Source organism: Rosa rugosa, chromosome 2 (genome assembly GCF_958449725.1).
Source record: "Rosa rugosa chromosome 2, drRosRugo1.1, whole genome shotgun sequence".
Taxonomy (NCBI): Eukaryota; Viridiplantae; Streptophyta; class Magnoliopsida; order Rosales; family Rosaceae; genus Rosa; species Rosa rugosa.
The window spans coordinates 54,175,176-54,232,903 of record NC_084821.1 but is presented as its reverse complement, the minus strand read 5'-3'; the positions used below and the strand labels follow the sequence as shown (position 1 = coordinate 54,232,903).

The 57,728-nt window shown below is 39.3% G+C and overlaps 5 protein-coding genes, 2 long non-coding RNA genes and 1 other non-coding gene across 9 annotated transcripts; 5 read left to right on the top strand and 3 right to left on the bottom strand.

Annotated features, from left to right (window-relative positions):
- Positions 1–4,004: 4,004 nt before the first annotated feature.
- LOC133731033 (NAC domain-containing protein 101-like) lies at positions 4,005–4,487 on the top strand. The gene has a single exon (XM_062158510.1). The coding sequence runs from the start codon at positions 4,005–4,007 to the stop codon at positions 4,485–4,487; it is 483 nt and encodes a 160-aa protein (XP_062014494.1).
- A 7,714-nt stretch (positions 4,488–12,201) lies between these two features.
- LOC133728436 (C2 domain-containing protein At1g53590-like) lies at positions 12,202–19,453 on the bottom strand. Of its 2 annotated transcripts, XM_062155850.1 has the most exons (13): positions 18,845–19,453; positions 18,463–18,537; positions 17,983–18,126; positions 17,240–17,335; positions 16,994–17,125; positions 16,053–16,205; positions 15,895–15,936; positions 15,489–15,536; positions 14,884–14,932; positions 14,500–14,592; positions 14,236–14,419; positions 13,715–13,841; positions 12,202–13,549 (listed from the first exon to the last, which is right to left on the bottom strand). In XM_062155850.1, the coding sequence occupies exons 1-13, from the start codon at positions 18,968–18,970 to the stop codon at positions 12,578–12,580; spliced, it is 2,241 nt and encodes a 746-aa protein (XP_062011834.1). In that variant the 5' UTR covers positions 18,971–19,453; the 3' UTR covers positions 12,202–12,577. The 2 variants fall into 2 exon arrangements, with proteins under 2 accessions (XP_062011834.1, XP_062011835.1); XM_062155851.1 differs by lacking the exon at positions 15,489–15,536 and having other exon boundaries at positions 18,845–19,451.
- A 2,127-nt stretch (positions 19,454–21,580) lies between these two features.
- TRNAR-UCU (transfer RNA arginine (anticodon UCU)) lies at positions 21,581–21,653 on the top strand. The gene has a single exon. It is a non-coding gene; the product is annotated as a tRNA-Arg (tRNA).
- A 6,650-nt stretch (positions 21,654–28,303) lies between these two features.
- On the top strand, positions 28,304–30,350 carry LOC133732252 (large ribosomal subunit protein eL20z-like). Its single transcript, XM_062159750.1, has 4 exons — positions 28,304–28,645; positions 29,112–29,187; positions 29,824–29,944; positions 30,092–30,350. Exons 1-4 carry the CDS (start codon positions 28,441–28,443, stop codon positions 30,149–30,151), a joined length of 462 nt encoding a protein of 153 aa, XP_062015734.1. The 5' UTR covers positions 28,304–28,440; the 3' UTR covers positions 30,152–30,350.
- Positions 30,351–31,359: 1,009 nt separating this feature from the next.
- Positions 31,360–32,614, bottom strand: LOC133734452 (uncharacterized). Its single transcript, XR_009858307.1, has 2 exons — positions 32,149–32,614; positions 31,360–31,893 (listed from the first exon to the last, which is right to left on the bottom strand). It is a non-coding gene; the product is annotated as an uncharacterized LOC133734452 (long non-coding RNA).
- Positions 32,615–40,424: 7,810 nt separating this feature from the next.
- LOC133733410 (uncharacterized) lies at positions 40,425–42,040 on the top strand. Its single transcript, XR_009857690.1, has 3 exons — positions 40,425–40,783; positions 40,952–40,993; positions 41,883–42,040. It is a non-coding gene; the product is annotated as an uncharacterized LOC133733410 (long non-coding RNA).
- A 5,803-nt stretch (positions 42,041–47,843) lies between these two features.
- Positions 47,844–49,721, bottom strand: LOC133731032 (protein WUSCHEL-like; the record flags this gene model as incomplete). The annotated part of the gene is made up of 2 exons (XM_062158509.1): positions 49,706–49,721; positions 47,844–48,499 (listed from the first exon to the last, which is right to left on the bottom strand). Coding segments are annotated over exons 1-2 (672 nt in total), but the record flags the coding sequence as incomplete, so codon positions are not given.
- A 6,310-nt stretch (positions 49,722–56,031) lies between these two features.
- On the top strand, positions 56,032–57,207 carry LOC133731031 (uncharacterized). The gene is made up of 3 exons (XM_062158508.1): positions 56,032–56,091; positions 56,145–56,787; positions 57,161–57,207. Exons 1-3 carry the CDS (start codon positions 56,032–56,034, stop codon positions 57,205–57,207), a joined length of 750 nt encoding a protein of 249 aa, XP_062014492.1.
- The last annotated feature ends 521 nt before the right edge of the window (positions 57,208–57,728 follow it).

The window sequence follows — 57,728 nt, the reverse complement described above, 5'->3', positions numbered from 1 at the left end:
CCTCCAGGCTACAATAGATAGTGACCACTCCCGAGTGTAATGATACAACCCCACCACCAACATTAAGACGAACCGCTTCATCCTCTTCAACACCGCGTTCCAAAACAACCAGACCACGTGCAAGGACGATTCACCATCACGTTGACAACCAGAAAGCCTCGACAATAGAACACATAGTCCTCGGGGATAACGCTATAGAGATGGCACAACAATACTAACAAGACACCAAACCAATGGCATCGACACTCCACTAAAACACCAAAACCCTCGCTCAAGGGAGGAGGGACTTATTAATCCTAACCACGAACTAAAGAATAAAAGCCTAAAAAAATAAAGAAATAAACTGCCACAATCAACTTTCCTTCTCCACAAAATCGACTCAAGCTTCACATAATCAGCCACAGTAAAGTTGGGATTGAGGTTGGTAAACTCGACCCCAATTATCTGACATCTAAGCCAAAGACAAAACCAACCTAGAGAGAACCTCCATCTCTGAAATCTCCTTCCACTATAAACCCAGATGGCAAAACTCTCCAACCCAGCACCGTCCCAACACCGACCCAATGTCAATACGCCTTCCAATCTTGCCGAGATGACCGCTCCTTGATTCCCCAAGCTTTCTGCAACAGAACACCGATCCGCCTTGTCTTCATCTGAGAAAAAGAAAACGCCTCCTGTCGCAGCCTCCAATCTGGATCACCTCCCGCCACCAAGCGAAAACACGCCCATCCGGCCACACCCTTCGCTCGCCGATGAGGCTGGTAGCCGTCGTCGACGGGAGGGCGCAGCCGGATAAGCAAAGAAGCCGCCTCTGTTTTTTCCAAACCCTAACTACGTTGCTCCAAATTTGACCAGTGACAACGGGTTGGTCAATACGTTGATTGGTTCTTGACAAAACACCAACTAATAGCACCGACTTACTCTTTTGAGATGTTACTTTATCCAAAATATGTATGAAAATAATTAGATTTAATCGATCCTCAGAAAATCTAAAATATCAGGTCACTTAATTTTTACATGTTTGACACTTTGGTCACTCACTTTTTAAATATATTACTTTATTCACTCAACTTTAACTTTATTATTCACTTAAGTCACTCTGTTAATTTTTCATTGAAAAAAGAAGAATTATTTGCCACAATATCAAAGATATTTTCGTTAAACCAATCGTGGAAAATTGAGAAGTTTGAATTGGAATGATTGGGAGAAGTGGCTAAAGTGAGACAAAATGCTCATTCACTAACTAAAGTAATTGACAGAGTAATAGTTGAGTGACCAAAGTAATATATTTGAAAATTGAGTGACCAAAGTGTTGAATGAGTCATAGTTGAGTGACTATTTGTGAAATTCTCCCTAAAATTTATTTCACCATTTTAGATAAGATAAGCATTTAAAAACATACAACTATTAACAATAATATATAATTATTATCGAGTAGAATTTGTTGGGTTGATATGACTGGCTATAGTTGGATGAAAGACTTATTTAAACTGTTGATTGAAATGAGAGTCGCATTCTCCAAAAGAGATGCGACATTTTCATTAGGACAAAATATTGTTTACTCCCTATACTTATAGGGGGTCGACGTTTCAATCCCTGACATTTCAATTTCACCTGAAAAGTCCCTAAACTCTCCAATTTCACCCAATTGATCCTTGCCGTCAAAAGCTCCGTTATCTTGCTGACGTGGCATTCCATACACGACCAAAATGTCTATTTTACCCTCACATACTCTTTTTTTTTTTTTTTTTTTTCTTTTTCTCTTTACGTCTTCTTGCTCTCTCTCTCTCCAGACCTTCACATCATCCATTTCTCTATGTATAGCTCTGCAGCCCTTTCTTCCCCAAACCCCCCGCCGCCGCCGCCGTCACTAACTCTCTGTCGCCCATTCCCTCCAATCTGAAACCCTCAAAATCCTCGAACGGGCCTCCGTCTGCAACCACCTCTCCGCTCTTGCCTCCACCTCCATGGGTTTCTCCACCACGCAAAAGGCCCAAATTCCGTTCATAAAGTCCAAATCAGAGAGCCAGAAGCTTCTACATCAAACCGCCGCTGCAGTCTCTGCCATCGCAGCTATCTGGTCTCCGTCGTCCTATCTCCACTCCATCGAGGACGTATCGGAGATCGTAAACGCCGCCGTTTTGGGCAAATTGCTTACCACCAACGAGCTCTACGCTGTGCGTAGAACACTCATAGCCACAAAGGTCTTAGCAGATTCTCGTAGGTGTTGGTGTTATTGAGCTTGCTTCATCTTTATGTAATTTGAATAGAGAAATATGAGGAGGATCCTGTGATCGTTGAGGATCAAGATTCCGGGTCAGATCGCCCCTAATCGAATCCCTTTGATACCGAATCCGATTCCGACTCCAGTGCACAGAACGATAGAGATTCGGAGTCCGATTGCGAGAGTGAAACCACTTAATCGAATTCTACTGATGAATTTGGGGCTTTCACCGGAAATGGGATGATGTTCAGAGTGAATGATGTGGGTGGGCCTCCCGGCGCTGTTGGGTCTAAAGAAAGCTCCTTCGGTGGGTCCTGGTTGGGAGGGTGGGTTGGGAAAGGCAAAGAGCCTGAGCCGGCGAGCAGCGGAAGCGAGATGAAGGTTCTAGAGAGTTTTGATGCGCCTCCGGTGCCCAGTTTTGATTCGGACCCCGAAAACTGCGGACATGTGGGTGGATCCGAGGAGGTATTGAAAATTGTGGAGGAGGTGGTGGGGCAGAAGCACCGGCGAGAGGAATGAGGGTTGTGATGGTAGTGGTGGGTGGTCGTTGACAATGGTTAAGGGAAGAGAGAGAGAGAGAGAGAGCTGGAAGAAGAGGTAAAAACAAAAAAATTAAAAAAGAGAGAAAAAAATAAATATAAAAGAAACAAAAGTGAGGGTATAATAGACATTTTGGTCATGTACGGAATGCCACGTCAGTAAGATAACAGAGTTTTTGACGGAAAATTTATTGACGGCAAGGACTAATTGGGTGAAATTGGAGAGTTTAGGGACTTTCAGGTGAAATTGAAATATCAGGGACCGGAACGTCGACCCCCTGTAAGTATAGGGAGTAAACAGTATTTTGTCATTTTCATTACAAATTAGGGATGGACTGTCACTCTGATGTATCAATTTCTTTCTTTACTTTTTTTTTTTTTGGTTACAATCGGGGCCTAAAAGACCCAAACAAAAACAACAAAAAGGCTAAGAATTAGAGCAGGAGCTCCTCCTTGCTCTAGAAACAGCGGAGATGTCGTCAAGATAGGCCTGAGCAGCATGAATTGTGGGGGGGGGGGGGGGGGGGGGTACTCAAAGATGATGGTACCAAGCTCATGATTGATGCTTTTGATTTCAAAGAATTTCATGATTTCTAAATCACCATCTAACTTCTTGAAAAATGTGTTATTATTACAGGTTAAAGTTCAGTGACCATTTGTGATATTTTTTTTTTTTTATTTAAAAATATTTCCAACGAAATGAGAATATTTTGGAGATACATATTTCATTCGTTTATCACATAGAACAAGTGAATGTAACTATTTTCTTACATGGTATGCAAAAAGTCAGACCAAAAATATCTACCAATTAGAGAATTTAGATGAGCGAATGATAACTTAAGAAACACTGTTGTAGGTAGCTCATCGATACATAGATGATAGATACATGCATATATATTATGGTTGAATGAATTATGATTGGCTTAGCTAGCTTAGTTAGTTAATTATTAAGGATGTGATCTAGCTAGTACCGAGCAGTAGTGGGGCATATAGGCATGCAAATAGATATGAGTTGGGGCATGTGGCATGCAATGTACGGCATGCCACTCCATCCAATAGTTGATCTCAATGTATGCCAAGCAGATCGATCCCATCCACAACCACAAGCTAGCTCCAAATTGGATATATCGTACGTATGCAGGGTAATTCTCACTATCAATCTTCAGAGCAGAAATTAGAAACTATTCAAGAAAGACAAGAAACAAAGCACTCACGCGTCATCCTTACGTACAAAAAAATCCATGGCAGTTCACGATGATCCTCCTCCGGGCTACAGGTTTAGGCCTGACGCAGAACAACTACTTGTTCATTGTCTTCGTCCCAAACTCGATGGAGAAGGCTTTCCCCAAGGGCTTGTTCCTTTCTGCGATCTTTATAGAGATCAAGAACCATGGCAGATATGGGAAGCTTTCAAAGAATCATCAGTGAAAGACCAAGAAAGAGAAGACCTCTACTTCATTACCCAACACAAGAAGAAGTCTCCAAAGGTCTCGCGCAAAAGCCGAACAATCGGCAGTGGCACCTGGAAAGGCGACGACGGCGCCAAGAAAGTACTTGCTGCTTCTCGAAAGGTTATTGGCAAGAGAAAAAGATTTCATTACGAGAACGAGGGCTCGGTGCAAAACGGTCGCTGGCTCATGCACGAGTTTGAACTTGATGCATCTTTACTGCGAAACAAACGTAAAGGGAAGGACTATGTTCTTTGTATTCTTAGAAAAAAATAGTAGGTCGGTGAAAAAGAACTCAGAAGGACTAGAGGATCGATAAAAAGATGAGATGAGTTGCGACGGTGGTGATGATCAACAAGATGGAGAGCTTCATGATCATGAACCTGAGTTCGTTGAAGAAGAGACCAGTACTACTCAAAAACCAGGCGAACTTCGAAAATGTGTGACGGACTTTGAGGTATACCTAAAGGAACAGATTGCTGAACAGGCTATGAAAAAGAATGATCATAAAGATTCCCAGAAAATGAACTAGGGAGATAGAGAACCACCTGATGAGAGATAACTGGAGCTGATAGCGGGTTACTATAGGAGCATTATTATCTTCTTTCTGCTGAAATTAATATGAAGCATTATTAAGTTTTTTTTTTTTCTTTCTGTTAAGACATATAGATGTGAGCATGATTCGATGAAGAATATTATGCTTGTACAATTAATTCGATCTTAGTTATATTATATATCATTAGAACCACAATATCATGTTCACCATTCACTAATACGTACATAAGCTTTTTTCATGTTATAGAATTTCTTTTTAGTTCTGGTGTGTTTTTGTTTGTGTGTGTGTGTGTGTGTGTGTGTATATATTTTTTCCTTTTAAGAATAAGTTGTTCATTATCATTGATAAACCAAAAATTGAAAATGTGCATACATCAGTGTTATACGAGAGTGGTAGATTTCAACCTATTCTGTGGCCATCTTTAATCAGTGCCTTGACAATATGGTTTGTGTCTAGATATAGGTCATTTTAAATGATCACTTATATATCAGTAAATTGATCATAATTAGATTTTCTTTTTCGTCGAAGACCACAATTAGATTTGAGTTTTTATCATAAACAGTCCCCAAAGTTTGGGCCATTTGACACTTTGGTTCCTAACATTCTAAAACTATCACATTAATCTCCGACATACTTTTAGTACCCTCCGTTAATAATACCATTAACTTCTCCTTTTTGCTAAGGATATTTTCGTCTTTCCATCTCTCATGTTAGTTAATTATCCTAATTACTTCTCATTTTGCATATATACACTATTTTTTGAAGTAGCATATATATATTATTACTATTATGGTTTGTTTTTTTTTTTTTTCTTATTTTTAGTTAGTGATCGGTGACTAATTATCTCGATCAAGACGGTCATGGATTTATTGGCGGGGAGAGAGAGAGAGAGAGAAGGCAAGACAAAAATACCCTTGATAAAATGGAGAAGTTAACGGTGTTATTAACGGAGGGTACTAAAAGTATGTCGGAATTAATTTTGAGATACCGATATATGTGATAGTTTTATATTATTAGAAACCAAAATGTCGAATGTCCCAAACTTCGGCGACTGTTTGTAACATTTACTGATTAGATTTTTAGGTCCCTATGAGTAGTTCACTTCTGAAAATTTTTAGCCGAATTGAAAGTTGTGAAAAGATTCATAATTGTGATTTATTATTATGAACATGAACGGTTTAAGTTGGACATATTTGGTTCGTTCATTAATTTAATCTAGTTTGGTATCTTTTCAATTATCAACTTGTCCAAAAAGTTGCACAAGTGATATGCTCATGCAGACCTAAAAACTGAACGGTTAAGAATTTGATATGTACGTGATTGAAATGTGAATCCCACAACCGATCCTTAAAATGGCCAAAATCAAAATATATATAACAAATTAACAACTTGAATCCTTGACCATATCCAGAAAACTTGAAATTAGGAAAATAGAAAGAAAGAAAAGCATGGCAGTGTTTATATATTAAAGTTTTTTGACATTGAGAAACATAGACTGCTAATAATAGCAAAACATCATCTAAGAAGCACATGCAAGAGGAGGCTTTTGTTTTAGGCACCAAGTGACAGTGGGATTTAGAGAAGCATATGGGAGCAGCTCCTCATTTTTTTTCAAATATGGCCATATCTTCTTCTTTCAAAGTCAAGCGCGCTTCTAAGCCATCTCCATCACTCGTGTCCATCAACGTAATCAAATTCTTGAGTTCTTCAGTAGCAGGAATACTCATCAATGACTTTCCTCATCCAAATTAGCTTCATTGAAAGGAAACTTGTCCCAACTGGTGGAACAATAGCACTCAATATCATCTCTTTGCATCTGCTCCCCATACTCCTTTAGGAGTTTACTTACATCATCCCTCTAGCTAACACCTTTAGTACCATACTTCACCTTGAATTCCTGAGACCCCTTCCTCATTGCAGCCACTAAGCCTTGAAGATCATCATCACTTTCATCTCCTTCTGTCAATTTTGCTTCAAAGAACCCCAAAAGGTTTCCCATCAGGTTTTTGGCAGATGGTTACGCCAATATATTCCGCATATTCACAATTTGCAACCATGTCAATGATGGTCTTACACTCTTGTTTATGCTAATTTCTGCATCAACGAGTCAACAAGACTTTATTTGAAATCCAAGTGTAAAGTGCTGGAGTTGTTTTCTTCAAGTGGGCCTATCTTTTCCTTCGATTAGTTTGACAACATAAGTAGCCTTGGTCGTCTACCTCATGTGACTAAAGGTATGGCCTCAGTGGTCTTGTGCCTAGTCTTGGTCATCCACCTCTTGTGACTGAACAACTGAATATACGGCCTCGGTGGTCTTGTGCCTGGTTTTGGGCTTCCAAGCTCCTTTGTTGGGTGAAAGTGATAGTTTGGCATTGGGCTCCCTTCGCCTGATGTTGGGCCTCCACGCTCCTTTGTTGGGTGAAACTGATAGTCTTGCCTTGGGGTCCCCTCGCCTAATGTTGGGCCTCCATGCTCATTTGTTGGGTGAAACTGATAGTCTCCCCTCAGACTTCCTTCACCTGATGTTGAGCGTCCAAGCTCCTTTGTTGGGTGAAACTGATAGCCTCGCCTTGGGCTTCCTTCACCTGATGTTGTGCGTCCAAGCTCCTTGCTGGGTGAAACTGATAGTTTGGCCTTGGGCTCCCTTCACCTGATGTTGGGCCTCCACGTTCCTTTGTTGGGTGAAACTGATAGTCTCGCCCCAGACTTCCTTCACCTGATGTTGGTGTTAAAGTAATGTTTATTTGATTGGCATTTCCTAAGCGCAACAACCAAGAGTCATGTATTCATGTAATACCTTTCTACTCTTGGATCCTTAGAAGAATGGAAAGCTTCAGGCTTCATGCACAACTCTCATCAATCAGGTATGCCTTGCATACATGTGTTTGGACCCAAAATGAACATTTTGGCCTGACAAGGCACGTCTTGGAGAAATTGAGCCAATGTCAGTGGCTCAAGCTATATATTGTCGACAAGTTCGAAATATATATTTAGAGGCTAAATAAAGCCTACTATGGAAGCATGGAAGCATGGAAACATGAAAAGTCAACTTTAGCACATTTTCCTACTTCGGCTAGGAGAAACCGAGCTAAACAAGGAAGGAGGGGCGGCAGACTAACCAAATGAAATCGAAATGAGCTGAAACTTTCCAGATCCATTCTAGACAGCCCAAGGATCATTTCTTATGAAGAGTGCCAAAGATATTTTTGAGTGGAAGGCCTTCAAACAATCAGTCCAATCTTTTGCAGAAGCAAAACTGGAAAACTGGACCTGTAAGAGGTCCAGCAGCGTTTCCGGCCCAACCACTATATGAAAAGCTCTGAAATTTGACCAGGGTGATCTACACTCATAGTGGAACATTTGTTATGAAGAGGTCACGGTCAAAATCGGAATTCTTGTTGGAGAAATAATTGAAGGAATAAAGGGGCAGAAACTGACCTAAAACCAGCTCAATATTCACATGTTCATGTTTCCTACCCACATGAAGAAAGCTAGATGCTTTTCTTCTTTTTCCTTGGATATATTTTTCTTCTACAATCTCTTTAATAGATCATCACCACTTCCATTTTGCTGCACCTTCATGCTTTGCTTTCATTCCATCTTTTCTCTATCTTTTCCATATTTTACAAGTGAACTTAGATCTACTTTCATTATTTTTCTTCCACTCATCATTTCACTCTTCTTTTTCTTCCCTATATAAACACCTTCTCTTCTCATTCTAAAACACACATTCACATTCAACAACAACATCTCTAAGATGATCTAAGTTCTCTCTAGAGCAAACCTCTCTAAGAGCAACTCCTCTCCTTTTCTTTCTCTTACCGGTGATCACACTCCTAGTCCTAGTCTTCTCAGAAGCCGACTTTCAGTGCCACCAAACCCTCTGTCAACGTACTTCGGTCCTAGTCTCCTCGGGAGCCGACGGTAGTGCCGCGACCACAATGGTTACAGAACCAGCCAAGCAAGGGTAACGCCCTAGCAACCCAGCCAAGCTAAAGTCACGCTTTAGCAAGTTTTCTCTACTTCCCGGTGGTTCTCGCTCTGCTCGATCTACAACATCGAGTATCGATTTGGTGACGCAAGAAGATTAGCAAAAGTCTTCACCACGAGGCACAAAGAATCCCACGACAAGGTTGGTGCTCTCCTCGTCCACAATTGCTTGAAAGAAGTCAGGTCAAGGGACACCCCCGACGACCGCACCCGAACGGTGCTGGCACGCCCGCGCAGAAAAGAGACTGTTGACCAGCTGCAACTAAATTGGAGCCAAACAACATGTACATGCTTGTCAAGTGTTTAGGATTGAACTTGTCTTTAAATCCTATTGTAGGATGCGAACATCGTTTCAATCCTACTGTGCTAATTGTGCGATTCTTCATAAGGTTTTATCCAAAGAATTCAAACTTTCTTAAATTGTTTTTTGGGCTTTTCTTTTTAAATGTTTGATTTTAATCCATGGATATAAACTTGTTTTAAGAAGCCTTTTAGCAGCAGAAACCCTAGCATACCCTAGTTCATTCATCTCTTTTATATATACATGTTTTTCACGTTGTGAGTGTGGACACACCAGAACAAAGAACATATTATTGTTGCGTTTATAAAAAGCTTTCTGATCTTTCATCCTCAGAAAGTATTGTGCTAAAATCGTTGTTGAGAATTCTTCATGAGCTGTTCCTTGTTTAGCTCTTAAAGAATTATCAAATCTCAAACTTTTTGTATCAAAAAGTTTTCTGGTTTTATGCTTCATGTGTGTTGGTAGTTCATGCATGATTTGTGCCTTAAGGTGATTGACAACCAAGGTGAGAGTTGTGCCATCTCAAGATTGACAAAGGAGAACAAGGTCGCTGATTTGGAAGTAGCAAAGATGAGGAGACACCGCTGCCCATTAGATTGGTTCTAGTGGATGAGTTGTTAAGATCTTTATGTACTTTCATATTCATATAGTGGATTATTCACCGGCATAGTGCCCGCAGTTGTTTACCTCTTTGGAGGGTTTTACTGCGTCAACAGATCTTGTGTTATGTGTGATTATTTTACTTTGATGGTTTGGCAAATTGAGTATAACATCATCAAAGATATTGAGATCTGCAGTTCCGATTAGGATTCAAGTTATATTGCAATCTTTTATTAGGATGCGAACGAGCTTGCACTCCTAAGACTGATTCCTAAAGTTGTTGGCACATTGATCAGTTCCATTAGTTGAGAAATACATATACATTCCGTAATTACATGCAATTGGGCCTCCACCGCCTCCAGTTGGAAGAGCTTCATGTTTTGGCATAGTGTTGGGAGAGAAGAGAGAGCTGAAGTTCTCATTTATGCTTGTGAATGATTGGTATTTATAGGAGAAAGAATAGTTGAGGTGGAAATAAAAGGTATGGGCTCTTCCCTAAAATCAGGGTATCGGCCCCTACTTTCTACTTACTGACACTCCAAGGAATGGGTTGACAGAGTTGGTTACAGGTGGCACCACTATGGTCTCTAGAAGCAAGTTAGGGTTTCACATAGTAATCTTTTCAGAAGCTTGGTTCTTTCGACAACCAAACATTGGGGATCAATATTATTGACCTTACGAGGTTCAGTATTATTGGGGCAGAAGAGAAGTAGTGGGAAATGAATTGCAGGAGAAAACTGATCAAGAATAGGGTCTGAAAAATCTAAGGGGGTGAGGAATTGGACTGGAAGTTCTAATTGTTTCTTTGTGACCTTCACCTTTAAGCCCATTATGCTGACTCCACCAATGAGGAGATGGTCACAAGTACATTGGTAGTCTTGCTAAACCTAGGGTTTGAGTCACATGTAATTCAAGAAAACATTTTGCTACTCAATTGGATCAACACACAACATATACGAATCTAGTGTAAAACAATAAGTCGCATGCAGTGCAGATAATGGCCCGGGCCGTCAGCAATCTTTACAGATAGACTACATATTAATTATATGCCAAAGTTATGGGTTAGGATGGAGTGGGAGTATATTAATTTAGTTTTCGTTATTATATATGTACAATCCTGATCTAGATAATTTAGTTTTTCGTTATTATGTACAATCCTGCTCTTTGAACTGTTCCTGTAGTGTCACCAACCTCTTCTTCCAAAAAGGAGTAATTAACTATACTCATTACTAGATCCAAAAAAAAAACAAAAAAACACTACACATCAACATTAGTAATCGACATCACATCAACCAAAAATTGGTGAAAACGAGTTAGTTGATTGACTCGATTCAGTGGCTGATTCCGATCAAAACACCAAACTGATGGTACCGATCGAGTTACTCTTATATATATCGTGTGTAACTTTATATAAAATATGTATGAAAGTGAATGGATTTAATCGAGATTACCTAATTAAATTTATCTTTGAATCATGAGTTTTTTCATCGTAGATAAAATAAGCAGTAAGCATTATCAAATAGAATTTGTTGGGTTGATATGGCCGCCTATAGTTGGCTTAAAGGCTTATGTAAACTATTGATTGAAATGATCGAGAGTCTCACTCTACATTAGAGATGAGAAATTTTCATTGCAAACTAGGGATGGACCGTCACCATCATGGTTTCCAAAGCATAGCTGAATTCATGGTTTCTAAATCACCATTTAACTTCATGAGAAAAAAAAAAAAAAAAATTAACTTCATGAGAAAGGGATTGCCATTACATCTTCTACGTCTTTTTTGTTTGAAAATATTTAAGAGCAACATGTTCAACTTGTTTATCACATAGAACAAGTGATTATAATTATTTTCTTCCATCTGCAATAAGATCAGACCAAAAATATCTACAATTAGAGAATCCAGATGAGCAAATCGATGATGACTTGAGGAATACTATTGTAGGCTTGTTGCTTGCTCATCGAAAACATATTTGTGTAAATCGATGAACGAATGAATTATTATTGCATTGGCTTAGCTTATCATGGATTTATTCTAGTACGTACGTACTGTGGTGCACATACGCAACATAGAGAATGAGCATGTGGCATTTGATGTACGGCATGCCACTCCACTAATTGATCATTTGATCTCAATGTATGTCAAGCAGATCGATCACATCCACATGATTAAGCTAGCTCCAGAATGGATCCTACATGTTAATTCGCAAGGAAATTAATAAGGGTTAACTAGGTTACTAGCTACGTACTTGTCTTGTAATTAGATTTAGCTAGGTTTCTTGTAGCTGAAGATTCCGTACTGCTATAAATATGAACGAGTTCTGTTAAGTGCCCTCTATCACTTCACCATCCTCTGCGCAGCAGAAATTTAGAAACCATTCATTATTCAAGAAGGCAAGACACCATCACTATAATCATCATGTTCGGCATTGTAGACTTGTAGTACGTGGTTTAGGAATTTCTTTTGATTTTTGGCGTCTTTTGTGATTTGATCTAATTCAGAGTTAATCCTAGACAAATATGCATATTTCTGGACAATGAAAATATTTTCTACCCACAAACCAAAACGACTTCATATATATGGAATATTTTCCATCATATATACAAACAGAAATCAAATTCTTCCTCCAACAATCTACAAATATGAAAGATCAGCCAACAGCTGCTACAAATTCTCCAAATCTTACGTAGAAGCTGGTCTCTTTTCACTGCAGAATATAAAAGCCAGATCTCTCACACATGATTCACAAACCTAAAACTAAAGAACCTGTTTCGGTATGTGTTCATACATGAAAATTGATATGTGCCTGGACATGCAAACCGAATTCTCAAGTTCTTAATTCAGCCACAAGTAGGATGGTATGAGCTATCCTTTTACAACAATCTTGTCACAATTTTATCTTCTTTCTCTTGGAATCTGCATCACCTAGCTTCAACTTTTAACGGCTCAGGCAATCCCTCGTTATTTTTTTCAGGGTCATCCGGCTTCTCAAGCGTCTTTTCTGTGTCTTCAGGTTCAACCTTCTTCACTGAATCCTCGGTGTCCTCTGGAATGTTACTTAGAGCACTTGCAAACGGCTGAGTCAAATGCTCATCTGACTTGAACGAATCATTAACAGGGGGATGAGGTATGTCCCTGGAGACAACTGGTATCATTTCAACTATTGGGGAGGGAGGAGTATCATCATCGTCAGAAGAGTCGGAATCTGCTATAATTTCTCTTTCACAAGAATCTGTCTGTGACTTTCTAGAACCTTTACGTGAAAGTGCATGCTTTACCGATCTTTCAGCATGTTTAAAGAAACTCTTTGCCATGCCTTTCACCTTGCCCTTTCCTGGGCTACCTGAGCTACTCTCTCCAGAACTTGAAGCCCCTTCTTTTGAAACTTTACCAGAAGTTTCATCTTCCACAACATATTTTACCGCAATGTCCCTTTCATTAATTGCCCTTAGATTGACACGTGGAGTAACTGGGCTCTGGACAGACTCTGTAAAACTGCATGAATTATCCTCCTTTTTGGGATTCTTCTGAAATACTGAACCAAGTTTACGTAGACCCCGGCGAACTGATTGCATTGGACGTTTATCATCCTGAGTTTCATCAGTGACGCTGCTCCCATTAGGCTCCCCTTGAATTTGGGTACTAAGACGTCGACCCTTTCCTTTTCTAGCCTCCCAAGTTTGTGAAACTTCACTTCCTGGGTGATGGACCCATATACCAGTTTCTTTTTGCCCTTCAACATCAATGGGCTCATAATTATCTGCCACCCTAGGAGATTTCTCAGATGAGACAGACGAGAAGGAATTTTTATTAGCAGTCTCACTGGAAAAGGAATTTCTTTTATCTTCCATATTTGGCATTTCCGATTCCCGAACATCTGGAGGATCACTGCCCTACATATGTATGAGCTCAAGTCAAAAACTTGGAATGCACGATTAAGCATTTTATGCAATGCTGAAATTTAGTTTCTCCAAAAGCTAGATAGAGTTATCAATCTCTTTGCTTCCATTTCCTAATTGAACCAATCAATAGAACAGTTTGGAAGAAGTAAAAGGTACCTCCCCATTGTCTTCAAGTACAGTTACTGCAAGATGCAGCCTCCCTGCTGTTTTGATGTTCTGAAGAGGCAACCACATGTCATGTCTCACACCATCCCTAAGGTCACCGATGTTAATGGAACAGTTTCTGGATATAGAAAAAGGAGTCAGTTAATTCTACAAATAATACAGCACAAAAGAAAATCAAATCAGAAAAGAAGAAAAACAAAATTCGAAACAAGTGAAACTAAGATGGACACTAATATCATTGGTTGGCAAGATAATTTCGGTTCTAGGAAACTATCATGTGAAGTTTGCTAACCACAGCACATAAAATCTAAAACCTGCACTATGATCAGGTCTTTGAAAAATAAACCAATATAATGAGAAACAGTGATTGGTAGAGGTGGAAGAGGGACGTCACTGTTTAGTAATCAACTAATCTCTTGATTAGTATTCCTCTACAGCATCATAGCAGTATTGTTTGTAAACTTATTTGAACACTATAAAGCATAATGCAATAAGGAAGTTCAGAAACAAACCCAAGGGTATCATCAACAAAAATGTCTTTGTCATGAACTTCAATAGCTAGCACATTAGGTGAATCCCATGTAATAATCGGGATCTTAAATTCCTCAAACCATTTTGGGGTCAGCGTTTTCTTTTGTATCTTAGTTTTGAATTGGTAAACGCCGAATTGGCCCTTCACATAAGGGTCAGAAAATCCTGAAAAAAGATTAAAAAGTTGTATTTTGTATTAGTAACCTTGCTGTACTTCAAAAAAAAAAAAAAAAAAAAAAACTAACCGTTTAAGTCGCAGGCTTTCATGTCAGATGCTTCAATAACTTCTACTTTGAGATGCCCAACAGGCTCCTTCTCATCCACAGAGAACCAATTTTCTGTCATACATAGGAACACATTATTAGTCGAAACATTTGGCAGCAAAAGAGAGAATGATGATTACTGCATTAAGAAAAGGACGGATGATTACTAAGTAGCTTTTATCAGGAGAGTAAATGCAAGAGAATCTTTCAGTATTCTCATCCACAACATGCAGGAAAAAAAAAAAATACTATATTTAATGCCAAGTCCTTCATGGCTACCTTTGTTGGCAAGAAGAAATTAATTGCACTTCCTAGATGAAGAACTAAACCCACATAAAAATAGGAATATATTTCTCTGATCCTTACCCTGTTCCGGTGAAGTGAATTTCTCCATGTCAACAACCAGCATATTAGGCTGCAAAAATATTAATAATTAGATTTTAAAAACTTGTGTATACTTCTTAGGAACATATGCAACTATATCAACCAAAAACTGGATGTTCGTGCAATATGGATCAGCCTAGCAATGAAGAAGCTTATATTCTGTATAGTAAGTCACGTGAAATTGTACTGAGCTCCTCAATAATAGGAAGTTATCCAACACCTAAGGAGGGAATTTTCTGCTCTTTTTCTTTTTCTTTTTTGTTGGAAGAGAAACGATATTTTATTTAAACAAGAAAACTATATACAGGCTGGATAAGGAATATTTCAACCTATGGATAGAGATAATAAACAGAACAATTCTACCATTACTGAAGTTTGCAATAGAGACAAAAATTTTGGGCCAATGTCTCTTTGGCCTGATGACAAAGACCGCCTGTGCAAACTGCAAGAGGTGTCACAAGTGTTGCATTTAAAGCCAGGGAAGATGTAAGGGCTTTGTAGAACTCTTGATATCAAAGAATAACATTTTGCAGTGGCAAAGTTTTATCAAAAAATTACATTTGCAGTGGCAAAGTTCAAAACTTTACCTGAATAAGTGTCTTCTTCAAGGCAATGTAGACAAGCTTACCAAATACCTATGGATGGAGAATTTATAATTTTTATTTTTTATTTTTTATTTTTGAAGAGAAATGGGATTTTACTACGACATGAAAACATACAAAGGGTAGATAAAAAATTTTACCTACTGAAGGAGAAATAAGGAAAATATTTTACCAATGTTGAAATCTGACAGATACAAATGAAATCTGACAGATACAGATGAATCTTAGGCCACTGGCTCTTAGGCTTAATCACAAAGGCCTCCTTAGCAAAATGCAAGGAGGTTTCTCAAATGTGCATTCAAAACTAGGCAATACGTAAAGGGCATTGTAAAGCATAGCCACTGAATATCAAAGAATTACATATTTGAGTGCCAAAAGTACAAAATTTTACCTGAACAAGTGTCTGCTCAAAGGCAATTGAGAGAAGCTTATCCTGGAAGACAGAACAAACAAATGAGCAAGTCAGAAATGAAAAGACACAAAGAAGCACAGAGTGGGAATTGAGGGTACATTCCAGAATTTATCTGCTTAAAATATGAAAAGATTTACCAGCCATCCATCAATCCCTGGGACTTCTGTAACATCAAGCCCACGAGTAAAAATAGGCTTGACGGTCATTTGAAAATATGGAGGCTCGACAAAGCATAACCGCACACGGCCAAGGAAAGGCCACTTGCGAAGGAACTTCACCCCAATCATGACCTACAAAAGAAAAAGAAAATCAGCTTCATCAGAACATGAAATCTGCTTGTGCACGTCCTTGTGGACATCTTATTCCCCTGAAAACAAGGTTATTCATTCTGGCATCCATGGGAGAGACCAAGCCTTTTGAAAATAGGACATTAAAACACAAGTCACATTCCTTTCAAACATACTATAGATTGGGGGGGGGGGGGGGGGGGAGAAACAATAGTTTTGAAAAATTCTCAACAAGGGGCAAATACATTTACCATCAAAATGGCTACTTTGGTTAACTACAGAAAATAAGGATTGCATCATAGAAACCCCTACATGCATAATGGATAATAATGATAATTAATGGGATTTGGCTGGAAAGGTGATATATAAAGCTATAAACTACTAATACGGCATTTAAGAACAATGCAGTACAACACCTGATGACAAAATACTTCTACACTTTCAAGAAGAGTAATACGGTAATAGGATGTACCACGAACAAATAAAGAAGCATATACAAACCTTAATATAGGCAATCAAACAGGGCATGTGCAACCCAAAAAGAAAATTTTGTTTGGTGTTTAAATGCTCAGTATTCACCAAAAATACATTACACATATAACTTGGCTATGCTTACAAGTAGTTACTCTCAAGTAATCAGCACTCAGGAGTAGAAAACATGAATGCAAATTTTAGCACCACATAAAAAATATTCTGCATATGCTTTCTATATACAAATTTACTCCCATAAGCTTTTGTCTGACCAATGACTAAAGATCACATTATCAATGTCATGTTAGTCAAATTCATACCTTCCCTTCAACATGCATACCGGTAATATGCAATTTCGCCCAAATTCCAAAGCCCAGCCTTTTTTTTAGCTTGACAGCAAGTATTCCAAGCATATCATCAGCTGTCAGAAAATTCATTCCCAACTCCAGAACCTGCATTCAGTAGACTGTAATACTTAAGCTTGGCTGAGTTCTAACTTTTAACACTGCAACCACAAAGAGCACTTGAAAACAATTGGTCAGCACACTGGAGAAAGTAAGGCATACCAAATGGTCATCACCAGTAGACTGGCGGAGAACTCTCATCTCTGTGAACATGGGTGCGTTCCTTCCCAAATAAAGGTGCTGAACTACACCTTTACTCTGGAAACATAGAATAAGTATCATTAAAAAATAAAGAATGAAACAGTTTATCAAAACATAACCACCATGTTAAAGTAATTTACAGGTATCACCAGATAAAGATTTATGGGTAGTTTAAACATACCACTACAAAATTCAGCTCAGAATTCAAGATTAGTTTACAATCCCCTTTAATCAATATAGTAATTACCAATGCAAACCTAATATAAGTGGTACCAAAATTCTGAATGCTTCTGTGAGATGCTGATGCAACATAGAACAAAAAGTTTTTGCCACTAACTTAACGTGGAAGCTTACTGTAGCAATTAAATTCATCTGAGTAGCTCTAGCTATTAACATCCAAAAATCTAAATAAAAATCTCTAAATTTTACAACTAAATTTGATGATCAGTTATTTCAAAAATGATTAGTTCTAGTCTTCTAGATATTCATATGCCAAAGATTAAAAAGTAAAAGCATTCTAAAGATCAAGCATCTAAAACTTGCACTTGCACCCATAGAGGAAAGACTAAAGTACATCAATTTGTATGAAAATACTGTCAGAAATCCAAGATTCTTGTAAACAGAGCATTTTGGACCAAAAGACCAACCCAAGATCAATGGAGCAACAAAACCAGAGTAATGTAAATCAGAAGGTAAAGTCATACAACAGTCCATGGTTTGTACTTCTCCAAAAACCAAGGTATGATGGGGAGGAGAACTCTCTGTGAAGCAATCTGTTCCATACATATAGGCCATATCTTTTCAACTGCATGGTTCAACCAACGCACTGTTTCAGAATCAGAAAGTACCTGAAGAATCGGAAAGGACAAAAAAAAAAACGATGTAGTGAGAATATTGCACTGCCATGATAACTCAAGAATACATTCAAAAAGCCCAGCTGATTCTTCAGATAAGTGACAAGGAAAATTTCCCAACAAAAAAGTGCAAATAATAGATGCTCCAAAGATTTTAATCTGACATTATACCCAAGAACCTTTCTTTCTGTGGCCTTCTTTCTTTGTATCACTTTATTTAGAACAATTCTCTCTAAGGCTAAAAAGATCAACAGAGACTCTTCTAATCGACGGACTGATTAGTGAAACAGTGACAAAGCAATCAATGCACAAGGGAAAAATAGACATTACCCTTCTCTGATGCCCCTGCTTTCTTTCCTCGAATTGTAGTTTTTTCCGCAGTCGCATAACATACCGCTCATGAACCTTTCAAAAGCACAAGCAAAAGAGTCCCTTTTAGCATTTTTTTCCAATTTATCAAATTACATTGCACATCCTTGAAAGAAAGAAGCAACTTTGCAATAGGGGACCATCCAACCAACAACAAAAAAATCCACAATCTTTTATAAAAATGCTGCAAACTATACTGTAACTGATTCTAATTCCTTGCATAAAGAAAATTCCTTTCTTTCTCTACTTGCCTTAATCACTTAGAACAAAACTGATCCTTTACTAATGAACAATGAAAGATAACAAAACTTAAATCAACAGAGGGAAGAGCAGCGATCCTTACCACAAAGAGATAAATCAGAGAGAGAAAGTATGCCAATGCGTGGCAGCAATTGTAGTGAGAGAGCAACCAAAGCACAGCTAACACAAGGCCCACATGGTGTATCAGTGTGACCTCTGTAATATCCATCCCTCCTTCTTCTTCAACCCCAAAAGCACCACTTTACAGTTCACACAACTTTCCTCTCTTTTCTTCTGGCCCCAAACTTCAACTCACCCACAAACCCATCTCCAAATATCTCACAAAATTTAAAACTCAAAGCTGAAAGAGAATCCCAAAAACCCTTGAAACCCAGAAAAGAATCCCAAAAACCCAGAAGAGAAATTCACCAACTCTCAATGCAAGATTGAATTTTCACAGCTTCCCAGAACAGCATTGACCACCTTCAGCAAAACCCAATAGGAAGACAGACAGGACTGAGATAGAGAATAAATGAAACCAAAGTAGAGGAAGAAGAAAGCTAGAAGGAGGAATGTTTTGGTGTTTTTCAGGCAACACGGAACCGTAAGGATGAAGTAACCGGCGGAGAGGAAGGAGCAGAGAGACAAGAGACAAAAGAGAGAAGTAAAGCAGAGTAATATAGGGAAGGTGGGAATGACAGAATGAATGAATAAGGGAGAGAGGTTTTGGGGAGCCACGTATATAAAACTCGTCAAATACGTGTGTCGGCATTATGGATTATAACTATAGAACTAGATAGATCATCTTTCTTCGATTTTCAGCAAACCAATTCTACAGCGTTGGATTAAATAAACGAGTAATCTCCATAAACGAGTAATCTCAATTAAGGAGGCTAATCACCACATGCCTCGTGCTTAAGTGGGGTACGAATCTCAATCTCACATGCCTCCATTTGGACACGGCACCATTCTCGCAGTCTATTCATGATTCTGGCCTTCCACCAACAGGGAACAGCAGTAGTTTAATTCGCTTTTTCTTTTGGGATAAAATAGTTTAATGTTTCTATCACCTTCAGTCTCTCCCTTTCTCCTTTTTTTTTTTTTCTTTTTTCTCGGGCTTTTCTCTTTTGGCTTGAAGATTGGTCATAAAACTTGTAATAATGGGGAAGTGAAGTTGTTGGAAAGCTTAAATGATAAACACAACTGGATTAAGGCATAACCACGTGCAATGCATATTGGGGCCATTCTGTTAAAAACATATTCGTAAGAGAGACCATAGCAAACAGATATTTAAACCCCTTTGTCAAAACTAAGTTTTTGGATAAACTGGTTTTTAGGCGTAGAGCATAACTCTAACCGACGTGTGAAATGCATACCGGTTATGCAAACAATTATTGTTGAAGTTTTCCACCAAATTATCAAAAACAACCTACTATACTTTCTGAAGAACAATTTTTTTTTAAGGGCCTTTTTTTTAACTTATCGGTTAGAAATGATACGGACATCCCAAAATTTTGGTGTTGTGTGTGTCTAGTTTTTGACCGGGGATGCATTTAGGACACCAACTAAAATTAGGACATCCATCCAATGATCTTGTATATTTCACAGAACAGTTGGTGAGACTTGCCGGTGAGAAACATTTTGTAAGGATGACTGATCGAAGTGAGAACACCCTTCTTTTTCTTCTTCTTTTTGACAAGAGAACAAATTTTATATATTCAACAAAGAAAGCTTCTCGATCATCCTTACAAATATAAAGCATAACCGCATATAGCTAACTTACATCGGACTTAATGACTTGTCTATGGAGTTCGTTAATTATGGTTGGTGGGTTAGTTGGAAGAAGATGAATCAGAAAGGATCGGCATTGAAGAACCGAGTAACCTGGCTCCAATGTACTTATGCACCATGATTCACCTGGTCCCCTCCCTTAACTTGAAGAGATATCGACCTTCTTTGCCTATCTGCTGCCTTATTTAATCCGCAGATGGAGAGAACGATGCATCGAGATCTATGAACTAGGGTTTTGGTCCTCTATGAAATTGTCAGTTGCAAGAATCAAGAGGTTATGGTACCTTCATTATTGTCGAAAATGATAATGCATCTACATTCCAAAAGTGGCTATGGGGTTGTTCAGATCGATCAAAACTTCGTGCAAGGTCATCATGAAGTAGGTCGCTTGCTTCTGCAAACGTGTTTTGGCATTTATAAGTGCATGTGTGAATTCTGAAAGCACTGTTTTCACCAACTAGCTCAGTTAAACCACTTTAATGTAAAATTGTAAAAATATAGTACTTCTGGGTTTTGGCTTTACTAAAGTGGTGTATAAGTGTAAATACCTATTATCATGAGTGGTCATCCTAAAATTTATATCACATCATTTCGTGTTGGTATCAAATACTTGTTGGCACTAAGCAAACTTTTTTTCTTTGATGATATCGCACTAAGCAAACTTGTTATGATGTGTTTTATCATGTTTGAGCTAGCCATATGTTCAACACAAAAGTGCCTTTCTAGCATGAAGCTGTTTGATGTCAAATTATTAATTTTATTGAGATTTAAATTTTATCTCACCAATATATTTTTTTCGTTGAAGAAACTCTATTTTAAAAAAAATAATAATTAAAAGAAATCTAGTCGGCTAAGGTGAATGTGACAAACATCAGGGTCAGGTCAAGTTGTCACTCCTATTTATTGATTGACCAAATATGCTTGTCAATTAATGATAGACGTCATTAACTCGTTGGTTATATTTCTTAATCTTGAGTCAAACCCTAATTTAAGATGAGACGTATGATCTTTGAGACTTATAGAGGAAGTTCAAAATCACCATCAAGTGGCGCCCATGGCCTAATGGATAAGGCGTCTGACTTCTAATCAGGCGATTGTGGGTTCGAGTCCCACTGGGCGTGTCCATGTTTAATTGGCTATTGGTATTTCATTTTTATATTGTTTGCTAAACTGACTTGAAAAGTTCAACAGCGTCATACAAACTTGTCCTAATCCAACACGTGGGGTCTGCTCAGCCAAAAAGTGAGAACACTCGGTTTCTCATTTTGATTTTTTCCAAAATAGGCATATCCTCCCTTTTCTTTTCTTTGCAATTTTGTCTTCTTCCAATGGAATATGATTCTATTCGAACTGGTCTCCTTTTGCTGGAAAATTTTATATCGTAGTAGTTAGAGAGATCATGCTTTTACACAGAAACAGCTATGGTTGGGCAGTTTCATCATGACTTAATTGGGCCGAAAAGCTTCATCAAACTGTTATTCTTGCTAATGAACCAAGGAAGTCCAATTGAACAGGCCCAAATCTTACAATTGCGGTAGAGTTCATCTAACTATTTAAGATAAGGCACTGTCCTATCTAGGCCTGGGCATTTTAACCCGAAAGCCTGAAAATCCGGACCGGACTGATCCGGACAGTTGGGTTCGGGTCGGGCTTTGAGAAAAAAAAAAACAGAAAAACTAAAGGCCCGGACCGTTAACCTTTTAACGGGCCGGTCCCGGGCCCTAGGATCCAGAGAATGTAAAGCTCGAAGGCTCGAACACTCCTAACATCCCTTTTCAGTTTTTTTCATTTTATCCCCATACCTTATTGTTTTTTCTCAATTTTCCCTAATCCCTTTCTAGTTTCTAACTTTCTACTCAATTTTCCCCAATCCCTTCCACCTATCAATTAATCAATCTCATTCAATCCCCTTCAATCAATCAAATCCCATTCAATCCCTTTGTCAAAGAGCTGATTTCCCCAATCCCTTCGTTAAAAACCCAAGCCTCTTTTCTGTGCAGAGCCTTATAACTCTAATTCAATTAATCAACCCCATTCAATCCTTCTTCAATCAATCAATCCCACTCAATCCCTTCGTCAAAAAGATAAATTCCCCAATCCCTTCTTCAAAAACCCCAAGCCTCTTCTCGAAGAACAGAGCCTTAGAACCCTAATTCCTAAATGGAAACGCAGCTCCGATTTGTTGGAGTGAAATGGTGGCAGCTTCCCTTCATTACAGCCAGTCTGAAGGCGTTGGAACTTTATTTGGTCTGTAACTTTGATTCTTTGAAACTCTGGGTTTGTAACTTTGAAGTTTGGATGTTATTTCTTCATTTTATAACTTAGTTTGTGATTTGTATGATGGGTTAGGATGTGCTCTAAACCCAAAAAATTAGAAACATAAAAAAAATGGTCGAACCCAGATGCACTTGGTGGAGCTATATGCCTTTTATCTTCTTTCTCTTATCTGCTTTGACTGTTGCAGAACCACTACAAATCACCAAATACATAATCTTTGCCGTCACATATCGATGAAAATGTAAACCTCGGTGATGGATTGCTTCAATTGATTAAAGACTGAAGATTGAGAGAGACTGAGGATGAAATTGTGGAGAAACTCAAGTTCAGCCAAACTGGACTTTTGGGCCAGAAAAACTCGCAGGACCGGCCCGTTCATTTACGGTCCGGGCCTTCCCAGTTCCTACAACAGAAAAACTTGATTGGAGCCAGTCCCGTTCAACTCGGGCTCGATCCTGGGATTGCATATACCAGGTCGGGTTGGGCCTGTACTTACATGAGCATTTGCCTAACCATAATTAGCTACTATGGGCCACACTCATACTACCACCAGCTGTACCAACTGTTATCAAGGGTGTGACCCACGGAAACACCGCCGAACAGGCTATCACTTGAGCTCCGGCTCAGCCCAAGACCACCGCTGACCCGCCGTCATGCGCAGCGCCAAGATCGCCTCGCTGAAACATCAGAAGTTGGGAACTGAAGCACATCAGTCCTATATCGAAAACAAGGAAGAGATCAGTCTCTTCCTCACCTATAAAGGTTCACTCCTCTCTCCACATTAACTACGCATTTATTACTTACCTAACGTTATTATGTTAACATAAAGACATTGACTGACTCAGGCATCAGAGTAGAGAAGATCGCCAACCGTGGTCTCCCTCTAACGCCCTTTGTATTTTACTTGGCAGGTAGTTGTAGCGCTGCAACCTCCTCAATAGCGATCCGAACCTGGACCAGCGTTAAACAAGATTTGGCTACCGCTGAATCTCAAACATTAACATTGGCGCCATCGTGGGAACACACTCCGCCGAGAGTGTTACTCAACAACAGTGACACACTCGATGCGCTGCCATGAAACCCTAACAGTAGGAGGTCAGGCACCTCTAACGGACAAAATCGACGACCCCAGAGATGATGAGAAAAAATATGTAAAAAAGGAACCTGTCAACCCGGAGGCGTCCCTACAAGTCGTCAGCATCTCTGACGAGTCCTGAGCGGACAGTCCCCATCGGCACCCAACTCTCCCCTAAGATAGCAGCGGAGCTCACACAGTTCTTGTGGGAAAACCCCGCTGTATTCACATGGTCTTACGCGGACATGCCTGGCATCTCCCCTGACATCATCACACACAAACTAAGCATCAAACCATCCTTCTATCCAGTCAAGCCAAAAAGGAGGGCCTTTGATGAGAAGAGGTATCATTCAATCAGAGAAGAGGTAACCAAGCTACAGAACATTGGATTCATCCACCAAGTCAACTATCCCCAGCGGCAAATGGCGAATTTGAGTAGACTTCAAGGGTCTGAACAAGTCATGCCCCAAGGACAGTTTCAGATCTCGCGTATCGACCACCTGGTCAACGCAATAACGGGACATGAGTTGCTTAACATGATGGATGCTTTCTCCGGCAACAGCCAAATCAAGATGCACCCCGGCGACCAAAAGTGCACCACCTTCACAACCGACAAAGGCCTATACTGCTACAATGTCATGCCTTTTGGCCTCAAGAATACATGTGCAATATATCAGCGGCTAATAAACGTCATGTTCGCTGAACATCTCGGCAAGATTATAGAGGTATACGTGGACGCCATACTCGTCAAAAGAGAGGGAGAAATTCGCCGCCAGCGGCATCTCTCGGGGCAACGACTCATAAAGTCAATGACCACTACGCGGCGTTGCAGTCAAGCTTTTCTCCTCTGGGAAAGAGTAAAGGGGCCAGTCAACTACGTCTACGACAGCCCTAATCAGGTAGTTGATCCCCGACGCTTGGGTACCAAAGATTAGGCTTGCTACCTAACACCCACTGCTCTATGCAACTCCCCTCATCAAATAATCAACCGACCAAACGGAGGCATATCTTAGACGGGGAGTGGGGGACTCCCGAGGGTCCCTAGCAGGGGCCTATCTGAAAGGGTATAAAGTGTTCGCTCAGAACAAATCCATGGTTGACAACGCACTGACGCTAATTATGATTGGCAAGACTAGTAGAAGTACGCTTCAAACCGCTTGGCAACTTCCCAACCAATATAGCCCTCATTGACTGGGGACTTGGGGGACTTGTACTTATATAAGCATTTGCCTAACCATAATTAGCTACAATGAGCCACGCTCATACTACCACCAGCGGTACCAACTGCTATCAAGAGTGTGACCCACTGAAACATAGCCGAACAAGCTATCACCTGAGCTCCAACGCAGCCCAAGATCACTGTTGACGCGCCGTCAAGTGCCGCGTCAAGATAGCATTGCTGAAGCATCAAAAGCTAGGAACTGAAGCACATTAGTCCCACATCGAAAACAAGAAAGAGATTAGTCTCTTCCTCACCTATAAAAAGTCCACTCCTCTCTCCACATTAACTGCGCATTTATTACTTACCTAACGTTATTCTGTCAACATAAATACATTAACTGATTTAGGCATCGGAGTAGAGAAGACCGCTAACCGCGGTCTCCCTCTAACGCCCTTTGTATTTTACTTAACAGGTAGCGGTAGCGCTGCAACCTCCTCAGCAGAGGTCCGAACCCGGACCATCGTTAAACAATATTTGGCTACCGTTGAATCTCAGACATTAACAGGGCCCGTGCCCAGGCCTAGTCCTATCAAATATAGCACTCAGTGGGAAGCCATAGAATTTCAATAAATGGTGGCAGTTTGGCGGGTCATAATGTCATGATTTGTCTCATGATGCCACTAAAAAGTTGGCCTTATCAGAGGTAGCGAGCGGTGGCGAAGTCAAAAATTCATATGTGGGAGTGCAAATTTCTTCTTCATTAACAACAATTAATTCATGAAATCCCCATTTTGTTATAGTAGCAAATAGCATGACATCCTTGATGCTGAAGCTAGGTGTTGGGGACATCCTTGATGCTGAAGCTTAGGGTCTATACTTTGGACTTAAAATGGCTGCAAGTTTGCACATCTCTCAACTTGAGGTTGAGTCTGATTCTGATTCTGCAGTGTTGGTGCAGCTGATACAGAATGCTGATCTTGACAATCATCATTTTGGTTCTCTTCTGACGGGTTGCCTCAATCTCATGAGCAACATGGGGGATGCTCATATATATTAGGCATATTTTCAGGGAGTGCAACATGATTGCAGACGCCTTGGCCAAAGACAGTATTAACCATGAGCTTGGTTTCATTACTCTTGATAACACTCCCATTCATGCTGCTCAATCTTACCTGGATGACATAGCCTCTGTGTCTAGAGCAAGAAGGACTGAAGGAGTAGTGGCGGATCTAGGATTCGAAAATAGGGAGGGCTATATATTTATGTGTCCCTTTGGGCGAAGCCCAAAATTTTTTTTTTAGTACAATTATGCACAGGTGTGCAAATGCAAGAGTGGGGAGATGAGAACCTGAGAGTTCAAGTGTTCAAAGATTGAATTTAGTCCATAATTTAGGCCTTTTTGTGAAGAAGAAGAACAAAAAGAATGAGAATTTGTGATGGACAGAGAGAATGGGAGAGCCAGAGAGGAGTTTGACTTCGATAATTTGAGAGTTCAGGTGGGGGCTTCGTTAAACAAACATATATATAAACAAAAAATATACATCATATATATAGTTTTTTTTTCAACCCAAAAGTTTGTTCTGAATATAAAGCCATGGATAGGACGAAATAACTAGCAAATAAACCCAAGCCCAATATGCAAAGTTAACTCTATAAACTTGAACTGATTACTCGACGGTCTTGGCCGAGATACTAAGATAGCACAACAATTGATAAAATGATAAGTATTGAAATCAATTAAACCCACAACAATTGCACAACAGAAAGAAGACCCACTGATCGACCTTAATAAGTTTTGAAATCAATTAAAGTATACATCTAATTTTTTTTTCAAGCCTAAAAATCTCGGACGGGCTCCAGCCCGCCCAAACCACTACCTAGATCCGCCCCTGTGAAGGAGTGCTTACTCCATTTCTTAGTCTTTTTGCTTTTTTTTGTTTGGGCCTACTTGGCCCTGTTTGTAACCAAAAAAAAAAAAGCATGACATCTTTAAATTCAACAGAAACAAACTGAAAGCATTACGAAAGTAAGTTTGGGTGTCCAAATGGACCGAACAAACTATTTGTTTGCATACTTTAGTACCATGTTGCCTCCGGCCCTCCGCCCATGCTAGCAATTAGTGGCGTCTCTGGAGGTAACACCGGAGTTAGGTGGTGTGGATGTTGAACGAAGGTGAAATGTAAAGACAAGGAAAGATATGTGTAACTGGCAGATCGCTCTCAATTCATCTCATATGAGCTTTACTAGCAATGCTAGACTTATTTGTTTAGGTCTGAATTGCTGTACGTTTTGTGCTTCTATGGTTTTGTCTATGTCAGCCTTCTCTAGCAAATTAGCCTGTTCATGGCTTCATGCAGACTTTCATCATATCCATAGCATGAAATTCAAATTACATTACTCGGTAATTTATAGACTATGAAAAATGAGTAAATGAACATAACCCTCCCTTCTCTTTTCGATCAGCTAGATCTTTTCTTGATAATTTATCCAGACAAATAGTCGTAGTCACAAGTCATTATTAGGTTGGCCATTAGGCAAAGACAGATAAGAATAGGAGTTGATACATGAAAACAAAAAAGAAGGACGATAGGTGGATAAACATGGGACCTAATTAAAATCGCTCCTCAAAAAATAAAACAATAAATTAATCTGATGAAGAGGATGAAAGAGCAAAAAGTAATAAAAGAAATTACCCCATTGATCTCTTCTACCCTTTTTTTTGTGAATATTGATCTCTTCTACTCTTTATTTTCATTGTTTGCATCAAGCGGTGGAGAAATTAGTCTTGTAGAAGATTTTTGTATATTGATCATAAACAATTTTCTTCGGTTTTCATTCAATGTATATAAGATAAATAGTTAAATGTCAGCGAAAAGTTATATAATGGCAATTCTGGCCTAAGGCCTTGTTTGGTTCACGGAAGGGAAAGTAATTCATTTGTCTTTCCCATGAAAAGGGAAATGAAATTTCTCAAAAACTTTTCATTCCGATGTTTGGTAACATTAGAAAAGTTATCAGGAAAGTTGTTAAAAAGTTTGTAATTAATGCAATAAAATAAAGTGTTGCGAGTAATAAATACAATAAATGAAGAGGGTAAAGTGATTCATTTGGGTTTGGAATAAACTACTTTCCCCCTTATTTTCCCTTCCTTCCGGAAAACATTTCCTTTCATTTTGCACCCCAAATGCAAGAAAGGAAAAAGTTTCATTTCCTGATACTTACTTGCAGAGTTATTTGAGAAGATTTAAGCAACAAAGTAGATATAGAAAAGCATTGACTTGTTGACTCATCCGACAGTCCCAATCTGGATCTCTCCCAAGTCTCAACTCCCAAGCCAAAACCCAAATCAATCAGACAACAAAAGTAGAAACCTTTCACAGAAAGAAAACTAAACATGGGCGGTGGCGAAGACGACAAGAAGAGAGGTATATCCACCAGTGGTCATCCTCCTCCTTCGGCTCCCGAGTATGGAACCTTCCAAGGCGTCGCCAACTATCCTCCTCCACCGCCGCCCGGCGGCTTCCCTCAGCCAGTTCCTCCGCCGGGAGCCACCGACCCACCACCTCCGTACTACCCTCAGGGCTATCAGACCGTTCCCGGTAAATCTCTCATTTTGTATTAGCACAACCACTTTCATGCTTTTGTGAGTTTGTCTTGTAATCAGATCAAAGATTGGATTTTTAAGTATATGTTAAACTGGGATTGACTGTAAATGGATCACAGGATCAGAGAACCTGTTTGTGTTGATTGGGTTGTGATTGATTGACTTACTAGTCACTGCAACAACGTTAAGATGCTGTTTTTTTTATTAGATACTCAAAATGGTACCAAGAGCTTGTAATGAATGACTAGATCAGTTATGTAGTGGTATGGTTGGATCGGTTCGGTAGTGGTTGTAAAGATCCATATTTCTTTAGTGGGAAGTTTGTTAGTGGGTTGACTTGATTTATATTTGGTTGTTGTTTGCATCCATTTTGTATTTGGTATGTTGATTGGATCTGCATTTGTCATTATGTTTTCTAATTGATAATATAGCTAAAGTGAATGTCTTTATTGTTGTTTTAGGTTATGCAGTTGCTGAGGGAAGACCTGTAAGACAGCGTCGCCTGCCTTGTTGTGGTTTGGGTCTCGGCTGGTGCCTGTAAGTTATTCTGCTAGATGTTCAAATAGATTTGCACTAGATGATAGAAATGACATAGCGCTGTATTTCTTTCCTGTGTTTGGCTCTTATATCCTTAAATGTAAAATTTTCGAATGGACCGGACAACACTGGGGAGGTTCTATGGTGAGATGTGGGTTAAGGGTTCAGTTCTGATCCTCGATCATCTGATATTTTGAACTAGTTTGGTAGTGTTCTTAGGTACTAGAAATCTTTAATTGAATAATGGTAAAAATTGATGAAGGTTTCATAATGCTCTAAAGTTACAATACATAAAAGCTGACATGAAATCGACAACATCAATGATAAAATTATTAATAATATTGAGAAAAATCTTTTCTGCGGAAATGTTCAACTGACACATATGGAACTTTAATAGTATCTTGATGATGATCGGTGATGATAACATAACTATCAGTATTGTTGTGAATCATGACAATTTTAACTATCATTACATTATCATCACTGATCATGATATGTTGCCTTGGGACCCTTTCCTCACCTTCACACATTGATTCCGAGCATCTATTCTTTTCACTGCTAGAAATAACAGAAATCAGTTGCTAGCTAGGATGTGGTTGGGTTGTTAATTGTAACAAAACTCTGCTTCTTTTGCAGGTTTATCATTGGTTTCTTCCTTGCTACTATTCCATGGTATGTTGGGGCGATTATTCTAGTTTGTTCCAGGAATAGGATGGACTACCGAGAGAAACCAGGATATATCGCTTGCTCAGTTGGCGTGAGTAACTTCATTACCTTTATAATTTGTTACCTATCCTTCATCTAAATCTGATCTTTGAGTATGGGCATAGTATTTACTTCATTGCCGTGGTAATTGTGTATTGTTGCCACAAACACTTTTTTTCTGATACTGGTATATGCACAGGCTATTCTTGCTACAATTGGTATTGTCCTTGGTGCCACAAAGGGAAGTGATGCCTGGTAGTCTCACGGAGAAGAGTTGTATAGCTATTGATGCACATTCAGATTCCTTGAAAGAATATGAGGGGTGTCAATTAGCCTATATACCTAGTGCTTAAACTTGTGGAACTCACTGTAACCTCGAGGATTCATGTTGGTATTGTAATATGTAGCTTAAACTGTGAATGGTGCAATGAAAATGTTAAAAGATGATTATGTTGATATATTGATACTGTTCTTTAATAAATCAGAAAATACACATGATCACAACTTGGGTTGTGTGCCTGAGTTCCAGCTGCTTTAGATAGGATACTTTTGGTAACAGAGCATCAGATTCCTGAAACACCAATTTGTTAAATTGTAGTCCTTTTTTTTCCGCTATGGTTCCTACTCTGCAGTCTGCACAATAAGGAAATGTTGCAAGGATTTGCTTAAATCAATAATCTTTCCCCGTGGATCCAAATATAGTTGTTATACACAGTCAAATAGTGTTGGGAATTCAATTATTCTTTTGTTCATGCATCGCCGAACATATTTAACCTGTCGAGGATCATATACTCTTCACTTTCCCCAGGAATATGAGCTGTCAATGAGCCATGGCAACAGACCAGATAATGCCTCCTTCATAAAGACATAAAGTCACCACACCACTTCAAACTCGACACTGGTTGGGCTACGATGCCGACCCAAGGACAAGAAGGTTAGGAGCTAGTAATGTAAACAACAATGGTGCTGTTACAACTTGGAGAATTAAAACCAAAAACTGGACTGTTCAAAGTAAAATTACTTTGAGACCTGTGTTGGTTGTGTTGGTTCTCAGTAAATTTATTTTAGGCCCAAACAACCTGAAGTTGCAGAAAATTGAACAGTTATCTTCTCTCTTTGGTACTTTTAGCCAGAGTATTGAAGGGGCAAAACAACACAATTATCCGAGTAATCAATGCTTTGCCACTTTTATCACCTGCTTCCACGGTTTCACCACCAGAGTATTAACATCTCTAGAGTCTTGAGGTTCTGTTAAGATACAAATCGGCAATGCCGATGGTCTCTTTAGAAACTCTTTTACGAAAATGCTGTTCCTGAAAAACCAGGCCAGGCTTGTTCAAGTTAAAGATCTAAGGCAACCAAGGAAGTCAATGTGTTTGTGCTCTTTTGAGTAGGAGCTTAAGGTATGCATGTCATCATGATCAAATTTCTGATAAAGCTAAACAAGGTTGATAAGAACGTACACAATTAAAAACAAAACGACTGCAAATAGATTCGTATATAGTAAGGTCAACATGGCGCTTTTACAACTTCAATAGAGAATTAATCCCTCTGAAAACAAAAGCTGGACTATTCAAAGTCATATATAGTGAGGTCAACTTGGTGCTTTTACAACTTCAATAGAGAATTAATCCCTCTGAATTAACAAAAGCTGGACTATTCAACGTAAAATTACTGTGAGACGTGTTTTAGGCCAGAGTGAATTTATAACCTGAAGTTGCAGCTCATATAGACTCAACCTCACAAGTCTCTGAAGCTCTTGGAAACATACGTAAATTCCTCTGCAACGCCTTTGCATCTCCACAATTATTCCTTAACGTAGAGATCGTCATCGTCTTCAAAACTTTACTATTCTTCAACAAGTACTTCACGACTTCCATCTCTTCCGGATGTCCTTGTGCAGATAGTCTTCAGCATTGACATTAAACAAAGAGGCACAGTTTGTACAGTTTCCAATGGATTCTCCGAGCATTGTTGAGTAGTACAGTCACAGTTGTCAACCTGATGACGATTAATTCATAGAATGAACAAAACCAGAATTGTTAAGAGCTGTATATTTATATCATATTGTATAAGTAGGCACGCTTGCACCATCTCTGTTCAGCTACTATGAGTCTATTTGCAATAGTATATTTTTGATTGTATATTTTCTTATCACCTTGTCAAGCCTTCTTTTTAATTACTTAGATGGTAACATAAGGATTGACCAAGTGAAATGGTGACTGAAAAGATAATTGTGTATAATACAAAACGTACCTCCTCTGGTAAATCATGGATTCGGTGAGTATTTCAGAACCATATACCATGGTCTAATGCAGCAGAAGGTTTCATAATTCCCTTTATGAAATCAAAAGGATATCCAGTATATAGAGAATTGGGAATGATAGACATGGATGAATTTTGAGCAATCTTTAGGTTGTTTATATAGGCAAATTGAGAGAATTCTAGAACAAGCGTTGCTGGAAAGTAGAATGAGTTTCCTTATATGCTTTAAATTGGTTGGTGAAAAACAATGGGGGTTACAAATCAAATCTGTGTGGTCATCTGTTTTGATAACAATGTTGCACTCTTCGCTAATTGGTGCTTGTTAGAATACATAGATTTTGTGGAGAATCCCGGTTTTAATCTAGGATGTTCTCTCTATGCTTATTGTATTTTGGGGTTTAGGTCTCATGTCCCCCCCATGTATTCTGAGGTTTCATTAATGGTCAAGGCTTGAGGGCAGCCGTACTGACCCTATTTCAAAAAAAAAAAAAAAAGAATGTAAACTTGGTCGCTAATGACCATGAATCTTGTGGTTACTCACCCTTGGCGATTAATACGTGGTTGAGATTAAAACACTTAATAATCTTTAGGTTGTTTACATAGGCAAAATGAGACAATTCGAGAACAAGCGTTTCTGGAAAGTAGAGTGGGTTTTCTTATATGCTTTAAATTGGTTGGTGAAAAACAATGGGGTTACAAATCAAATGTATGGTCATCGGTTTTGATAAGGATGTAAACCTGGTCGCTAATGACCATGAATCTTGTAGTTACTCACCCTTGACGAATAATATATGGTTGAGATTAAAACACTTAATAATCTTTACGTTGTTTATATAGGCAAATTGAGACGATACAAGAACAAGCGATTCTGGAAAGTAGAATGAGTTTTTCTTATATGCTTTAAATTGGTTGGTGAAAAACAACGGGATTACAAATCAAATCTGTGTGGTCATCGGTTTTAATAAGGATGTAAACTTGGTCGCTAATGACCATGAATCTTGTGGTTACTCACTCTTGGCGAATAATATATGGTTGAGATTAAAACACTTAATAATCTTTACACTATGCCAATAATAGCTTCAGACGATAGATGATATCTGTCATCTGATATGCAAATTATCTGTAGTGTATCCAGCTGTCATCTCTTATGGCATCAGATGACAGATATCCTCCGTCGTCTGTCCTCACTCAGACAACAGAAGTTTCGCAAGGCTCTGTCGTCTGAACAACCCAACTTTGAAGGATTTGGAACTTTCTGTAGTTACTAATCACATACAACGACACATTAATATTGTTGAAATGAGGTACAAACTACAGTTTTAATAAAACCTCTGTCGTCTAAAAACAAATAAGACAACATCTATATGTTGTCTGAAGTTACCAAAATAAAGACTTGTTTGACAATCTATTGTTTGAATGCATTTTTAACGACATTTAATTGTTGTTTGTAAATCACTTATAATTGGGTAAATTATGCTCATCTGTCGTCTAAATAGTTGTAAGACTTTATTTTTATGTCTTCTGTCTTGTATTCCCAACCACAGTTTTAAGTTTTTATGTTGTCTGATAGAAAATAAAACTATATGTAATCATGTAGTTTGATTGAGTTCAGAAACTCACTCTTCTGTTGTGTGATAATTAAATGAACTTCGCGTTTTTGTTGTTTGATAATCAATTGAACTTCAGTTTTATGTTGTCTGTTAGAAGTATTTATGTTGTTTGATAGTGAATTGAACTTCAGTTTTCTGTTGTCTGATAAAAGTATTATGTAGTTTGATAGTGAATTGAACTTCAGTTTTCTGTTAAAGGCATCTCTGTTGTTTGATAGTGAATTGAACTTCAGTTTTCTGTTGTCTGTTAAAGGCATCTCTGTTGTTTGATAGTGAAATATACTTCAGTTTTCTGTTGTTACTGTATTTGTGATACAACATATCATAAACCTGCATTTGTTGGATTTGATGGATTTGAACCATAACAAACCTCATTCTGTACAGTAGTCATCAAAAAGGCAGATTAATTATAAGATCTGAAATCAGCAAATTCCTCATTGCATAAATTAACCTACCAAAATACATTCCCATCAGTAACATAATACTAAACTAGCTAGCATGCTAGCCTTTACATTAACTGATTTAAAAAACTGCCATTGTTGCACGGATCCTAATCTAACTAAGACAAAAACCTAGTAGCATCCATAGAGTAGTTACAGCAACTGCATGCATTTGTTCAACACTTTCCATCAGTTCTGTCAAAATGCACAAAAGCAGTTCCTAGACACTACTACTGCTCATAACCTACCAGAAACAAAAGCATATATATAGGCTGATACTTAATTTTCTGGGAACTTCAAAACATGCTTAGCCCATTCCGCTTAGATCTCATCAATATCCTTGTCTGTGTAAACCAAATTTGACCTCGTTCCCCACTGCAATAAGGAAATGCAGCAAATTAAATATGAAAGTTATATGCACAGAGCATGCACTATATCATTAAACAATACAGTCCATAGGTAAGCAGTTGATCAATTAAAACCATCCCAAAAATCAGAAACTGCCTCCAGTATTTTGACGAATCAAGACTTCTTCTGAACCCCAACCCACCACAGAAGAATAAAAAGGATAAAATACACAAGCATCTCATGAGTATAGGTTGCAACTAAGAAGAAAAGGATATGTATTATGCCAAAAAACCTCAACCCACTCGCCTGTAATGATAAAAGCTAAAAATACTGAATATAAAATACAATCTAATTTTGCAAAGCTTAAAATTTGTCTTCAACCAAAGCCTCTGCACAACAAGACGGACAAAAACAAGGAAATTAGATGATTTTGCCCAGTGGTACTGATTCTTCTTATTAACCTAAATTTCATAGCCTCAAGGCGATTGTGATGCATTACAAACCAGAACCGGAAGAGTACATGACAAATCAAGCTTATATCACCAAACAATTGACAAAACCAGAGATTCCATTGATCTAACAACTATTTGTTCCCCATATCTATTGTTTAATGGCATTAGTAATAAACTGAAATCTGAAGCATGTGTACCAAGCATATCATAAACTCATAAGCCTTTTCAGAGCACAGATTAAACTCAATTTTCCAATACAAATTGGCATCAAACAGAACGGAGTAAGCATCAAAACAAAAGTCAACATCAGGAGCTCAATTGCAACAATAACACTCACCAGCTGAATCGCAACCTATTTCACGCGTCTGAATATTCGTACCTACAACAACAAAAAGATCAATAATTTAAGCACCTCCATGAAAGAACAAAATACTGTGCAGCTAAAAAAGCCTCATGAAAGAACAAAATACTGCAAGTTGAGCAACTAAAAAAGCCTCCATTCTCTGCAAAAGAACAAAATGGCGGGACTACTACCTTCGAAAGAAGGCAATTGGTTATCTTCTCTTTGATTGTTTTCTCCACTAGTTGCAGCATGGTGGGACTACTACCTTCAAAAGAAGGCTAAGTATTATCTTCTCTTTTAGCGGACTCCAAACACATATCTTCAGATTTCATTATTACTTCTAACTGTAAAGTAACAAAAATTAAATCATCACAAAGTATTAACAGCAATAAGCATTACATTAGCAACCATGAAAAAAGTTAGGTCCAGGTTTCCAGCATTATACTAACTTTAAGACTATCATAACACTGAACATAACATTAATTCATATGTGGATAAATACTTATTGAAAAGACTAGAGATGGAAAGTAACATTTGACACACTTCATGGATGCAATAGCTTGAATGCCAGAATCAAAAACCAAGTTCCAAAAAAAAAAAAAAAACAAATATCAAAAACAGCAAGTAATTACGAATGCATTGGCTGCATCCCCAAGTAGTGACCTTGCAGCTTCATCATAAGAAAAAATGTTTGAAATTGTAAGGAAAGTACTGAAGTGAGCATTGCTCTTCAATTAACCAAGTAATCTACATACCAAGGTAGCTTAGTAATGGTTTTACTTCACTCACGTTCATATATATAAGCCTTTGTATATCTTATAATACACCTGCCCATCAGTTGTCACTACATGTTCCTGGTAATAAAATCAATACACTTAGGGCAACTCCAACCATGGGGTGCCAAACCAAAATTTTGCCAAATATAGGACTTTGCTTCTCCAACCTTGTATTTTTGGTGGATCTGGTCCTATTAATATGAGACTTGGGCTCATTTGGAGTCTCATATTTGAGACAAATCCAAGATCAGGACTCAGAACAGTGAAACGGGACCACAGCTTCTGATTTCCCAGCCCAACAATTGGAGTGACGCGCTGGAAGGCTTGGGTGGGCAGCACGCGCAGAAGGGAGAACAGGGGAGAAGGAAGACGCGCCCACTTGCGCTGGAGAGAGAAAAATCACTGCAAGTGGTCTGCTCCAGTGGGCCCCTCAAGGCGAAGTTTGTCTGCTGCCGACCGTTGCGTGTCCCAACGGTCACTAAATTGACGGCTGAGATCGCTCCATTTTGAAAATGGACGGTCTGATGTTGGCTTTTTTTTTTTTTTTTTTACTGAACGGATCTATTTCGATCTGATGGCTCAGATTTGAGGGAGAAAAACTTATCAACGGCTCTTATTAAATGGTCGGTTATTATTTCATTTTTGTTCCAAAAAAATTTAAAAAAAATACCAGAAAATTGAGGAAAAAAATATACCTGTTGGAACAGTAAAATATAGGAAATTCTATAAATACCAACCCATTCTTTTCTATTTTCTCACACCAAATATCTTCCATCTCCTTCACAATTTTCCATTCATTAACCCATCTTCTTGTTCTTAAATATGATCTAAATAGTTAGATTCTTACTCGTATGTGCCGACACTTTTGTCGTATATGCCGACAAAAAAAAAAAAATCTTTTTTTAAATTCATTAAATAATCAGAATAATTTTTAAATATTATGATAAAATGTTAAATTATTTTTTTTACCTTATTTCATTAAATTAACATATTTTTAATATAATATTCATCAAAATTATACTTATATTATATTTTAGTCAGGAATAGTGAAAATATAGGACTAATGGTTGGAGATGAGAATTGAGTCCTATATGAATAGTGCAACAAGGGGGTGCTAAAATGAGAATAGCACCCCCAAATGGTGCCTATGGTTGGAGTTGCCCTTAGTTGGTGTTTTGAGCTACTAGTCAATATCAAGAAAGAAGCATCGGAAGATACTTACACCAAGCATGCACTACTAGCAAAATAACAACACACACGGATTTACTGTAGTTAAAAGCCACAGATATCCGTGTGAAATAGAAATACTAACAGAAATCCGTGTGAAATGAGCATAATCGGGCCCACAATAATTTATACAATAACAATATCAACGGAAATCCGTGTGCATAAACAACAGTCACAGATATCTGTGTAAAAACTAAAACATTTTCACACGGATATCTGTGTGAAAATCAATTCACACTAATTTCTGTACGTATTATAAATTTGTTTATTTCGAAATAATTAATTTTTTATGTTATGTGAATTATCAAGGCACGGATTTCCGTTACAATAAGTATTTGATACAGATATCTGTGTGAAAAGAACATAATTGAGCCCCACAGTGATTTATACAATAACAATATCGACGGACATCCGTGTGAATAAACAATAGTAACAGATGTCTGTGTAAATGATAAAATATTTTTACACGGATATCTGTGTGCAGATCAATTCACACTAATTTCTGTGTGAAAAACCGAAATTAGTTTATTTCGGGATCATTAATTTTGTTTGTTATGTGAATTACGGAGGGACAGATTTCCGTTATAATAAGTATTTGATACAGATTTCTGTGTGAAATGAGTAATACACACGGAGTCCGTGTGAAAATGTTGACACATATATCCGTGTGAAAAGAACAATGAGCTACAGAATTCAGTGTGAAAATGAGACTACACACAGAAATCCGTGTGAATAAACAACAGTAACTGATGTTTGTGTAAAAACTAAAACCTTTTCACACGGATATCCGTGTGAATAGAACAATTAGCTACAAAATTCCGTATGAAAAAGTATATATGTATATAAGGTTAACCACTTATTTGATATTAAAAGAACGGCGGATTGAGTTAATTTTTTTACACCATACCTATTAATACGCTATAAATAGATGAGTAATGTCAAATTTATAATTTTTTATTTTTATTTTTTGGATTGCACAAAATTCTTATATGTCTACTAATGTGGTATAACTAGTTTATTAGTTATAATGAAAAGTATACCTTCCATAAGCAACAATGCGTAGGAAATAGACTTTATCAAAATCGACCGTAGGATGTTATCATGATAAGAATAAATGGTTGTGTTCAAAATTTCAGCTATTTTCGTCGTCGTTTGGGTTTCGATCTAGTAGGTCAACCCTAAACTTTAAATACTACATAAAACTAATATGCTCATAACCGCTCCCTCGTAACTTATTTTTTTGATCTGTAAACTCTCATGCTCTCATGGGTAGAAGCTATATCAACTAATGTAAAAATTTCTGAAATTTTATCTCCTCAAGGGTCGGCTCCCCTTAGGGAAGTAGAAGCGTTTAAATGGTTGACCGGTTTTTGGTACAGACATCTGTGTGAAATGAGTAACACACACGGATATCTGTGTGAAATGTTAACACGGAAATCCGTGTGAAAAGAACCATTAGCTACAGAAGTCCGTGTGAAAAACTATATTAGCTACAGAATGCCGTGTGAAAAACTCTATTAGCTACAGAATTCTGTTACAATAAGTTTTTAGTAAAGAAAAGTATACCTTCCATGAGCAACAATGTGGAGGAAATAGACTTTATCAAAATCGACCGTTGGATGTTGTCATGATTAGAATAAATAGTTATGGTCAAAATTTCTGCTATTTTTGTTATCGTTTAGGTCTCGATCTACTAGATCAACCATGAACACTAAATACCACATAAAACTAATATGCTCATAACCGCTCATTCGCAACTTATTTTTTCGATCTGTCAGCTCTCATACTCTCATGAATATGAGGTATACCAAATAATGTAAAAATTTTGAAAAGTTTATCTCCTCGTGGTTTTACTCCCCTTAGGCAAGTATAGGTGTATATAAGGTTAACCACTTTATTTGATATTGAAATAACGACGGATTGAGTTAATTTTTTTTGACACTATACCTATTAATACGCTATAAATATATGGGTAATGTCAAATTTATCAATTTTCAATTTTTATTTTTTGGATTGCACAAAATTCTTATATGTCTACTAATGTGGTATAACTAGTTTATTAGTTATAATGAAAAGTATACATTCCATAAGCAACAATGCATAGGAAATAGACTTTATCAAAATCGATCATAGGATGTTATCATGATAAGAATAAATGGTTGTGTTCAAAATTTCAGCGATTTTCGTCGTCGTTTGGGTTTCGATCTAGTAGGTCAACCATAAACCTTAAATACTACATAAAACTAATATGCTCATAACCGATCGCTCGTAACTTATTTTTTTGATCTGTAAACCATCATGCTCTCATGGGTAGAAGCTATATCAACTAATGTAAAAATTTGTAAAAATTTCTGAAATTTTATCTCCTCAAGGGTCGGCTCCCCTTAGGGAAGTAGAAGCGTTTAAAGGGTTGACCGGTTTTTGGTACAGACATCTGTGTGAAATGTTAACACGGAAATCCGTGTGAAAAGAACCATTAGCTACAGAATTCGGTGTGAAAAACTTTATTAGCTACAGAATTCCGTTACAATAAGTTTTTAATACAGAATTCTATGTGAAATGAGCAACACACAAATATCTGTGTGAAATGTAGACACGGATATCTGTGTGAAAAGAAAAATTAGCTACTAAATTCCGTGTGAAAAAATAGAATAGAGACAGAATTCTGTGTAAACAATAATTAACATGACTAATTATATATTACCGAGATAAATACACACGAATATCAGTGGTAAATATATATGTATCTCACACGGAGATTTTTTTCCCGCTAACTTTTTTGGAACAAATTCAATTTCCCTCCCCTAGTAATATTACACACGGATTTCCGTGGATTACTGAGGTACATACACACGGATATCAGTGGTAAAGGTAAATGTATTTCACACGGATTTCCGTGGAAATTCCGCTTATAACCAGCAAATTGATCCAAATCTGAAGCTATTGAGTTACTGAAGTAAATTCACACGGATATCTGTAACAAATGTAAATGTATTTCACACGGATATCTGTGTGAAATATTATAAACACACAGATTTCCGTGCATCACTGCTGCTTAAAACCAGATTGGGTAAATTGAAAAGCCTCCTCCGAATTCTCCTCTGTCTCCCTCTCTCTCATCTCCTCCACCCACTGCCCCCTCCCCCACCCTCTTCTCCGCCTCCCCCTCTCTCTCATATCCCAGCTCCTTTTCTCTGCCTCCCTCTCTCTCATCTCCAAATTGTTTTGGTTTAATGGAGGACAGAGGAACTAGATCTGTTTTCTCTCTCCTCCGACACCCACTTCCGGTCACCACCGTGACTCACCTCCACCATCACAGACCTCACCGACCTCCGACGAGTTTAACGCAGCCTCCTTGACTTCCGGCAACAACCCGTGAAGGACCCTGTGCTTTTTCTCAAACCGACGTCGTCTTACTTGGAAAACGGAGGTGAGCATCGATATATTCTGTTTTCATTTTGTTCTTCCATTTATGTCGAAATCAGTCATTCTGTTTTGTAATCATTCTTTTCTGTAATTGTGTTACTAGTTTGGATTTCATCTATTTCTGAATTTGAGTGTCTTATGGATTTGGTTTTCGCCTTTTGGGTGTTTATAGGCAGTACTCCTGGGCTCGATATCGAAGTACTCCCTGAATCAGGTATAATTTTCGTTATTATCTTTGGGTTTTATACTTTTGGTACTCTTCAGTTGATTTGATGATTGAATTGGGTTGTAGAAGTTTATAAATCCAAACATGATAAATGTATTTCAGCAGGGGCCCTTGTGTTATGCTTCTTTGAGAAGAAGAGAGGGTAAGTAATGGCCTTGTCCTTGATTTCTTTTTCCAAGGGTCATGTAGGTGTTCGATTACTGTCTAGGATTGCTTTTAGGCTTTGCTTTTGGTTTAAATGCAGAAACTTTAAGGTAGATTTGGTGGATATGATGAAGATAATGAGTAAATTGATAATGGGTATTGATTTTCCAAATTCTTGTAAGATGACTTCTGATGGTAGTGGATGTTTCTTAGGATAATATCTGTGTATATTAAAATATTAAGCCAAGCTCATTACTTTTATGTTAATTTGAGATGGAGAATATGAGGATCAGTGCTTAACATACTTAATGAATTGCAGATACTTTGAACTAGTCTTGTTGCCTTGTTGGTTGTTAGTAAGAATAAAGAGTGAGAAGTGAACCTGGTTTAGCGAGGGGTAGTAAATTGATAATGGATTTTGATTTTTCATCTGTTTAATTGTTTAGATAGAACTAACTTATCTACATCAAGCACTGGAACTAACTTATCAATTATTCATTTTAGAGGTTATGAGTGCGATGCAATGCCGCTAGGCACAGGAACTTTGCAAGGGATAATATTGCAGCATCCTTTTTTTTTTTTTTTTTCTGAAAATATGGGTTGCAATTTGGTTGTTAAGTTGCAATGAAGTTGTGCTATTAATTTATTGATGGTTGATTGTAGTGGGCAGCTATATACATCTTTATTAGTCATAACGTTTGATTCCATTCTTCATGGAATTTTTATGGTGCAGATGGAATCTCAATTGTCACCAACTTGATGAGGAAAAAGATTATGAAAGCGAAGTTCAGACTTCCTCCACTCTCAGATGCAACACCAGCACCTCAACACACCCGCTCATTGTTTTTAGGAAGTTTCTTTTGCACATGTGGTGAAGGAACTAATGTCCATAAACAGTCCTGATCACCTGGTCAGCAACTGACCAGGGATCATTTGCTCAATCACCGTCCGATTTCAATCGGACGGTGATTGAGCAAAAATTCCATGGTCAGCAGCTGACCATTGGAACGGGATCGTGTCCCTAAATAACTTCTAGGATATTGTATTTCCTTTTGGATTTGCAATTAAGAAACTATTTGTATATGATGACTCTATGAATATAAGTTCGCATATTCTTTTCTTAATTTATTGTTATTTTATGAGTTATTGATCTGATTGTGTCAACTTTAATTAAGTAAAACAGAACATAAAGCATAATAAGAAAATTAACGAAATTGGTTCCTAATTAATTAACAGATTTTTTTTTTAAATTTTTTTTATTTATAAATGCTATCACTTTTACACACAGAAATCAGTGCGAGTTAAGGTAAAAGAATTTGACACAGAAATCCGTGTGAGATAGGAAGTTATTCACACGGATTGCATTTCATTACGGTAATTTATATTCATGGAAAGACAGTGGGGCCCACGTCTAATATTCACACGGACAAAATAATCCGTGTGAGATAAGTATATATTTGACACAGAAATCCGTGTGAGATAGGTAAACATTTGCTACAGATATCCGTGTGAAATAGAGTTGTTCACACGGATTTCGTTCCATTCTGGTAATTTATATTTATGGAATTATAGTGGGGCCCACGTTAGTATTTCGCACGGACAACATAATCCGTGTGAGATGAGCATTACGCCCCCCTCCAAACCGCACGGTAACACCAATCTGTGCGTGCACTGTGTGTAAAAGCTATCACACACTGAAATCAGTGTGAGATAGTCTTATTACCCACAGATTAAAATCCGTGGGTAATTGTTGTTTTGCTAGTAGTGATGGTAGCCATATTTGGGTGGAACCTTTTGCCATTCTCCAAGTCTTATGGTTGTCTCTCCAACCGGAGGAATTGACCAGTTTGTATTAGGATCTGACTGGTATCTAAAACCAGAATCATGATTACTCCTGTAAACACTGAAAAAAGAGGTTAAAAAAAAGAAAAATTGAACCAGAACCTAAACAATATCATGATTACCAGAATAAATAAAAAAAGAAAAAAAAGACAAAATTGAACCAGAACCCTTATTCCACAATTAAAAGAACAATCCTTTTACTTACTTTTGGATCGGGATTGCCATGGGAAACACTGAAGTTCTCTTTCAGACCCTCTACCTATTATACCACCAAAATCAAAATCAGTTCCACATTTCCCAGACAATTTTTTTTTTTTTTTTAAGAACTAATAGATCAGATTTGAATCAAGCAAATCAAAATTTCAATTTACCTAATCCTAAATCAACTAACACCCAAATTTCTCAAAATTGCATCAAATTTAAACATTCAAGATCTGCAACATGCAAGCTTAAAGATTGAAGCTTTAAAAAACATAGAGAGAAGATCAAAAAGTTGGTGGAAACAGAAGCTAATTTACATATCCAGTCGAAGACAAAGAGCCCATGCAATCCAAATTTTGGTTTCAGATCGGATGCTTCTTCTTTACTTGCTTCCTCTCCTCCGAACTTCATGCAACCGAGACGGGTTTCAGAAAATTTGTATACCCGAAGCTAATTTGCCGAAATCGCTTACCCAAACTTACTTTACCCAAACTTCTATACCCAAAACTTTCATACCCAAACTTGCTTTACCGGAATCGCAGGAGGATGAGAGTGTGTGTGAGCTGGAGAGGGTGAAAAGGATTGAGGGATTGAGGTTTATGAGAGTGTGAGAGCGTACGAGGGAGAGATTGACTGAGAGTGAGAGGCGGTAACTGTGTTTTTAGATCTACGGTTTTTTTTTTTTTTTTAGCTAAGGGAAAGGTCCTAGCAAAACGAGTGGGAAAGCCTGAGTTTTTCTTTTTTAGCTAAGGGAGGGAATACTATAGATTAATTAGGGTTTGTTTCTCGTTTACTCAGACGACATATGAATGTTGTCCTAATTTTTTACTTTTTCATGCGAATTTATCAGTTCTTTCAGACAACAGATATCTGTTGTCTTAATTTTCTAACTTACGAAAAAGATGAAAAAACTGAAATAGTATGGATTCTCATGCTATTCAGACAACAGAATTAATTTATATGTCGTCTAAAGAAGTTTAAAAGATTCAGACAACAGAAAACAAAAATTCTGTCGTCTGAAATGTGTCGTCTGAAGACATTATTGGCATAGCGTTAGGTTATTTTTATAGGCAAATTTGCAACTGTTTGGACCCAAAATGAGCATTTTGGTCTGACATGACACGTCTTGGAGAAATTGAGCCAACGTCAGTGGCTCAAGCTATATATTGTCAATAAGTTCGAAATATATATTTAGAGGCTAAATAAAGCCTACGATGGAAGCATGGAAGCATGAAAAGTCAACTTTAGCACATTTTCCTACTTCAGCTAGGAGAAACCGAGCTAAACAAGGAAGGAGGGGCGGCAAACTAACCAAATGAAATTCAAATGAGCTTAAACTTTCCAGATTAAATCTAGAAAGCCCAAGGATAATTTCTTATGAAGAGTGCCAGAGCTAGTTTTGAGTGGAAGTCCTTCAAACAATCAGTCCAATTTTCTGCAGAAGCAAAACTGGAAAACTGGACCTGTAAGAGGTCCAGCAGTGTTTCCGTCCCAACCACTATATCAAAAGCTCTGAAATTTGACCAGGATGATCTACACTCATAGTGGAACATTTGTTATGAAGAAGTCACGGTCAAAATCTGAATGCTTGATGGAGATATAATTGAAGGAATAAAGGAGCCGAAAGTGCTTCCTTATCTCCAAAATTCATCATTCCTTATCTCAAATTATGCCTCCTCTTATCTCCTTATCTCAGAAATTCATCATTCTTTATCTCCAATTATGCTTCCTTATCTCCAAAATTCATCATTTCTTATCTCCAATTAATGATCCACTATCATTTGTTTAATGCTAAACACTTTGGCATGGTAGCCTATAAATAAAGGTTACAATGAAACACTAAGGGACACAATTCACTCATCAATACATCTCTAAGATGATCTAAGTCTCTCTAGAGCAAACCTCTCCAAGAGCAACTCCTCTCCTTCTCTTTCTCTTACCGGTGATCACACTCCTAGTCCTAGTCTTCTCAGAAGCCGACTTTCAGTGCCATCAAACCCTCTGTCAACGTACTTCGGTCCTAGTCTCCTCGGGAGCCGATTGTAGTACCACGACCACAACGGTTACGGAACCAGCCAAGAAAAGGTAACGCCCTCGCAAACCAGCCAAGCTAAAGTCACGCTTTAGCAAGTTCTCTCTACTTCCTAGTGGTTCTCGCTCTGCTCGATCTACAACATCGAGTATCCATTGTGATTTTCAAGAAGATTAGAAAAAGTCCTCACCACGAGGCATAAAGAATCCCACGACGAGGTTGGTGCTCTCCTCGTCTACAATAGCTTGAAAGAAGTCAGGTCAATGGACACCCCCAACGACCGCACACGAACGGTGCTGGCACGCCCGCGCAGAAAAGAGACTGTTGACCAGCTGCAGCAAAATTGGAGCCAAACATTTTGGCACGCCCAGTGGGACTACACCAGAGTCTTTTTGTGTTCACCATCATTGGGATGCCAGAGGAAAATCTTTACCAAAAGAAATTCCTGAAGTCATGCCTGTTTTTCTTAAGAAGAAGAAGTGCAAATTCCTAAACTTCTTAAAGCGAAAGGCCTCCAGTTACAAGCCGCATAAAACTGATGGTGACGTCGCTGCTGCTGATGACGAGGTGATGATAGAAGGCTATGTGCCCATTCCCATTCCAGAGAATGCAAGCATAGAAGAGCGGCTTGATATCCTTCAAAAGAATTCTACCGCATACCATGAGAATCTGAGAAAAGCCCTCGCGGAGGACCGTCGACGGCTCGATGAGTTCACGATTTCGGTCAAGAGGCTCGAGTTGGGGGCACATCAAACACAAGGTGAATTGGAACGTCAAGAACCTGCTCGCGAAGAGGTCGTTTCTGAGACTAACTTGCCTATAGGTGGCAATCAACCTAACGGTCTCACTGGTGAGTCACAGTCTTACACAGAGGCTGTGCATGGAAAAGGTCATCAACAAGATTGTTCTTCTGACAATACAATTGTCTCTGAACAAATATCTGATTTCTCCACTGATCAAGCCAAATACGTGGCTACTGATCAGATGCATGGGGGGCAAGATATGACCCATGATCATCCCTTTGATCAAGAGAAGTTGGCAACAGTTAGCGACAAAGCCGATCTTGGGACACCGTTATCTCCCAAATTGCAATTGAAAATCATGCCTCGTCAACCAACAAAGATACTTGGGGGGCAAGATTACCCCTCTCACGAGCCAAAGTCCTCCAAATTCTTCAACGAGAAGTATCTTTGTTCTTTTCCTACAAGCTCTCACAGGAGGGATTTTTACCCTACAAATTTTGATACATCGGAGCTTGGAATGAAGCATAGATGGCCTCCCCCGTGGTCTTCTAGAGGTTAGCCAAACGTGACGTTGCTAGCTCCTTGCTTTGTTGTTAATTTCCTGTCAGTTTTTAGTTTTTTACCTTTATTTTCATAGTTAAAAAAAAAAAAAAAGTTGAATTTGGTAAGGGGTTATGCATTATAACGGAATATGTGAAGTCTCTTTTGTTAATATTGGCCTAAACTCCTTATTGGTGCCTAGTTCAGGTCCCTTAAGGTTAAGGGCGGTTTTTATTAACACTTGTTGAACTGTCTTCACACTTATGACCTTTCTCATCTTAGTAAGTATAGCCTATGTGAAATGGTGTCTAGAAAGGGGACAACGTTCATGACAGGTTCTTGAATCCAGAAGTGTGTGCAAATGGGCCTAAACCACTATGTGGGAGTAGCTCATGCCAAAATGGATTCTGCCTCTCTTGTTCGCCCTCCCCCACCTGGCCATTTCAGTAAGGTTGCCCAAAGGATTTGAAAGAAAATTTGTGTCTAGGCGACTATACTTGGGCCGCATGTCTAAACCTTGATTCACATTGTCTTATTGAATTCAGCTACTTATTAAAAAAAAATTAGTGCGATCCAAAAATTACTGCGGAGTCAAAACACTAAGGGATTAATTTATTAGCCAGTCTCTTCGCATAAGCCTTCGTGGGCAATTCTAGTGTTCCTACACTCGCGAAGCCCATTCATGAAGGCCTGTTTTTTAGGCCCATAATCATTTCTTCGCTATGCCTAGCAACACTAGGGGGGCAACACTATACAATACTAAGCCCATTTTGGGGTAAATATTTTCGTTGGTTGTTTGTTTATTATTAGAGTCAAAATGAATTTTGGGAAAATATCTTCTTCATCGTAGGCGCATCCAATGGGATGTGATGTCTAAGGTCTAGTTTGGATACGAGAAGTGCTGACAAAGGGTCTCGTCCCCTGTCAATCAAGTGAGCTGAGCTCCGCCAAAATCGTTCCTCTCTTCACCTGGTCATGTTCCAAAGGAGTTACCGAAAGGAGAAGAGAAATATCCCTAAGTCCAAAACGTTTTTTCTTGTTTGATGTGTCACTTTATGTGTTGTTCTTGTTTTTGTTTTGTTTTGAGTCTTAGGATGCCCTTTCAACTGTCTGTGTTGAGTGTATATCTCCAAAATTATGGCTAAAATAAAATAAAATAAATAAATAAAATAAAAAAGTCATAAATACAACTCCTAGGGGGCAATTCTAAGTGTTCCTACACTCGCAAAGCTACTAAGCCGAGTCAGCGGCTCTGAAAACTTTTTCCAGCTTTGCCCTCGCAGGAAAGGCTGAGCTCAAGGGAAGTGTGAGAGCCACCACCATGACCGCCACCTCCATCGGAAGTAGTCTTCATGTTGCCAAAGATGTCCTCACCATGCACAGGAAACAGTGAAAAGGTTTCAATCTCCTGGTGATCTTCTCCTCTTTGTTCCATGAAAGTTTGTTCTACATTCATGTCAAAGAAAGTAGAACTAGTTCCCCCTCCAGCTGAGATTGAACAATCCCTAGCACTCTTTTCCATGTTCATGGATCCATAACCGCCATAGTTCCCCATCTGCCCGTTAAAAGCAATCATCACACCAGCGGAAGAAGCAGAAGCAGGTGCAGAAGATCCAAAGTTAATATACTGATCCTCATGTTTCCAATTGGTAACATTGTCATCACCAACAAGCCCTGATCTTTGCATGGGCACATGAACATTCGAAGTGGACCTCTTCTTCTGCTTCTCCCGAGCCCTTTGGTTCACGAACCAATAATAGACGTTCTTGAACTCGATCTTGCCGTACCATTTCAGCTGGAGACAGATCCATTGAACCTGCTCTATAGTTGGGGACCTAACTCCCTTGTTGTAGAAAAGCTCCTTGAGGATTCTTATATGATCTGTAATGGGAATCCACCTAGTACTGCTCCGCCTGCGAAGCATGTTAGTACTACTCCCGGCTGCTTTTTTGCTTCCTCCATCCTCGGTTGGTTGCTGGGTTTTTGGTTCCACTGGTGATGGATTGAGAGAATGCGAGAATTGAAGAGTGGTGATGATGAGTAATTAAGAAAGATTGCTGTTAGAAATATTGGAGTTGATGAAATGATTTTGGGATTGGAAATTTGGGTTTATAATGTGGAGGAAGATATAGGCATGCAAATATCCACCCTTGGATGGACGGTCAAAGAGAAGAGTCAAACTACGTGTCAATAAAGCGTGATTAAAGTTGCTCCAAATCTCGGGAAAAAGGGACTAGCAGCATGTGGGGAAACCGAACGGTTTTCGAGGAGGTAACTGTTCTTTTCACGAGATTATTTTTCAACGAGTGATTAGTGCCTTAAATCTCGGAAAAGAAGGAATTATTGGCGCTAAGAGTTTTGAGTTGGGAGCCAGTAAGTGGATCCAAAAGATACATATTTTCTCAAAACCCTCACCGCGAGGCTCTTTTTGACGCGGAGCATATTTTAAAAGTTCATATTATTTTCAATATACAACTATGGGGGCCTATATTTGGGGCCTTGCGAGACACGTTGACTCAGCTTCTCATGGATATTTGATTATCAGGATAAGAAAATATTATTGTATTCATAAAGTGGCTTTGCGGCCAAAAGCAGTACATTCATTACAAAGCCAAAAGTGGCTAGAATACAAAACAGGAATCTTCAGATATTTTCTGAATCTTTTCTCAATTGGAAGCAGCTATGGAATCCAACGTCGGGTTGAGCCGCGCCCCCTTTACATGGAAGCGGTAGAGGAATACAACATAGGCTTGGCCAACACCATTATCCATGAGAAGAGGAGACTCTAGTGAAAGAAAATGGAGCCTCCAAACCCCCTCAATTGGAAGCAGCTATGGAATCCAACGTCGGGTTGAGCCGCGCCATTATCTCCTGGAGAGGCAGAGAGTGAAGGAACCGAATATCAGCTTGAGTCTCTGCACCCCCTCTAGCCTTGGTAACCACCATTAGTTGGACATGAAGTATAGGAACATCCATTCTGTAGCTTGAACCCATTCCTTCAAAGAGTCCATCCCTTCTCATCCCTCTAAGATTCTATCAAGAAGAGAAAGGGGGAGAAGAAGGTGAGAACCAAAGCCCCTTCCATCTGGAGGGCACAACACGGGCCGGGTCCAGAAGGAAGGAAATAGAGGAGGAAAGACGAACCACATAGTGGCCTTCCTCCCTCTCCCTGTTTCGCTCCGTGTGTGGGATTCTAACAAAGATGATCTCGCATGATCGTGGATCCCACACTCGGAGCCCCCTCGTGTTTCTAAACCAATCTGAAGCCTAGCATTGTCGTTGCAGGATTCCAGAAGGACGAAACAAGGGGTTGCCTAAGATTACGCCATAAGGCCTAACCTAGGCTTAAGATTACGCCATAAAGCCTAAAATTTAAAGGCTAAAGGTCATTTCATGAGGGGAAGATTTGTGAAGAAGGAGAAAAAGAAGCAAGGACTGAAAGGCCATTTCTTGAATATTTCAGAAAAGTTGTTGTGAGTATTCCCTTCCCGAAATACAACTATTTATAGGGACTTCAGGCAAATCCCCACCCTTGGATGAAGCTCAGTTTCAAAACTGATGTCAGTAAATCGAGATTAGTAATTCCAAATCTCGGGAAAAAAGGGACTAGCAGCATGTGAGGAGCGGTTTTTGAGGAGTTAGCTATTATTAGAGGATCAATAGCATGTGAGGAGACCAAATGGTTTTCGAGGAGGTAACTGTTCTATTCACGAGATTATTTTTTCACGACCGTTGTTTTTCAACGAGTGATTAATGCCTTAAATCTCGGAAAAGAGAGGATTAATAGCATGTGAGGAGATCGAATGGTTTTCGAGGGGGCCTATAGAGATTGGCCCGCAAAGCTCAATTTCAAACAAAGTTCCTCCACGCGGAGGTTCGCCGCAATAGCACTAGCTTCGGCCTGAGTGGCCCGTTCTCTGACACGGGCCAGGTTGCGGCCCATTTCTTCAGAAGCAGCCAAAGGTTCATCAAGTTGGGATTCTTCTGCAGCAATCGCATTTTCAACAAAGGCTAAACCGGTATGGAGGTCCTCGATCCGAAGTTTGAAGTCGGACCTTTGGATTTGTAGTTCCTGCAGGTGGATGGTTCGCTCATTTAAAATACCGCGAGAGATGTCTATTTCTCGAGAGAGGCTATTCAAAGCCTCTCGAGTGTCGTGAGCCTGGGCGTTCGCGGCCGGTTGAAGTTGGCGGGCCCTACCAAGTTCATTCAGCAGATCGTCGATATCACTAAATTGCCACGGAGTCAATGCCTTCTCCTGGCGAAGATACCTTAGAGCTTCCAAGACTCGCGGGAGGATGTCAGTCTCCAATACCCGAGGACCCAGATGTTCGTGAAGCACCATCTTAGCCTCATCCACAGCAGAAGGAGGAGTTACCTCTAACACCCTCATCAATCTCTCGAATCTGGTAGGAGGAGGAGGCAGCGGAAGCGCCACAGGATCACGAACCACCAATGCAAAAGGGTGGACAGCTTCCTCAGTTTCTTCATCTTCAACAGGTTGGTATGTCCCTTCAGCTACAGGAGAATCTGGAAACTCAACTCGTGGCTCACCATGGGCAAGTGGAGCAGATTCAAGCACAGAGCCCTCGGCTTCGACGGTTGTCTCATTTATTCGCGAAACTTGGGGGGCACCACCACCGTCAGTATCATTTTCCATCTCTGGGGCGACTGTCTCGCCGATAGGACCCTTAGCGTTTGCAGCCACCTCCTCGGTACAAACAGAATCCTGGTCAGGTTCAGAAATGTCAGAGAGCGGGGTTGGATCTAAAGGGAAATGGAAAGCATTGGCTAACAGTGGCTTACCTCTCGAGCTGTCAGGTCAATATCTGGTACGTGGTCACCAAGAGGAAGAGGCCCCGCCTCATTCACCTCTTGGACCTCTAGTGCCGCAAGAATCTCTGTCGTCATCAGTTCCTTATAAGCGGCAGAAGTCTCAGAGTGGCTTTCCACGCTTTCATCCTCCGAGGAGTAGTCATCAGAGATCGTTATTAGAATGGTAGGACCTTGCAGATGTTCTGTAGATGTGGGAGATGGAAGACGTGCCACGGGGTTAGTTGATACTTGAACTAGCGAGAGAATTGGCTCTTCTGTAGTGGCTGAAGGTCCAGCCTCGCTCAGGCGAGAGGGATCAGTGGTCCTTTGACGGACCTATCAAAAGATACATAGTGAAGATCCTGCCCAGATTCTAAAATTTAAATAGGATAGGACTGGGCCGGAGTTTACCAATCGCATTCCCAGAGGTTCGTCATCTTCAAAACTCTCTTCGACGAATTGAGCTCGATCGCGTTTGCAATCAAAGACAGCAGTGGCCTGTACGAGAAAAGAGTCATAACTCAAAAAGGGGGGAAACATCATCTGTAAATTTGGGATCGTTCTTAACCAAATTACCTCAGTGGGATCTTCATCATGCGAAGACTCTCCCTCAGAAGTCTTCTCTGCTATTGCCTTTTGTTTCTCGGCCTGAACAGAGGTTGTCCTGCTCCGGGTAGTTTGCTGCAAAACACACTCTGGAATAACAGCGGGAAAATCAACACAAGGAAAAGGAATGGTGAAGAAAGACAAAAACTTACTGTTGCCCTAGGCTAGTGGATTTGTATCCCTAGACGCGATGATCGAGAAGGTAGAATAGGTCGCGAGGGTTGTGCTGCAGGGTTGGAGAAGCGCTCAAGAATCTTGCGGTCCTCCGGACCAGGACTACTCATGCCACGAAAGATCAGGACGAAGAGTTCGTCATGTGGCAGGTCCCAACAGTTCACTGACACTTCTTTCCACCAATCAGCATAGTCATCATCGACATCGTTGAGGGGGTATAGCGCTCTGACCCAAGGGGGAATCACTATCAAAGTAAACTGACTCTGAAAGGGGGCAGACCCAGGCGGGGCTAATCTCCGCCAAGAGGTGTAGTAATTGGCAGAATCAACCAGAGGCTAGGGTACCAACTGGGCCAACCCAAATTGGCGAGCAAAGTGGTTAGGGGCATAGAGCTCATAACTTACGCGGTCGGTGGCAAGACGAATATCCAAGCAGGAGATGGCGCAACGAAAGGCCAGGAGGGCTCTTTCGCTATGATCCCGTCCACTGGGCAGAAAGCCATCATCAAGGGGAGGGGGGAATTGCCTAGAAAGGACTATTTTTGGGTCCGGCATCTCTCCCAGCAAGTACAAGTAAATAAAACACTCGGAGTAGGGTGGAGCTCGATACCTTACGTTGTGGCAAAGCCAGTTCCCCAAAAGGGAATCAACTGGAGGTTCCTTTGGAATATCACCGCGACGGAAGAGAGGGAAATAAATCTGCAGCCAAAAGGCAAGGATCCAGAAGGGCCCACTAATGTCGGTATCAAATGGGCGCATTACGGCTCTATAAAGGGAGCGATATAACGCACCAAATACAGGTTGCCCAAGGCTAACGCAAATACCATTGTAGAGAGCAGTGGCCAGAGAATTCCAAGGCCCAGTAGGTTTGTTGGAAGAAGTGCAAAGATAAATTTGCAAAGCCAGAATTCCAGGAATGCGATACCTCCTGTATGGTCACGCTGGGAGCAGTAATAGTCGCGCCAGGATGGGTAGGATCTGCTGTGATGCCCTCGACCAGCCATATCCATTCTTAAAGAAAATTGAATGCCATCAAACTGACCATGCACATAGGGGTCAAAGTCAATGGGCAACCCCGTGATGGTAAGAACATCCAGCAGAGTTATGCTCATCTGCCCAAACTGGAAATTGATTGTATTGCTGGAGGTGTTCCAGAAGCAAAGAGCGGCGGCTAGCGGTGCAGGGCTAGTATTATTGGGAAGACAGAAGCATAGATCGATGGTTTGGGTGATACCCACCGCATCCCATCGGGCCAAATCTCTCGCTCGGACCTCCTGATACCAAACATTTTCCTCGGGAGCGACGGTAGGCTAGTAGCCCTCTTTCCTCCTTGGTCCCCAACTGCTAAAATCACCAGGCACCTGCCGAAGAGCCGCTATGGGACGGTTGGATGGGAAGCCCATAATAGGCCATAACATCATCTGGCAAACGATCGCGAGGTGTGGGACCCAGACTCGCTTGACTATCACCGCCACCAAAGCCCATCAGTCGACTTCTCTCCTTTCCAGTCTGACTTCTACATCGAACACTCATGTTAGTCCGCCAGGTGAATGCGGCTTTCTCAGTGATTTCATCTGCCTGATCGATAACGAATGGTTTCTTGGATGTCATTTCTAGGTCGCAAGGAATACTTCTCCATTACACCTTGATTTATAGCTTAGATATTTTTGGAGATTAATTTATTAGCTGGGCCAGTGAGTGACCCTAGTTGATAATTAATGAATCATTATTCCATCTTGAGAATCGCATCTAAGGCGACAGTGAAGATACTTCTCCAATACACCTTGATTTATAGCTCAGATATTTTTGGAGATTAATTTATTAGCTGGGCCAGTGAGTGGCCCTAGTTGATAATTAATGAATCATTATTCCATCTTGAGAATCGCATATAAGGCGACAGTGAAGATATTCCACATTTTCCTACCACCGCAGGGCCAGCATAGTGGCCTGATGTTTTTTAAATAAAACATGATTAAAACCGATGCGGTTTTAGATGCTAAAGTTGCAGCAAAATATGGTGGTTTCACTTGGTCACACGTCATGATGACGATAGCCATGATCCAATCATCCTCTTTGGCATAAGACTCGCGAAGGATTAAATGAAAGCAAACAGTTTGCTATTTTGCATCTTATTTCGCCAAGTACTATTGGCCTTGATCTAGCCAGGAAAGCGGCTCCAACACCTACATTTGAGAAAATCAACAGAGAGCCAGCAAACAAGGCAGATACTTGTTGCTATACACATGGCGAAGCTACCACCAAGGAAGAGAAGGATCCTCATTCGCGATCAAAAGCAGCCTCCTTCGCATGGGGGGCACGCTAAAGTTTTGATTGCCTACAACCTGCCCAAGTTTCGCTAGATCCATGAGGGGCAATAAAGTTGGCAAAGGAAGCGTTAGTTCATGACAAAGGCATTTCAGATTATGGCATTCAAGCTTTATGGCCTATTTAGAGGCCTATATGGAAACAGTCAAGCCAATACAAGTGGTTTTGGAGTGACAACATTATAATAGTAGTGCTGATTCAAGACCTCTTCAGTCAAGACAAAGACCTTTGACTTCGAGGTCTGGCGGGCAATGTTTGGACCCAAAATGAGCATTTTGGCCTAACAAGGCACGTCTTGGAGAAATTGAGCCAATGTCAGTGGCTCAAGCTATATATTGTCGACAAGTTCGAAATATATATTTAAAGGCTAAATAAAGCCTACTATGGAAGCATGGAAGCATGAAAAGTCAACTTTAGCACATTTTCCTACTTCGGTTAGGAGAAACCGAGCTAAACAAGGAAGGAGGGGCGGCAGACTAACCAAACAAAATTCAAATGAGCTGAAACTTTCCAGATTAAATCTAGAAAGCCCAAGGATCATTTATTATGAAGAGTGCCAGAGCTAGTTTTGAGTGGAACGCCTTCAAACAATCAGTCCAATTTTCTGCAGAAGCAAAACTGGAAAACTGGGCCTGTAAGAGGTCCAGCAGCATTTCCGGCCCAACCACTATATCAAAAACTCTGAACTTTGACCAGGATGATCTACACTCATAGTGGAACATTTTTTATGAAGAAGTCACGGTCAAAATCGGAATGCTTGATGGAGATATAATTGAAGGAATAAAGAAGCCAAAAGTGCTTCCTTATCTCCAAAATTCATCATTCCTTATCTCCAATTATGCCTCCTCTTATCTCCTTATCTCAGAAATTCATCATTCTTTATCTCCAATTATGCTTCCTTATCTCCAAAATTCATCATTTCTTATCTCCAATTAATGCTCCACTATCATTTGTTTAATGCTAAACACTTTGGCATGGTAGCCTATAAATAGAGGTTACAATGAAACACTAAGGGACACAATTCACTCATCAATACATCTCTAAGATGATCTAAGTCTCTCTAGAGCAAACCTCTCTAAGAGCAACTCCTCTCCTTCTCTTTCTCTTACCGGTGATCACACTCCTAGTCCTAGTCTTCTCAGAAGCCGACTTTCAGTGCCACCAAACCCTCTGTCTACGTACTTCGGTCCTAGTCTCCTCGGGAGCCGATTGTAGTACCACGACCACAACGGTTACGGAACCAGCCAAGAAAGGGTAACGCCCTCGCAAACTAGCCAAGCTAAAGTCACGCTTTAGCAAGTTCTCTCTACTTCCCAGTGGTTCTCGCTCTGCTCGATCTACAACATCGAGTATCGATTGTGATTTTCAAGAAGATTAGCAAAAGTCCTCACCACGAGGCATAAAGAATCCCACGACGAGGTTGATGCTCTCCTCGTCTACAATAGCTTGAAAGAAGTCAGGTCAAGGGACACCCCCGACGACCACACTAGAACGGTGCTGGCACTCCCGCGCAGAAAAGAGACTGTTGACCAGCTGCAGCAAAATTGGAGCCAAACAGCAACAACCTTCTTCCAACAAGAGATCGACTTCTAACGAAGGGGTATGATGGCCCTTGACATTGTCTTCTTTGCAATTACCACATTGAGGATGCAAGTCACCTCTTCTGTAAGTGTGCCATAGCATCTACAATTCTACATGATGCACCTTTGAACTTGCAGAATACTATACTTCCCTCTTTGAATTTCAAGGAATGGATGTTGGAAAGGGCTCTTAGTTTAACACCTGACATTTTTGTGAAGTTGTTAATGATCATCTGGGCCATATGGAAAAATCGTAACAATTCTCTATGGAATGACACTCAACAATCTGCTCAAGATATTCTGTTAAGCAGCTTTACATGGTTGGATGAATTCCAAAAAGCCAGAACCACCAATCAGCTATCTCATGTTAAACAACAACGACAACGATGGAAACCTGCTGAGAATGGAGCCTTCAAGCTAAATGTTGATCCTGCATTCCTATCCGACCAAACCAAGGGTGGCATTGGAGGAGTTTTACGCAATTCTTCTGGACAATTTGTTGCGGCCTTTGCCATTCCTATTGCTCACACAGCATCCCCAAAACAATGTGAGTTATACGCTATCTGTGCTGGCCTTGATTTACTTGCCTCACTTCATATTCAGAATGCTGTTGTTGAATCCGATTGCACTGAGGCAATAGTGGAAGCCTTGTGCCCTGATCATTCCTTGCTAGCAAACGGTGGTCTTATGGATGACATTAAGAGAGCTGCAAGAACTATTTCTTCGGTCCAAATCCAGTATGCACCACGTTCTTGTAATATGGTTGCCCATAGGCTTGCAGGTACAGGCTTTGAGGCACAAAATAGCACAATTTGGCTTGATCAGATGCCTAGCTGCATCATAGATGTACTAAATGAAGATTGTAAACACCTCAATTGAGGACCTTGTTAATGAAAGATCACTTATTCAAAAAAAAAAAAAAAAAGGCAAATTGAGACAATTCAAGAACAAACGTTTCTGGAATGTAGAATGGGTTTTCTTATATGCTTTAAATGGTTGGTGAAAAACAACGGGGTTATAAATCAAATATGTATGGTCATCGGTTTTGATAAGGATGTAAACCTGGTTGCTAATGACCATATCGTTACTTACCCTTGACTAATAATATATGGTTGAGATTAAAACACTTAATAATCTTTATGTTGTTTATACAGGCAAATTGAGACAATTCGAGAACAAGCGTTTCTGGAAAGTAGAATGAGTTTTCTTATATGCATGCTTTAATTTGGTTGGTGAAAAACAACAGGGTTACAAATCAAATCTGTGTGGTCATCAGTTTTGATAAGGATGTAAACCTGGTCACTAATGACCATGAATCTTGTGGTTACTCACCCTTGACGAATAATTATGGTTGAGATTAAAAAACTTAATAATCTTGTGGTTACTTTTTATTTTTTATTTTATTTTGAGGATTGACTTTATTTGGTGAAAATATATGATGACTACACAGAGAATAAAGTGTGAGAAAATTTCAGGTTGTGGGGTAGTTAATTATTTCTTATTAATATTTTGTAATTGTCATAATTGTTTTTGATAGTTAAACTAATATATAAAGTATTTAAATCTTTCAATGTTATTTTCGTAAAAAAATTTCAATTTTGGGTGACAAGCCCTCTTTTCTTAATAATAGTATAGACATTGATTTTTTTTCTTCTTCAAAGTCTTTTAATATTTGGAAGTTGAGATCTATATTTGTGAAAATAGTACGTTATGCTCACCTAA

Bases quoted from the DNA above. Each gene is read 5' to 3' on its own strand.
- LOC133731033 (XM_062158510.1), top strand. From the start codon at position 4,005: ATGGCAGTTCACGATGATCCTCCTCCGGGCTACAGGTTTAGGCCTGAC.
- LOC133728436 (XM_062155850.1), bottom strand. From the start codon at position 18,970: ATGGATATTACAGAGGTCACACTGATACACCATGTGGGCCTTGTGTTA. The intron at 17,126-17,239 runs GTATGCCTTACT...TACTGAATGCAG, and splicing joins CTACTGGTGATGACCATTTG to GTTCTGGAGTTGGGAATGAA. The intron at 15,537-15,894 runs GTAAAATTTTGT...CTCCATCCATAG, and splicing joins TTGAGCAGACACTTGTTCAG to GTATTTGGTAAGCTTGTCTA.
- LOC133732252 (XM_062159750.1), top strand. From the start codon at position 28,441: ATGGGCGGTGGCGAAGACGACAAGAAGAGAGGTATATCCACCAGTGGT. The intron at 28,646-29,111 runs GTAAATCTCTCA...TTGTTGTTTTAG, and splicing joins GGGCTATCAGACCGTTCCCG to GTTATGCAGTTGCTGAGGGA. The intron at 29,188-29,823 runs GTAAGTTATTCT...CTTCTTTTGCAG, and splicing joins TTGGGTCTCGGCTGGTGCCT to GTTTATCATTGGTTTCTTCC.
- LOC133731031 (XM_062158508.1), top strand. From the start codon at position 56,032: ATGGCCCTTGACATTGTCTTCTTTGCAATTACCACATTGAGGATGCAA. The intron at 56,092-56,144 runs GTAAGTGTGCCA...TTGAACTTGCAG, and splicing joins GGATGCAAGTCACCTCTTCT to AATACTATACTTCCCTCTTT. The intron at 56,788-57,160 runs GTACAGGCTTTG...TTGTTTATACAG, and splicing joins GGTTGCCCATAGGCTTGCAG to GCAAATTGAGACAATTCGAG.